The sequence below is a fragment of the Tamandua tetradactyla genome, chromosome 6, assembly GCF_023851605.1.
Source record: "Tamandua tetradactyla isolate mTamTet1 chromosome 6, mTamTet1.pri, whole genome shotgun sequence".
Taxonomy (NCBI): Eukaryota; Metazoa; Chordata; class Mammalia; order Pilosa; family Myrmecophagidae; genus Tamandua; species Tamandua tetradactyla.
Genome location: NC_135332.1, coordinates 135599348 through 135671436, shown reverse-complemented (window position 1 = coordinate 135671436; position 72089 = coordinate 135599348). Strand labels below are relative to the sequence as shown.

General features: G+C 36.6%; 1 long non-coding RNA gene across 3 annotated transcripts; it reads right to left on the bottom strand.

Annotated features, from left to right (window-relative positions):
• Positions 1 to 20441: 20441 nt before the first annotated feature.
• Positions 20442 to 65666, bottom strand: LOC143686374 (uncharacterized). Of its 3 annotated transcripts, none has more exons than XR_013177096.1 (6): positions 65549 to 65666; positions 64619 to 64800; positions 25370 to 25478; positions 24685 to 24800; positions 22169 to 22238; positions 20442 to 20690 (listed from the first exon to the last, which is right to left on the bottom strand). It is a non-coding gene; the product is annotated as an uncharacterized LOC143686374 (long non-coding RNA). The 3 variants fall into 3 exon arrangements; XR_013177095.1 differs by having other exon boundaries at positions 64638 to 64800; XR_013177097.1 differs by lacking the exon at positions 64619 to 64800.
• Between the last annotated feature and the right edge of the window lie 6423 nt (positions 65667 to 72089).

Sequence of the window (72089 nt, the reverse complement as noted above, 5' to 3'; positions counted from 1 at the left end):
CAAAGTTGTATTTTATAGATCTTTACTAGTAATTTATCTCAAGGTTTCTCCCTTAATAAGAAAAGATCTCATGGTTAAGATTTCATAGAAGAGGAGGAAGAAGAGCTGAGGAAGGACATGGAACAAGAGCCATGTTTTTTTTGTTTCCAAGAAGAGAAAATGAAAAAAAAAAAAAAAAACGGAGGGGGAAAGGGGAGCCAAGAAGCCTCACATTCAAATGACTTAATTATCTCTTAGCTGGCTTTTGCAGTGCTGAAATGATATATCTGCCTAACTCGGACTGTGAGCAGCCAAAGAAGAGGCTCTGTCTCCTTCCTAATGAATACAACTTTTGCACTCAACAAATGATCATATAAGTTTGACAATCACAAACACGGTCAAAGAACTAAAATGGTTCAACTTGACCACGTTGGTGATGATTTTGTGTGCTTAGTAAACTTTCCCTCTGCCAATCATTTCATTTTTTAAATCCACAGGTACGTGGGGGTTGAAAAGCTAGTTATATGCAGCTTTTGATATTCTGTAATTTAAAACTACTACACCTGACCACTTTTCTTTACAAAACCCAAAATCACTATGGAGAGCTACCTAGAGAGCTGTATGTGTATGTGTTTTCATTCCTTTGGATTACTCTGAGCAGTGACCTACACACTGTTAATTTATGTTGCCAAGTTGTTGGAGATAGAAGATTGAATAAGAAGATTGGAAGTTTTCCACAAACGGCTTGGAATATAGCCTTTGTGATTTTTAATACTCTTTTCTTGCTGTGTGTTGGGTTCAGAGCTGCAAAATGGGAAAATATGTATCTGAGAGTTGAGGGGGAAAGTCCTTGCCAAACAGATGTTGGTAAATTGCCAGCTGAAACAAAGTTGTGATGTTGGTGACAACAAGATTGGTTTCTAGAGGACATTTAGAAAGCAGAGTCTGGCTTTGCTATCATTTCCCTCAGGAAGGTCCTGGATGATAGGTTACAGCACGTTACCAGCTACTATCTTGCTTCCAAACATCTGGATTCCTAGTTTCATCCATTTAAAAATGATTTGCTCATTGTAACTTGTTGTTTGTTGCTGTTTCAGCCAATAGAGAAAACACTCAGCCACCTCTTCTCCAGACATCCATTTCTTGCCTTGCTCTGCCAGGATCTTTTTTAGAAAATTCAAAGGAGCTCTTTTTTAAATCCCCTTTTCTTCTTACAAACAAATTTAACATTTAAATTTCTATTTGTTGTATTCTTATAGTATACCCTTATCAAATCGAAGGTAAAAGGATATTCAGACATATCTGTCCAAAGCAATAAATGTTTTTGTCTCAGTTATTCAGACAATTGAAAGTGAAATATATTTAGGGCTTGAATTACAAGGAAAATTGATTTATATTTCACAGCATTTCATTGGTATAGAACAGCAAGCAGTTCACAACCAGGTTTTTATAACATTTGGGAAATTTTTTGTGATAGATACGATCAGACCCTACCCAAACCTATTGAAGCAAGTGAGACACAGGAATGGTTATTTTGAAAAAAACTCCACAACACAAAAGGACAAATATTCTATGATCTTACTGGTAGGAAAAAATTAAAATAAACAAATTCATAGAGTCAGAAACTAGAATAAAAGTTACCAGTAGCCTGGGGGTAGGAAATGGGAAATTAGTGCTTAAATTGTTCAGAGTTATTTGGGGGATAGGAAACTTTTGATAAGGGATGGTGGTGATGGCAGCACAGCATTGTGAATGTAATTAACAGTACTGACTCATATATTTGAATGATGGCTAAAAGGAGAAAATTTTAAGTTTTATGTATGTTAATAGGATACGAATTTTAAAATAAACATAGCCCTGTACAAAACAAACAGGGAACCCTAATATAAACCATGGACTATAGTTAGTAGTACAATTATAAAAATATTCTTTCATCATTTTAACAAATATCACACAAATGCAAGATGTTAATAATAGGGGAGGTAAACGGTAACTCTATATTTTCTGCATGAGTTTTACTAAACCTACAATTTATTTAATAAAAAAAATTTGTTATACAGAAAACCATTGATAAGTATGACTATACTAAAAATGTCTGTTTGCCCAAAGACATCACTGAGAATGAAAAAGCAAACTATGGAGTGGAAGAAGATACATGCAACATATATATATTTAGCAAGGAATTCAATTAAAAAAATTTTATAAATTATTTTTAAAAGAAAGGCAGCTCTGTTTAAAAACAAACAAGCAAGAGACTGGATAGTCATATGGTTAGTAAAAATATGTGAAGTTGTGGAATTTTATTAGTAATCAGGGAAATGTAAATCAAAGAACCATTAGGTACAACGATACACCCACCAGAAAAGCTAATATTGAAAAGATAAACAATAACAAGCTTTGGAGAAATTGTGAAACCACAGGAACTCTTTTACTTTGCAGGTGAAAGTATAAATTACTACAACTATATTGGAAAAGAGTTCGGCAATATCTCTTAAAGTTGAATATTCATAGGCCTCATGGGCCAGCAATTCAACCAAAATTATGTACTTTAAGAAATATATATATGTGTAAAGAGGAAATGATAAAATTTTTACAACAGAAATATTCATAGCTGCTAAATGCTCATGAACAATAAAATGATAGATAAATGGTGCTGCATTCATACAATGGGATACTACCCAGCAGAGAAATGCAACTATAGCATTATGCAACATCATGAGTGAATCTCACAAATATGATATTGAGCAAGAGAAGACAGACACAAAGGATATATTATTTTATTTATATAGAGCTTAAGAAGCGAAAGAAAACCAAGGAAGCAATTATCATAAAAGTCAGAATAGGAGGAACCATTCAGGCGATGTGGAGTGTGATTGAGATGAGGCACGCAGAAGGCTTCTGGTGCTAGCAATGTGTTACATCTTAACCTGGCAGATGACTGCGTGATTGCAATACTTTATTAGGATGTATGTGATCTGCACTTCTCTGTATGTGTGTTATATTTCACAATTTTTTGAATTTTAAGATAAAAATAAATTGACACTATTGACCACTTCATTTATTAAAGATATCCGTTATGGTTAACAAACACCTGTAAAGGGGATGCTCATCAATGGTTTTCAGGAAAATGCAAAACCTTGCTTATGAAATTGCATTCTCCTGTGATGTTCCTCCAACTATTCCAGCCAGTTTTTCTTTGGCCTTGTCCACCTCTCCCTTTAATTTTGTTAAGCCTTGGGGTTTTACGTTGTGTCTTTCTTATTCTGACTCTACAAAGTCTCCTAAGAAATCTCACACAATTTTCCGTGTCCCATAGACACATCAAAAACCAGAGAGTCCAAACTGAACTCATTATCTCCCACCTTCAGCTTTCTCTCTCTTCTATATCACCACATTTCATTCCTCCACTAATAAAGTTTTACTGGGTACCAATTTGTAGTGGGCTGAACAGTGGCTGCGAAGATATGCCTATGCCCAAATTCCCAGAATCTGCGAGTATCACTTCATATGGCAAAAGATGTTACTGAGAGGAGGTGTTTATTCTGGATTACCTGGATAAGGCCTAAATGTGGTTATTGTGTCCTTCAAAGATACAGAGGGAGCTTTGACACATACCCACGCACAAAAGAAGGTGATGTGAAGATAGAGCGGGAGAAGGGAGTAACACAGCCACAATCCAAGGAATGCTTGCAACCACCAGAAGCTGCAGGAGGTAAGAAAAGTGTCCTCCCCTAGAGCCTCAGGAGGAAGTGTGGCCCTGCAGACACACTGATTTCAGATTTCTGGTCTTCAGGCTGAGAGAGGGTAAATATCTGTTGTTTCAAGACACCAAATTTGTGGTAATTTGTTACAGAAGCCACTGAAAACTAATACACTACTAAATTTCAGATAGGCTGCTAAGATATAAGATATGAAGATATGAAGATGCATGACCCGCTTCCCTTACCCTAGCGATGTATTTGGTGTGCAGGAGGTACTCAACAGAAGTTAATTAAGTGAATGAATTCATTCATTATTATATCCTGAAGGTATTTATAACCTAGAGGGTCCACCAAGACATAGTTCAGAACATAGTCCTAATACTTGAGCAAGAATTCACAAGGACTCCTAAGATTTGATCAACACAGGGGTAGTACGAAGCAGTCTAAATCACCTTGGGAAGATATTAACTGTGATTTGAATGGTGGGTTGGTTAGTTTGTTGACTCTGTCAAGGGAGGCTAGAAATCATAAGGCCTCCAAGCTCAGATGAACTACCCAGGATATATAGGAAATAACTCTTCACTTAAATATGATCTTAATATTCTAACCCAGCAACAGATATATATTAGCAACCTATTTAACATGGGAAAAGACACTAGTTGAGAAGACCTCTGCCTTTATGACACTCTTGAAGCATTCGACAGCCGTGAGAAGAATCATACTATCGGATTTTGGGAACAGACTCTGTGCCAGCCTGAGTCTGAATCGCAGCCCTCCCAGTCACCAGCCAGCACCTTAGTAAGTTATCCACCTCCGCACCTCTCTCTGTACCGTCATCTCTCACTGAAAGCACTTAGGAGCAGCAGTGATAACAACACCTACTTAATAGGGTTGTCATAAGGATGGAACAGGTTAATGTGTGCAGAGTTCCTGCAGCTGCGCTTGGCACATAGAAATTGATCAATAAATGTTAGCTTTTGTTATTCATCCATCAAATGTATATTAAGCACCTCTTTTTGCTAGGCATTAGGAACACATTAATGTGCAAAACAAATATGATCACTGCCCTCGAGTTTTCAGTACAAAAGGACAAGGCAAACAATATTAAGCAAGCATAATATATTCCCAGATAAATTACTATTTTTGCTTTATTTTATAATAGGGGAGCTGTTCATTTTCCCTGGAAGTTATATGACTCAGTTCCCCTTACACTTCCCTAGGGAGCACCTGAACTGGAAAACAGAGGGGTCCCCAAGGGAGACCATGTCCACAGTCTGGAGTTTTATGCTACTTGGAAATAACCATGGAAAGCAGCAAATATCTTCCAAGCCTGCCTGGAAGCTAGTGCTAACCCATCCTGCTTGTACTCTCCTTCTCCCACACATTTTTGTTTTCTCTCTCTATTGTTGTGAATCATCAGTACATGTAAACAGGAGAGAAAGACAGAAAGAAAGGAAAGCGTTTCTGGAAGAAAGAGAGAGAAAGAGACAGACAGGTTGACTTGAGTTGAACTGGAATATTTATTGGATTGATCTCTTTTAAAATTCTAAAATGGAATTTTAATTACTTTAACATATATGCCTCATCCTCCTTTAAAGGAGAGCTAGTCAAACTGCAGTGCCTCAGATGTGCTGGTAAAATTAAAATGTTACTGTTTTTAAGACGATAGATACTTTAGCAGAAAAATGAAGAAGCAATGTAAATGTGAGAAAGCCAGCCGTGGATTTTTGATTATCTTGGATCTCCAATGTTCTTTCTCCACCAAGTATTTTATAGAGAGAAAAGGAGCATTCTCTAGCCCTAGTCATTCATTATTTATTTTTATGCTTTAATTATTTGTGAAAATTCTTGACAGCTTCTTGTTCAGCTGCTTCTACTGACAGTCAAGTTTATACATGAAGAAGTGGAAGGCAAAGCTCTGATTCTTGGTGAAAAAAAAAACTGCAGATAGCTTTCTGGTTGTGAACCTTGCACCAGAAAACTTAGAGATAATTTGATTTAAGGAGGATGACTACAAATTAAAAGAATGAAGCTAATGACACAATTTGTCCTTTATCCTAACAGATTTTTTTTAATAGAGCAGTTGTAGATTTACTGAAAAATGACACAGAAAGTAGAATTCCCAAAGACACCCCCCGGCCCCCAATATGCAAAGCTTTCCCTACTGTTAACACTTTGCATTAATGTGGTATTTTTGTTACAATTGTTAGAACAATATTATCATAATTTACTATTAACTATAGTCCATAGTTTGTATTAGGGCTCATTGTTTATGTTGTACATTTCTATGTTTTGGTCTTTTTTTGTTTGTTTTCATTCTGATAACATATACAATCTAAAATTTCCCATTTTAGCTACTTTCAAATATACAATTCAGTGGTGTTAATTATATTCATAAGGTAGTGCTACCATCACTACCATCCATTACCAAAACTTTTCCATCAAGCCAAACAGAAATTCTGTATCAATTAAGTATTAATTTCTTAATGCTTCTTGGCCCCTGGTAACTTGAATTCTAGTTTCTGACTTTGTGAATTTGCATAATTCTGATTGTGAAATGTTTTAATTAGCTCAAATTGCCAAATTGCAATATACCAGAAATGGATTGGCTTTTAACAGTGAGCATTTATTAGCTTGCAAAGTTGCATTTCTTTTTTGCTATGAAAATGTCCAAATCAAAGCATCATCAGATGATATCTGGACTCTTCTGTCAGATGGCAGGGCAGATGACATCTGCTGGTCTCTCCCTTCTCTTCTGGGTTTCATTGCTTCCAGCTGCTGACCTCGGTGGTTTCCTCTCTGTTTTCTATGCCTTCTCTCTGTTTCATGCTCTTATGGAGGGCCCCAGTAAGAAGAGGAAGACCCTCCTAGACCATGCCGCAACTGTAATAATCTAATCAGAAGGTTCCACCTGCAATAGGTCTATACCCACAGGAAAGGATTAACTTTAAGAACATGATCTTTTCAGGGGTCCATAAAACCTGCAAACCATCACATGACATCATTTCCAGTCCAGCTTATTGTATTCAACATAACATTTTCAAGGTTCATTCACGTTGTATTATGCATCAGAACTTCAAATAAATGAGGTTGGAATAAAAAATAGGAATTTATTTGCTCACAGTTTTGAAGCTGAGAGAATGTCCCAATCAAGACATCATCAAGGTGATGCTTCCTCCCCAAAGACTGTGGCATTCCAGGGCTGGCTGCTGATGATTCTTGGCAAGGCACATGGTGACACCTCCTGGTCTCTTCCTTCCCTTCCAAGTCTCAAGGAGGCTCAGTATCTGGGGGGTCCCTCTGTAGCTTTCTCTCTGTGTATCTGAATTTCATTCAGCTTAAAAAGGACTCTAGTAATAGGATTAAGTCCCACCGTGACTGGGCTGGGCCACACCTTAGCTGAAGTAACCTTATCAAAAAGTTTTATGTACTTTGGGTTCATATCCACAGGAATGTATTAAGTTTAAGAACATGTTTTTCTAAGGTATCTACAGCTTCAACCACAACAGTGGTCATTCTAATGGGTGTGAAGTGGTTTTTCATTGTGGATTTAATTTGCATTTCCTTAATGCCTAATGATGTTGAGAATCTTTTCATCTGCTTATTGGCCATTTCTGTATTTTCTTTGGAGAAATGTATTCAAGACTTTTGCCCATTTTTACATTTGGTTATTTGCCTTTATGTTGTTGAGTTGTAGGATTTCTGGATATATTCTGGATATTAAACCCCTATCAAGTATGTGGTTTCTAAATGTTTTTTCCTGTTCTGTGGTTGTCTGTTTACTTTTATGATACAGGTGTTCTGAGATGTCGAAATGTTAAGACATGTTTGAGAGTATTTTCTTATCGTGAAAAGAAAAGTAGCTGAAACTCACTAGATCTGGAAGTTTTCTTCACTCTGCTCCAATTGTCATATCATTGCTTTGTGACTATAGGAGACTTTGATAGGTCCCTGGAGAGACACAGCACATGGTTCCCGAGCAAGGACATGAAAGGTGTGATGATAATGATTCAGGAAAGCTAATATGGTCACATGAGGATTCACTAGCTCTCTTCACTCATTCCTGTGTTCAATCATTGTATTAGTTGTTCCCTCAGCCTGGAATGCTCTTTCCCAAGACTGCCAAATGGCTCCCTCTCTTTCATTAACCAGCAGCTTAAAGTTCACTTCCTCAGAGAGGAAGTCCCTAGCACCCAATTAAAGCAGCCACTAGACACTATTATATCATCCATTAAAAAAATTTAAAAAACTTTCTATTTTGAAATATTTTCAAACTTTCAGGATAATTACAAAAATAATACAAACTCCACTCCTGGTACCAAGATGTATTAGTTAGGGTTCTCTAGAGAAACAGAATCAACAGGGAACACTTGCAAATATAAAATTTATGAAAGTGTCTCACGTGACCATAGGAATGCAGAGTCCAAAATCCACAGGGCAGGCTGCGAAGCCGATGACCCCAATGGATGGCCTGGATGAACACAGGAGAGGCTCACCAGCCAAAGCAGGAATGTCTCCTCTGAGTCCTCCTTAAAAGGCTTCCCATGATTGGATTTAGCATCACTAATTGCAGAAGACACTCCCCTTTGACTGATTACAAATGGAATCAGCTGTGGATGTAGCTGACGTGATCATGACTTAATCCTATGAAATGTCCTCATTGCAACAGATAGGCCAGCGCTTGCCCAATCAGATGAACAGGTACCACAACTTGGCCAAGTTGACACCTGTCCCTAACCATGACAATCATATATCCATTCATCCATTCATTCATTCATCCATTCACTCATTCATCCATCCAACAAATACATGGAATGCCAGGCACTCTAGTAAGTATTAAATTGGGAGACTAATTCAGTTTGAAAGAATGAAAATTCAAATTAGAATAGTGGCTCTATCTTTCTAATTCCTACAAATTCATATGTTTAAACCTGAAAGGGTTTTTGTTTGCTTATTTGATTGGCTTAGTTTGGGTTTTAGTTTTTATTTGTTGATGGTTTATTTTTGTTGTTTGTGTGTTTTCAATTGTTTGTTTCTTGGATGTGATCGGTAGAATCACACTCATCCATACAAAAGGCCCACCTTGCATCCTTAAAGTCAATAGGACTCATCAGCTATTCCCAAGGTAAGACATATTTTGACGACTTCATTCAAAGTTATATTCCTTTTATTATTATTTCTAGCTCCTAAATAATATCTATCAATGATGGAGCACCTACTAAATTCCTGTCGCTGTTCCAGGTACTTTATATCCAATGTCACAGCTCCTTATAACAGACCAGAAAGAGGATTGTTATTGTTCCTGTTTTACAGATTAGAAAACCAAGACAGATTAGGAAACCAGAACTAATTAGGAGCGAAGCCAGGGACAAAACAAGTCTGGTTCAAAAACCCATATCCTTTAGAGTTTTCCTTATTTTGGTCCTCCTTTCAAAAAATTTTGACCATAGAAAGTATCAAAATGACTATTGTAATTCCTTTACATTTATGCCAAAATGGGAAACTGTTTTTGATTTTGTCTTCTTTTATAGCAGTTTCTAGAAGATTTATTCCATCAGCTTCTGACAATAGAATGAGCGTCACACAGTAGGGATTATCTGCTCCTCACTCCCCACCCCTCCACACAAGGGACCTTGAGTTTCCTCATTGCCTTGCACTTGACACTCTTTTCTTTGAAGGAAATCCCATTTCCCATCTGCATCCATCAATCATCTGTCATTCCACTGAATTGGTAAGTTTTTTAACTAGTTGCTTGCTTGCTTTCTTGGCTAACATTTCCACTCAATGTCTTTGCTCTGACTTCGATTTTAAAGCTAGTTCATTTCCTTGCCCTATCTCATTTCATTGGGAGGAGCAAATAACATAGGCACAGATTTTGTTGGGTTTTGTTTTTTGCATATTAAAGGGCAGAAGCAACCTCCTTGGGTTGGCCTGAGCTTCCTTTTGATCTTGCGGGAGCCAAATAAGAATATTCATCTGTACAACCTAAGCACAGTTATGCAGGAAATGTCTAAGGAAGAAGCTTCAAGGTGCTATTGCTTGGAGTTTGAAGAGGGACCCATTACAGCAAGTGTATGACCCTCTCCAACCACCTCTCTGAGCCGGCAGATGTACTCTGATGAAATCTCACCTCTCCCCTCTGATGCAGGGGATGAAAGCCTCTCTGAAGAGGAACAAAGACCAGTGCTATCAGAAAGCATAGCATTTTCCCATTGCATTTGAATTGAGCATATTGCTCTTTTAGTTTTCCTAAGATTACATACAAAAAAATGTAATTACATCGACACTATTCACCTGGAAACATAAGAAATGAATGCTAATGCAGTCTCACTGGGGGATGGGAGCTTCCTGAATGGTGAAGGCACTTTTTACCTGATACCAGAATTCTGCTTGGTTTCATCAGTTATAATCAACTCAGTCAGTGTGGGCTTGTCATAACTGATATAACTAGAACCCCACAGTTGCCCCATATCAGAGCACACGTATGTTTGTTTTATAGTAGAGATTCATGAACACGATGCTTTCTTTTCCAGTTTTTGTTGCCTAGAGGCCTTGTGAATTCCCATATAGTTTGCAAATTAAATTCAGTTTAGGGCTTGCTTTTCTTTAAAAATAGAAATTGAATCAAGTAATGTGAATATTAGGCAAAAATGAGACCTGAAGACTTTGATAAGTAGCCTGTGGCTGTGCTCAATGACACAAGCATTTTTTGCAAGTAAGATAATGGTTTAGGCCAGTCACACTAGAAAGATGTTTTTGTTTGTCTGTTTTCTTTTTTCTTTTTTTTTTAATAAAGAGGAGAATTTACTGTAGGTTGAGTCATTGTCATTTATCAACTGACCCTGCCATTTCAGTAGCCATGTCTACACAGGGAAATGCTATCTATCTTAGCAAGAGATTAAGACATTTATGTAACCAAGAAATTAAGATTTAAGGGATGATTTTGATTACTGAATCATTATATAGATATTCGTTTTTGCTTTCTGGTATATTGGAAAAGACAGAAAGAAATACCTGAAATCCCTAAATTGTAATCCAGCTGCCTTGATCTCTGATAATGATTGTGTAGTCTTTATCTTCTGCCCCTGTGATTGTAAAAACCTTGTGCCTAACCATCATTTGTACCCAGTTTTCTGGTCTTCAACTTTAAAGTCCTTTAATTGCTGAAGATAGCCCCTAATGTTTATTAATGAAGTGTCTTGGGTCAGCCCAGAACTGACTCACCCCAAGTCCAAAGTTATCTTGATAACTGAGACTGGATCTAACCAAATTGGGCCCATCTGACATGTGCAGTAGCTTAGACTTAAACCTACAAATCACCTATACCTCATTCTGCCATTTTCTTACACACATTCTGTGATTAAACATGTAATCAATCTGTGCATGCTCAATAATTAGATCGCCTCTAATTACATCATTTGGGGCTACTGTGCTCAGTATCCTAAACCCTGTCCATCTTTTTCTCTAATAACACTATCAAAAATTACTACAGTTCTGGAAGAAAATTTTGGGCCAATATGCCATCTGCTGTCCTATGACACTCTTAGTAATAAACTCTTTCTCTCTTTGAAACCCTGATGTCTCCAGAATTGGCTATTGAGCACGTTGGACAAAAATTCCACAACCTTTGTCTGGTAACATTTATGTGGCTTCCTCTTTTACACAACACACTTTTCTTGAGGTTGGCTAGAAGGATAGTAAGAATAGGGAATGAGGAGAGAAAGAAAATAAAATGGGAATAATGATAAATTTCTATGTTTCTAACAAAAATTAGATATAGCATTTATGAAGCAAAAAACATAGTAGCAGACACTTTAGTCCTAGTTAGGAAAAGAAGGGAGAAGTAAGGGAAAGGTATCACCTTCATCTCTTTCATGTTGTACATTTAACTTACGAGGCACTTTCAAATACAGTACATCATTTCGTTTGATACTAATAACAATTCTGTGTAGGTAGCTGGGAAAGGTGAGGGTAATACTAGCACTGCAAGTGTTGAGGTCAAAAAACCCTTTTGAGCTGTGTTTCACACTCTGTGGTAGGTGCTGGTGATACAACAGTGAGGGGGAAAATCTCCTTATTCTTCTTGGTTGTGATGGCAAATTGAACATATACATACTTCAAATCCCACTAAAACTGTAGCAAAGAAGTTTTCCTAAAAACAGACATAAGCCACAAAATGAGGAGACCAAGAGGAGAGATACCAGCAATAAAATTTTGGCAGCTATAAAGAAGCAAAGACCAGCAATAAGTGACCCAGCAGACAAGAGAAAGCAAAATCCTGAACTGACATTGGAAAGACTAAGAAAAATGCAATATATACAAGATCCCCCAAGTCACAATTAATTTCCCAAATAAAGCACGAGCACACATATTGATAAGCTTTTTAGCAAAGGCATGTCCTGACCCTGGAATGTTGTCTAGGAGTTGCCATCTCCAGCCTGTTGAAGCAGCTTGAGCGCTCTCTGTGCCTCAGCGAGTTGAATAAACCCCCTTAGGACCAGCTTCCTGCCCAGCCATCAGAAAGAGAGAAGAACAGGTGCCAGTGGGATCAAAGATCTTTGTCTCCTTAGAAAATTACCAAAAGCTTTGGAGAAGTGATTAGATCCTTCTTCTCCTCCATCCTCTCACTACCACTCGCCAAGAAGGCTTGAAGTTTATTCTTTGAAGAGAGCAGAGGTTCTCCAGCACAGTAAAACATATGTGAAGGAGAAAAGTTTAAAGTCCATATAGGTGTAGAATGCTAAATGAAGAAACCCAGCCCTCTTCCCTGACTTGGCTCCAAGAGTCTTTGCAGTTAGATTTTTACTCTCCTGGAAGGAGAAAGGAGGTGACTTCTAGAGGTTCAAAGCAGTGCTCCCACACCCCACTAAAAGGAGCTAAAGATATCCATACCAGGAGCTTCCCCAAGAAATATCTTACCCAGATCATCTAGTAATAAAGTTCAAAGTCTGGTAGCCCTTAGAGCTACCTATCTGCTTCTTAATGCTCCAATCTAATCATGAGCAGGTAGCCAAGAACAACCAAACATCCAAAAGAAACCTCTAATATGGAGGCTAGAGACCAAAACAAAACACTAAGCAAACAAACAAACAAACAAACAAAAGCAACGTGGAGGAAACAGAAACTATGCAGGAAGAAAAAAGTCAATAATAACAATAGCAGCAACAAAAACTATCATTAATATTATCAAAGATGAGAAAATATATTTCACCCCTGACATAGGACATGAAAGCCTTAAAAAAAAGAGCATATTGAAAACACAAAGATGTTGGAACTCAGCGACATCATAACATAAAAACTCTTTAGAGGGTGAAAGATAATGTTGAGATAATTGCCATGAAACTAGAGTAAAGCAGAAGAGATGGAAAATTGGAGACAAATGATAAGAACATTATGTCCAGAGGTTGGGTCCTGCCCTCAGCTAATAGGTGCTTAGGATGAAAGACATAGAAAGCAGAGGGGATGGGGGGTCATCAAAAGTGTCCCAGAACTGCAAACCATCAATTTCCAGATTGAAAAGGCCTACTGAGTGCCCAGTGAAATAGATATATAGCAAGGGAAATGACTGTGAAATTTCAGAATCCTGGGAGCGAAGACAGAGTCCTGCAAACTTCTGAAGAGAAAAATCAGGACCCATATGCAGGATCAGTAATCTCAATGGCACCCTGGAAACAAGAAGACAGTGCAGCAATACTTCCAAAATTCTGGTGGGAAATGATTTCTAACCTAGAAATAGGTTAGCCAAACAATCTATCAAGTGTGAGGATGATGGAATAAAAAAAAAGTAAGAAATGTACCTTCTCATGGACAGAGTAAAGGATGTCCTTCACCAAAATATAGGAGGAAGCCAAGGAAAGAGAAAGTACACATACAGAGAGAGAAAATTCAAAGATGGAGAGAAAGAGTATTTGCAGGGTGCTAGTGAAGGGAGATACCAGTGGGTGGCCATTCATCCAGACTAGAGGTGTGTGACTCAGGAAACAGGCAGAAGATGTCACCATACTCTCTGCCATTGTGTCATCTTTTTAAACTGACTCAACTACTAGAAGATACCATCTGTCAAACGAGAGAATAAAACCAAGAAGGAAGAAGGTACCATATTCAAGAAACAGGTAATCCAACTCAGGAGACAGGAAAAGAGAATCCCAAATATGGGAGCAAAGGGAAAACCCAAGATAGTAAAATCCATGAAAGGATCTCGCAAAGAACAACTTCTATAAGAAATAACGTAGCTATCAATTTCCTGATGTCTTTGAACTTAAGCAAAACAGTGCTGACAGGCTAATGGAAGGTATGGAAAGAATAATTGCAAAGGGAAAAATCATTAACTTTAGTAACAGTAAAAAATAGGAAAGGAAACATAATCATACGACTATGCTTAGCTGTGAATAATATTTGCATAGGCATAGTAATGAATAATAAACAATGGATAATGATTTAATAAAAATTATAATACAGCTATATTGGGGGAAGCAGAATGGATCATTGAGAAAGCTAAGTCATAGGAAGCAATAATTCAGGTGTAAAACAAAGATAGTAATAGTTGATACACATTATTTAGAAATATGAGGATGTCTAAATGAGAAAAAACTCGAGAAAGAGCTAAAAGAGTGAAAAATGGTTGCTAGTTGGAAGGTGTCTGATTGGCAAAAGTTCAGAGAACCACTGCATTTCACTATAACCTTTGCAGTATTATTTGTCTTTTTAAATGTTGTGCATATATTTCATTGATAAAAATTTTAAAAATGTCTATCTCAGTCACCATTTTATCTCCAGCACCCCACACAGTGCCTGGCATTTAGTAGGCATTCTTAGAAATATTTATTGAAAGGGGAAAAAAAAATGGCACAGTACTATTCTTCAGCATAATAAATGTAGCATAGAGGGAAAAATTCGTGGGCTAGGATGACTTATGTCCCTCTCCTCTCAAAACCATTAGAACTGCTGAAAGAGCTGAACCTCTTCTTCATCCTTCCTGGATTTCAGAGGTTGTAGAGCTGCATGAAATAATAGTGGTGGTGGTAGCAATGGCAATCTGTATCATCAAAATATTAAGTGGCATTATGTATCCTGCTCATCATCATATTTAAAACCATAGCAATTAAAGAAATCCCCTAAATCTCTCTAGGGCGGTAGAGGATATGAGAAGAATACAGAATTTGAAGCAAGACAGACACGTAGGCAAAAACCAGTTCTTACAATTACTTCATTATCTTGGGAAAGTCATCTAACTGAGACCTAAGAGCCTTGTCTGTTTTGTTCTCCAGTACCAAAAACAGTGCCAGGCACATGATAGGCAGCCAGGAATACCTGATTGATGGACGAATGGATGAATGAATTCTTTTAAAAGAATAGCATTTATTTTGGGAATGGCCTTTTTCAACAGCTATAATATCAGCTCTGATATTTAACTCAGCATCTCAAGTAAAAAGATTTTGGGGAATCAATTCCCTCCAAGAATAACACTAGATTCTCTCTGAAGAAATCTTTTGTTCAATCACATAATGCTTCCTCTTAAATGTCTCACTGGCTCTGAGGGTCTACAACTTTGAACATGATGGGGACGGGGATTAGAAATAAAAGCTCATAAGAATCCCATCCTACTGTGTCCTAATAGATCCTGATATTGTTGTTGTTGTTTACTTTTGTTTCACTTATTCTCCAAAGAAGAAGGTGACACAATTTTTTTACAACTATCCTTTTTCATTAAAAAATCTTTCCCTCCCACCAGTATTAAGATATATATTGACTTACACAAACTATGACTGCGCAACCAAGCATTTCAGTCACCCTAACAGGAATTGTTCCCTTTATGTCCGCTTGGGTTGTAGGCGTTTATGCACAGGGTGCTTCCTTTACAAAGAAAAAATAATTCACTTTAAATGAGTGAAAAGCATTTTTCTCTTGAACAGTCACTTAATCCCCTCTTCAAAAAAATAAAATAAAAGCAGATTATCATAAGGAAAAGACAAAAGCTGCTTAGCTTCATTTCTAACTCTTTTTTCCCCCACTCTGTATTTCTTCCTTTTCAATGTATCCTTTCTGCTTTCATGACCATCTGGAAAGTATAAACAACCATTTTAAAACCCAGATGCCCAGCCCCTGAGAATCCCTCAATGGAGCTATGCCTCAGTCAGTTGTTCAGAACCACACCCAATGCCTGCCCCACAGAAACTGCTGGAAGAAACTCACTGGGATTCTGAGGTTTCCAACTGGGAGGTGAGATGCTTCAGGAAATATATATTCTACCTTCCCTCCAATTTCCCATTTTTCGGCATTTTTTTCATGGACCTTGGAAAACACATGTCCTGCATCTATCTGTGAATAACTATTTGTCATTGCATAAAACGTCTATGAAATGGTCTGTGCATAGAGATTTCTGCAAAACAAAACACAGGCTATGCATTTTTGATAGAACTCCTTCTCTGCACCAAGTTATAAAGCAACTACAGTGAATATAAGATGAAGGAGACAGGTATCTTGATCATACTAAAAGTCAAAATGCCCCTTATAAATAAACCTAAATGCTGAAATAATTATTTCCATTTTTATAGTATTTTGCTGCTGTTGTTACTGTTCACAAATAGAATTCTTAAATTTTAGATCATTAAATTTTCAACCTAACCCTCAGATTTTGAATATTTTTATCCCATTTTAGTGGTGAAGAAGCTGACGCTCAGGGAAGTTAAGTGAATGGCTCTATAATTAAGACCTTTAAATCTAAGTTCACAATTCAGTATTCACAAATTGAAACTACACAACATTCTTTCACTTGTTTTTTCATTCCTTCAATGATCCATTTATATAAGAAACATGCTCTACCGAACCCAGTTAGTAGAATCAAACATTACAGTGAGGGTTTCTCAAGGTTGTGATTACACTGGGTGAATGCTCAGAGTAATTCATGTGTGGTGGATTTTTAGAATAAAGGTAAAGGTATTAACAGTTTGTATGCCCTTTAAATGGTCGTTTAGAAGTATAATTTTCTTACCCAGAACCTAGAAAGGTCTTATTATAGTAGATACATATGCCACTATCACTCAACAAGTCTTCTTTCTCTCTGTTTATTCAACAAGCATTGTAGAAAACTGCCTATATGTTTGATGCTGCTTCTACATGCCCATATAAGAAGATGAATGATCTGGCTACTAAGGAATTTCTTGGAGTAAAAGGCATACACAAACAATAACTGGGACACTCAATGTAGATTCTACAATAAGGTGTCAGAGGCCAGAAGTGAAAGCAGCCACCTGCCTAAGCAATAAGGAAACCTCCATGGAGAAGGTGACACCTGCATGGCTCCTTAATGAGTGATTAAAGGTTTTGCACACTAAGAAAGGTGGGAAGGTCTTCAGGGATAAGAAAGAACATGTACAAAGGTGCAAAGAAGAGTTTGGTATTTGGGGCATGGTAAGAAGTATAATTGAAGCAAAGATATTGGAAGAGTTCTGGGAGATGGGACAGGACAGTCACCAAGAGGTCATGTTCTCTGCTTCAAAGGTTGGACATCTTCAGTAAAACAAAGAGCCACAGGAGGATGAAAACAGAGGGACAGGAATTTACTCAGTCTTTTTTCAGAAATAGCTGAGACACAGAGTGGTTGCAAAGTAAGTAAGGAGGAAAATGGTAGGAGATGCGGTCAAATAACTATAACCACAGAAATCCAAAGTAGAGCAGGGTAAGTGCTACAAGAATTTAGAGAAGAGAGGAATTTCTGGCGTGACATAGCTGGAAAGGTTTTGTAGAATAAGTCATACTTAGCCATACTTTATAAACTAGAATTATGTGCACAGGAGTGGGAGGGCAAACACTTTATGGAGGGAAGTCATGGCGGGGGGGAAGCAAAAGTGAGAATCACATGGAGACAACCTGGCTGGCAAGGCTGAACATCAGTGCAAGGCTGATGGGAAGGAAACTTTAGAGGTCAGGTAATCTGAATACAGGAGACCTTGAAAGCCAGGCTAGGGCAGCACAGAGGTTGCTGAGCAGTCCAGTAATAGATAGCCAGGTGCTTAGGGATGTTGAAAATGGCCATAGAATGTGTCTGGTATGAATGGGAGTGAAGTTGTTCAGAGGCAGGGAGGCAATTTAAGAGAATATTGCAGTACTCCTGCTGATAAACTGATAAAGTCTACTTAGGTACTTGCCCCTGGAACAGAAAGAAAGCAGTAAATATTATGAAAGGACAAAATGGCCAAGGCTTGAAGACTCAGCAGTAAGGGAGTATGACTGAAAGGAAGTTGGTGCCATTGACAAAAGCCAGGAAAACTGCAGGGGAAGAATCAATTTAAGGAATGGGTGAAGAGACCAGCATATGATAATGTGAGAAAATTATAGAACTTCAAGATGGAGATGTCCTACGTATTGGAGGTTCAGGATAGAAACTGAGGAGAAAGTTTAGGATCGTAAGACCCTCTACGATAAAAGCCTGGTCTGATGCGCTTTGAGCACGCCCCGCCCCAAGAACTGAAATTCTACCAATGAATGTTTACTAAATGAATGGAAAGTAATCCCACCATGACCTGGTGCTTGCTTTGATACAAGAAAGGAAAGCGCTGGGAAACTTACTGTGACAGTATTTGGTGGAAGGAGAAAGAAAAAGAAAACTGAAGTAGCAATCACAACGTAGCCTAAGAATTTCACACAATTATGCTAAGCTCCTTTTAGAAAAGAACCAAGTGGATAGGCATTCCCAATAGACAAACAACCAAGGGTTAGAAGTAGAGAAGCTAAGAATGATCCCACAGGGAAACCATTCATCGCCTTCTTATTTAGGTCCCACAAGTACAATGGAAAAAAGAAGAGGTACCACAATTCTCCAGAACAGGTGAAGAGGGTGAGTTTCTTAAGGAGAGTCTCTAAATAGCAACAGAATTGCAAGCTTTCTGCCCCGCCTCCAACACCGATCCAGGGAGAATTTTACAGCGCTCTTACACAGCTTTATTTAGGACTGGAGGGGAGCCAACTGTCTATTGTTCAAGTTCACATTTTAGCTGATGATGGAAATTCACACATTCTGTGTGAGGCCATCCTGGGGAGCAGTCCTCAGTGTGGGACTTTGGCAAAACTACGACGTTCTAGGACAAACATGCTTTTCCAAAGAGGCAAAGATTTTCAAAACAAACAAACAAATCCGCCAGCCAAAAAAAAAAAAAAAAAAAATTAAAAAAATCCTTGTTTTAAGTGTTTACCACAGGGAAGATATCTGCTGAAAAGTTTGAGAGTAGTGATAAGCATCATTTCCCACATCAATTATTTTGTTAGATTGAAAGAGAAAAACCACCACACTGTCAGGGCATTTCCTGTCATTACAGTGGGAAGCTCACCTTACTCCGCATGAACTGTAATTTCTTTAGAAACTCAGAATTTTGAAAAGGAAAAGAGAAATCCTCAGGATTCATCAAAAGGTATTAAAAAAAAATCTTGAGAGTTCAGCAGGAGTTTGCGAAAGAAAAAGTAAGAGCTCTCTGACCTTTGGCATGGATTTAACCTCACTTAGCCTTGTAAAATAAGATCTGTACCTCAGAGTTTGGGACAAAGATAAAATAAAATGTTGTAGATTATCATGTCCTCAGGAAAACCATCCCTAGCCATCCCACGTAAAGCAGACAATCAGCCATTCTGCATCAATCACCCATTTCAATTCTTTGCTTAGCATTTATTACCAATTAATATGTGCTTACTGTTTAATATCTGTCTCACCCGAGCAGAATACAAGCTGCAGGAGAACCAGACTTTGCCTTTTTCACTAAACTATCCTTGGTACATAAACAATGCTTGGCACATAGTAAGCACTCAATAAATAACCAGCAAATGAAAAGGAGTTCTTCATGAAATGCTATTTCTCCTCTTTCCTCTCCATCCAGAACTCACATAGGCAAATATATATTGCATACACATAAATATAGATCCAGTCTTTCAAATGAGGTCCCCCACATAACTGGGAGAAATAGAATGCAGATATATGAATTACTGCTCTTGCAGCAAGCATGGCATTTATTCTATTACATTTATATTTTATATTGTGAGAGTTGCTATAACGACGGCTCCTCCATTTATATTAAATGAGATGAAACACACACCTAACATAACGACTGCAATAAAATAGTGCTTAGTATATGTTCGTTTCCTTTTTCTTCTTGTTTATGTACTGCTCGTGATATATTTTGGATTAGAAAGCAGAAACTTATAGAAAAAGACACTCAGAGGACTCTGAAAACTCGGATTCTCACAAAAACTAAACGAGAAAGAACATTCCAGTTAACTTTAAGATTGTTGCCTGATTTCATTAAGCATGACCTGATTTCTTTTCGTTCCTGAGAAAGTGCTATTGTCATTGTATTTCTGATGTGCTTTTAGTTCCTTCTAAGAAAATCTCCATAGATTTTTAAAATAAATCTTTGAGATGACAGCTCAAAGGGTATTGAATTCAAAATACTCTAATCTTTTTCCAAACTCTTCTTTGTGTGGAGGATAAAAACCTTAATAGACTCCCAATTCAATGTATAAAATTTCCCAGCATTTTATTCTGTAAGTATTTTTTTTACTAAAGCTCATTAGCTTTTTAAATATTACACTTTTTAATTTTCATGTACCCACTGAACTATGAGTCAGCTCGGATGAGATTTAAAATAAGACTTCATTTTCTTTGCATATAACTAATCTTAATTGCATAGAACAAGTTTATACTGCCTTTGTCCAATTAAAACAAAAGGTACAAAGGATAATTAAAAATAAGTCAAAACAATCACAAGTTGCATTTTTAATTTTACTTTAAAATGGTGTTTGGGGTTCGGTTTTGTTTTGTTTTGTTTTGTTTGTAAACCAGGCACGAAAGAATAATGAATTGAAGGGAAAAACTTCTCAATTTGATAAATGTTATACAAATTCCTCTAGAGGGGAAAGTCTGGCTTTGTCTCAGAAAATGAGCCCTGGGCAGTGAGAAAAACGAAAACTTGCTTTTTTTTTTTTTTTGGCTGGTTCTCCGTGGAACTGGAATTGTTACCTCATCTGTAAAATAAGTTGTTTAGACAATCACATACTTCACTCTCTTTGTAATCACTATGAGTCAATATAAAGATTTTTTAAGTTATCCTTAATTTGAATTATAATTTTTATCTGCAATAATTCTCCTAGGAAATTACTACTTGGGATCATTTCATTATAGAGAAATGTAGTATGAAACACTCAGGCCATTAAAAGTCATCAGAACATTACCAAAGAGTTGAGTGTTTCCTTTTAAAAAGTTAATTTAGCTTTTCTATTAAGGATTAATTAGGAACTGAGAAATCTGAGACTTAGCTTCTTAATTAACCATTACCAACAATTTTATTTGCTGGTTTAGGGCTTAACATTTCTACTTATTAAAATTATTTTTCCATTTCAATAAAACATCTTCATAAATATTTTTTAGTGATAATTTAAAGTCCTGTGTATGGATTTTACTTCTTCTAATTCTGAGTATTTGGAATGAGTCTTATGTTTTATTCTCATAAATAATACTGCAAAGAACATCTTGCCCACAAATTTTTACTTGCATTTCCATATGTTTCCATGTGAAAACATCCTTAAGGTGCAGTTCAAAGTCTTACCTACTTTCACTGCTTCTCTCAAAAAAGCTTTAGTATATACTAGAAATGGAAAAATTATGGCATGGATTACAAATAGATTTCTCTAGTATACAAATTATTCAGAGGGGAGCCATCACATGTAAGATATGTTTGTGGCCCAGTCATGCTTTACTCAGCTGCCTCAAGGAGATTATAAGCCCCTCCCCTCTAGTTTCAATTCACCTCTGGACTCTGAAGATGACAAAATAAGTCTTAGTTCAAAAATTTCATTTTTGAATGAGTTCTTTTAACAGTGTTTTCTACTTTAAAAATGCACTAGAATTCCTCAGCCATGCAAAACTATTTAATGGATTAGTACATGTGCATGTGTATGACCAAGTAAACTGAGTCAGACTGGAAGCAGATAATACAGAGGGACTAGTGTATCTTTTAAAAGCAGTTAAGGGCCACGGGGGCTCAGCTGGCAGAGTTCTCACCTGCCATGCTAGAGACCCTGGTTCGATTCCCAGTGCCTGCCCATGCCAATAAATAAATAAAAGCAGTTAAACATGTATGTCCCTGCTTCAAAGTTAATATTCAGAAAACATCTGATGACACTTATTAACAAGACAAATGCACAAAATAATAACTATACTTTAATAATGAATTGTACATGATTCTTAAACATTGATAAACATATGCTGTAAATCTATTTGAAGGATTACCATAAGCAAGACATCTAAAAGATCTAGAGGCTACCTACATATCTTCCAGTGTTGACTGGATGTCTTATTCTAAAATCCATAATAAAAATAAAAATATGAAACAATAATAGGTATCATTTAATAGATTTGCCTTTCATAGCCATATCTCTGAAGATTATTATATAACCATCAATAATGTCAATCTCATTTTAAGAAACAAAATATCAAAACTTACATTTGCTATCTTCTCTTTCTGAACCCTACCATTTCTATGGAATTCACGAAGACTTTAAAGTTTGTTTGTTCTGTTGATAAAAGTAATAAATTCACATTTAAAAATTTGTAAAATATGAAAATGTATAAAGAAGAAAATAATGGGTCAGCCATAATCATCCAGCACAGACATGTCCGTATTAACATTGTTTCATAATTACTTCTTGTCTTTTTTCTACAGGTTTCTTCTTTTACTATTCATATGTCAGTATGTCTTCTGATTTCACTCCTATCTTTTTTTCTCTTAATATTTGTGATCACACTGTATATATAATTTTGTGTGCTGCGTTTTGCTTAACATTACTGTTATTAAAAGAATTTTCATGTCATTAAAGCACTCTTCATTTTTAATTACTACATAAATATTCTATTGTGCAACTGTACCATAATTTACTTCCTCTAATGCAGGATATTTAAGGAGATTTTATTTTTCACTGCATAAGTAATGCTGCACTAAACATTCTTGCCTTTTTTTTTTTGCATATCTTATTATTTCCTAATGATTGTAAGTAGAATTAATGGTCATGAGAAATAAGTGTTTTAAGGCTCTTCAAACAAGCTGTGGTATCTACCAATTTATATGATTAACTTTTAATGAAAATGTTGATTATAAAATCCATAATAAAAATAAGAATATGAAACATTAATAGATGTCATTTAATAGTTTTTACATTAAGGAATCCCAAGATAAGCAATTTATAGAAAATTTCAAATATCATTCAAGTTCTCCCCCAAGTAAAATGCCTCATGATTGATAGCTTTCATTTTACAAGTAGATTTACATACCCACACATGGATGAAGTTGATAGAACATGTCCCTTCAAAAATGAGAGAAAAGTAAAAAGCTAAACCTTGTCATTTCTCACATTACTTTTTTCTTTATTAGGGATGCTGATCATTTTGGAAAAGATACATATCAGACATATTAAATATTAAGTCAATTATTTCAAGATTTTTTTTTCAACTTCAGTTCCCTTGTGATTTCTCTCAAGTAGCAGTGACCTAAACACAAAGAAGGATAAAGGAAGAGTGCACATCTGTGGGAAAGGGAGCTGTTAATTTAAGCAATGGCGTTTGGGAATCGGAATCACCTGGATATTAATTCAAATGCTAACACAACTTTGCACAAACAGATGCTTGTTTACCCATTTAAGAGGACTAAATGATGTTCATCCCTAAAATTTTAGTCTCGGAAGAAATACCTTTTATACTTAAATATGGCATATTTTAGATTTGCACATCTTCTCATACTATGAAAAATTTTAAGTGATAATTATAAAACTTCACACTTTTCTTCAATAATCATCAGTAGTGCATATTCTACCTAGTAGATAGAGATTTGGAGTTAAACCACCTGGGTTCAAATCCCATCATTTACTAGCCAAGTATCATAGGGCAAGTCATTTATGTGTTCTGTAATGGGGATAATAACAATACCTACCTCTTACTGTGAGAATTAAATGAGTTAACACTTGTACGGTGTTTAGACTACTTTCCTTATCTAGCACATAGCACGCAGTGTTAGTGAGCATCATGTCACCAGATATTATCACGTGCAGCATCCTAGAAACACAATACTTGGGAGCAAGACAGAACCTGAATGTGCAAAGATTAAGATAATAAATAGGATTTGGCATGTATTAGGTGCTAAGTGAATGTTACATGTCAAAGGAATTTCAAGACTGCCAAGAGGAAGTTATTAATGAGGGGTGGTGGTATATGAGTATGACCTCCTCACAGAAAAGGTGGGACTTGAGCAAGGCTTTGTAGAAGAGAGAAAACTTTGGGGAAAAGTGGAAGAGTACTTTAGACAAAAGGAAATGTTGAGAAACCATTGATACATTCTGAGAACAATGAGTAGGACAGTTGGGCTATCGCAAAAATGGTTCATTCAGAGAGTAGATGGCCTTAAACAGCAAACCACTCGGAAATCTGATTGCTTGTAAGCAACTGACATTCAATGGAGGTTTAGAGAAGAAAGACCAGTGAGAGTAAAATGTGGAGGAGATGAGTCTGTCACTAAATTGCAAGACAATTTAGATTGGAAAATATTAAAAATGAAAAACAAACAAACCCTAGCTTTGAGGTTATTGAAATAATCTTCCAGAATATCATTCAAACCCAGAATATAATTCAAATCCTTCCCCCTCTGGTAATTCTTTTTGTAAACGTAACTTAGAAATAACCAGTTAAGTGAGCTTTGGCTTTAAACTTCTATTTTCTTCGTTGAGAGTAAACCTCCAAAAAGTTTGACCATCTTCTCTTTTCCCCTACAGTCCTCACTCAACTTAGGCTTGTAAAAATCAGTATTTGAACTTAAACTTAGGCTTGCTGTTTGGTTAGTGGATGACACATAGCGCTAAGAACTTGAGGTTGATTACGGGTTTTCAGATGTCTTTGGGAAATTTGAAAAATGGCTCATGATATTAAACATGACCAAATGAAAGTTGCTTTTAGGAAAGACCACAGAACATTCACCTTTAGGGATCTGGAGGAGACAATTAGCAATCCACTGTCTTTTTCTAATGCAGAGGATTTGGTAGTTAGATGAGATCTTTTAGGACAATCCTGAAAATAAACTCTGGCCAAGGTACCTAAATAGAAAAAAAAAAAAAAAAAAGAATCAGGATAATTATGGGCATGAGAAAATTGATTAAAATATATGCAATATGTTCTGTTTATTTTTATAGGGTTTTCCTTAAAATGGAATTTTCTTTTCTGTGAGCAATGTGAAATATTTTTTCCTGAAAATTCTATCACCTTAAAAGCATAGAGAGATTGGCATAAAGGAAGTAAAGAGACATGTCTATTTTTCAAGCGCAAAAAAGAAATCTCGTAGGTATAATTCATTCTGCAAACAAATTAAAAGGTTATTTTTAAGTCCTTCTGTTGTGACTGTGTGACATGGTGAAAACTTTGCTGTAGAATTAGTGTGTGATCCTGGAAAGTCTCTCCAAGCCACTGACCCTCGGTTTCCTTATCTATAAATGAAGGTAAAAACAGCAGGAGAGCGATGAGGGCACATTCCATTAAACGCTTGTAAAGCTTTTTGCAAAATATAAAATGTTGATAATCACTTCTCTAGCAAGAGCTCACTTGATATAAAATTATGTGGCTTACTCTGTTCTTTAGAAACTGCTCCAGCCAGGTGGCATTCTCTTACCTGAATGCATTGTGTATTGAATAGCATCTTCCCTTCAACCAGCATAGTCTGCAACCAAATGAGTGTTCAATTACTGTGACACTTCTCATCTACGGTGAGCCCGTACTGGCTACAAATAATAAGAGTACCAATTAAGTTGAGATTCTCTAAGGATATATTTATGTTTTACTAATACGGAAGATTCTGTGAGGGGCTATGGAAGTTTACCATTTTTTAAGTCTGAGGTACTATTTTATTCTCTTCATTTTTCATTTCCCTCTCTCTCTATCACGCATTTTTATTCATTCTCTGATGTTCCCTTAGACTGCACAAACTAACACCAAGCCTCAGAGACTCTTCTTGATGAGAGCCCTGATAGTCCAACATTGCTCTACATTTTCAGTTTGCCATTTGCTAACATATTACATGACCAGCTGAGGCACCGAGCTAGAATAAACAGAATGCACTTTAACATACAGGGATATTTTACAAGAGATATATTCTCAAGTCTTGGAAACTTAACTGTGTGTTACCATATTGTCTTCCTTATGCTCCTTCTGTTTCTTAATTTCACACATCACTCCATTCTTTGAAGAAATTTTCCCCCAATGTGTTAAGAAACTGAGTCATGTCCTAAATTCTGCAGAAAAATTGGGAGGGGAGGGAGGTTTAGATCTGCAGAGAGCAATCTAGTTTTCCCTCAATAAGTTCATTGACCTGGTCATTTCACATAGGAGTTATGGGAGGCAAAATGTCTTTGTAAACTCCAGGGCCCTACAAATATGCATTATTACAGGATTCCTTTCCAGTTGTGGGCTACGAATGGATCACATGTTCGTCCTTTTGTACTCACCATGCTCATTTGAGGTGAAGTGGTTTCCCGGAAGTTCTAGAGCTGAAGGCATTTCAGCTTTAAGAGGTCACTTTATTCTTGGAATAGTAAAGAGGGTCTTATTTTTCAGGGAGATGACTCTTAGGAACATTGCTCCACTACAGGGGCCAGGGATGGCCCACCAATCAGCTGATCATAAAATCAAAGTATTTCTCTCTGGATGTTAAAGCACACCTGTTTATTCTAAGTCAGGGACTCAGCAAGGCAGGTGGCATACTGATCTTCTGGGCTAAGATTCTCTCTCACTGAAACACTTTTTTTTTTATTTTTAGAATAGAGTCTCTCTGATTTCAGAAATAAAGAGCTGAGCTATAACTAAAAACTATGAATGAAGCTGGTAATATTTTCACCTTCTTAATTCCCTGTTTCTCAGTTACATTCTGTGCTATCCTGACATATGTTAATCAATGCATTTGTTACCACACAGCTTGACTATTGCATTTCTCTGGTGACTGGCTTATCATCGTCTATAATTATTTCAACACCAATTAATTCTGAACTTTTTTTTGCAAGGTTATTTGCTTGCTTTAAGCAATGAGACTACATGACGCCTCTTTGATTTCTAAGCCTCTGGTCAACTACAAATTGAATCCAATGTCCTCTTCTTTGCCTGAGCAGCCTATCTCAGTGACCTTTCTCATCAGCTCACTGGTATTAGTGGTGCTTGACCTGTTTGATTGAAAAATAAAAAAAGCTTCCAGTGAGAGAAATACTCTCAGCATGACAGTCTTGGAGGCTACAGAAGTAGCTCTAGAAGTGACAAAGAGAACTGATGAAAAACAATTACAAGGTTGTGCTCCTCCGCAAGGACAGAAAAGAATGAGACTGTCCTGGCTTTAGACTCAGCTTAGGGAATGAGAAACCTGTCATATCCCAGGTATTATGTTAAGTGCTCTAATATCACTCAGTCCTTTCCTCATTACCACAATTCTTAAGTCAAAAAATTATTTATGCTCCTTAACAGAAAGGCAAAGGGAACCTCAGCAAGGGTGATATGAACTTGCTCAAGGACACACAACTGGGAAGTTGTAGAGCCCAGACTGGAATCAGGCTTCCTTCCCAACCATGACACCGCTGCAGAAAAAGCTAGAAGCAGTAAACAAAATGCTAGAGGTTCATAAATAGCACACACAGGGATACAAGATGCAAGAAATCAGAATCAAGAAACAAAGAATAAAAAAAAAAAATCCCAAAACACAAAGAACTAAATCCAGGAAGTTAATTGATATATAGAATAATATATGAGGATGGGTTTAGGTGAGCCTAAAACTTTTTTCTGAAGACACGTAGAACACATAGAAAATACTTTAGGCTTTGCGGGCCATACAGTCTCTGTGCTGACAACTCGACTTTGCCCTTGTAGGACAAAAGCAGACGTGGACAGTATGTGTACAAATGAACAGTGTTTGTACACATGGGTCAGGGCAAGGCTGTCTTCCAAGAAAATGCTACTTAGAAAAACTAGGCATGGCATTCAGACCATGGTTTGCTGACTCCCTGTTCTAGGACAATGTACTGGAACAGAGCTTGATTCCATACACCTAGGGGTCGTTTGGAAGTGGAAGGGAAGACACTTTTATTGTCACAATGAAAGAGACTGAGGAAGAACTGCTGGCATTTAGTAGATTCTAACCAGGGATGCTTACTAAACATCCCACAATGCCTGGGATGTCCCATCTAAGCTAAAATTGCTCCATGTTAAATGAAATATAGTGTCCCCATAGAGAAATACTGAATCAGACAAAGGTGACAAGTTATGCATGTGTTATGCATAGTAGCTATATGTCTTAAGAGAACCCCCTGATGTCTCTGGGCCTGGTTTCTGTCAATAGATAGGAAGAATCATCACTCCCTCATCAGATTGTTATAAAGATTTAAAATGGTAATACAGGTTAAGTGACTAGCAGAGGGCATGGTTCCTGTGTGTAATAGAAATATAATGTGAGCCACATATGCAATTGTAAATACTCTAGTTGCCACATTGTTAAAAAGGTAAAAAGAAATAGGTAAAATTAATTTTAGTAATGAATTTTATTTAACCCATTGTATCTAAAGCACTGTGATGGCAGTATCCAGTAATATAAATGATTATTAATGGATATGTTACAATCCTTTTTTTCTTACTATGTCTTCAATTATATCTAGTTTGTATGTTATACTTACAGCTCATTCAATTTGGACCAGCCAAGTTTTACTTGCTCAGTAGCCACATATAGCTAGTGGCTACCATATTGGATTGCACAGGTATAGACCAAGAGCTAAGTTTATGTTCCTCCCATTCCTTTGGTTCCCAACAGGTCACCAACTTTTGGTCAGTGAAGAGAGGCCTTCCTTTCACCTGCAGCTGTCCCAAGCCTGCAGATGGAGAATAAACCCCAGCACCTGCAAAATGGGGGTGTCCTGACAATTTCCAAATTTCAGTTATGAAACACCACCTAGATTTTACTGCCCAAATTTAACTGAATGTAAAACTAAAATAACTGTGCTTTTTTTCACATTAAAATTCCCTGATGTCCAAGAAAAGCATTATTCACCTCCATCCTTGCACATCAAAAACATAAAAGGGAGCCAGAAGTCCTGTGTTTGGTGGTTCCCCTTTAGCAAGCTCTTTATGGATTATGTTCTCAACAGCAATGCAATAAATTCTGATTGCCCAGGAGTATCCTTTAACTTTAATATCCCAACTCCAAATAAAGAAATACTTTTAAGAAGTCTAGCAGGAGGGTAGGCAGAGTCATACAATTGGTTCAAAATGATTAAACAAGCCCTGTTGGTGGCCCATAGATGTGAATGATTAATGTAGGTTTAATCATCAACATGCCATAAGAATTCAGCTCTCTAATTTGTTTTTCCCCCTACTGAAACAAATGAATTCCTTCCCTGTTAGTGCTTTGAATCTTGCCCAGGAAATTTATGAAAAGAATATATATGTGTGTATAGATGCTACATATATATGCCTATTTGTCATAAAAACTTATCTCCATTAAAGCACATGTCTGTATGCTTAATTTGGCATAGATAGTTCAAGACCAAAAGATGGAAACCCAGAAGTTATCCCTCCTTTCTTTCTCTAATTATATTGAGCTGAATTCATTGAGAATGAATATGAATACATTCCTAGCTTTTAGGATTATGGAGGCGCCTAAAGCCTGCAGTGACTTTCATTAAAGCAGATGCTTCGCCCAAACGGCTTGACTCCACAGGCTCCAAGACAACTGATTGAAGCCGGCACCACTTGGAGAGAAGCAGGTCTTTTCGGGAGCATCAGCAGTTCAGGCAAAGTGCTGTTTTGTGTGATTCACTTTTCCACCCTAGTAAGACTTTCCCTTTTATCTTTTTTTTTTTTAAATATAAACAGGATGAGGAAGGTTATTATTTGCTTAGTTCAAAGGACTTCGGTCCAAAAACTAACACTTTCAAATATAATGGTGCTTGTACCAATTAAGCAATCAGATCAAATGCCATCAACCTCCTAAGCCCTCTCCCCACAACCATCTGTGTGTCTGTGTGTCTGTCGCTCTCTCCATCTCACACACACACACATACACAGACACACAGATGCACACACATCACATCACATACACCCCCAACAACTATTGGTCAGGAAACATAAGAAACAAACATTTTTCTAAGCAATATACTTTGGAACAGTTACTGGATATACTGATCTGATAAAAGACAAAAGAGGCTAATGAATTTCAGTCCCCCCCGCCTGCTAATGAGGGTCTTGCAAAGGCAACAGTATCTGGTGATTTAACCTGTTTAAAATCTTAAAACTGGTGCCTCGACACGCATAATGCCCACTCTGCTGCCCAGCCAGGAGAACATGTTTTTGTTTGTTTTGCACGTGCCAAGAGGGAGTCTCTGCTGATTCCCCAGATGACAAAGGTGCAGCAAGGGCTTTCTCGCCCCCTCTCTGGCACCAGGCAAGCTGCCCTTCCGTGTGAGAGGGTCCTCCCCTCCCCGTCCTACAGGTAACTGTCAGCCAGCCGGGCTGTGAGCTGTGAGCATTCCATCTGCGCCATCACGGCTGGCAGCGACATTGTTCTGCTCAGTGTGCTGTGGATTGTGAAAAACAACCAGGACGGATGATTTTAAGTAATTGCTCTGACAGAGACTGATTACTACGGTAACAACAGTCAGTTATAGTTAAGGAGTAGCCTTGGCATCCTTCGTCTACATTTGATGTGGGGAGGAGAGTAGGGGAGAAGAAGGGAAAAGCTTTATAATTTTACAGATTGCTGTATGTTTTATAATGACTGAGTTTTCTCTTCCTTCACTTGATCTGGAAAATATCAGCCACAGAAGCTTGAAAAAAAAATCTAAATATTGTTACAGATAAAGGAATTCAAAAAAACATATTTCACTGCTATTAAGATCAACCATAAAATGATTAGGATTTGTCAGACCGATGATTATTCCTTGCCACAGCATTTACTGTTCTGTGTACTGTGGGTTGTTTTCAACTTGGTGCACTCAGTGGTCACCCTTTGTGAAATTTTGGCTGTTCTCTGATTACCTAAAACTGTTTCTTTTTTGGTGGGGGAAGGGGTTGTATGTGCATGGTGCAGGAATCGAACTTGGGTATCCTGCATGGAAGGCCAGCTTTCTACCACTGAACCACCATTGTACCCTACATTCATTTTTGAAAGATCAATCCCCATCAGTGACTTACCTCCAAACTTGTCTATTTCATTCATCAGAAATACTTTAACAAAACAAATTATTCAATTTATAGACCTTCTCATGAAATACTGAATGTCTAATATTTAACATAATAAAATAAAGATTTCCCTGCTTTTGCTTAAGAAGGGAATATTAAAAATAATCACAAATGTATTTCATAAGCAAAAAAACACTTTACAGTTACCTCAAACAAACTGAAAAAGAGACCTATTTAAGTTAGCTGTGCAGCTATGCATAGAGAAAAAAAGTAACAGGTTTCATTCTAGTTGGGTTTTTAATTTTTATGCTATTCTTATTTTTAATTTTTTTTATAATACTCAAGAAGTGGCACATGAGATTATATGCAGGGCAGTGAACTAGAAAGCTCCTTCAAGAATAATTGAAATGATAGAGATTTTTTAAAATAAATGGTAATATGCTCATTAAAATAATTCAGTACCAGATAAATAGGAAAGTCTTTGGAATAAAAATTAGGGTAATAATTTAACATTGTGAAAAGTAGTATGATAAAGTACATCTAAAGGACATTAATTACTTATACGTGTGTGAGCTATTGTTGGGCACAGAATGGCTGATCCATTTGCCAGCACATTGCACTGCTCCAAGTATTTTAACTCCTTGCTTTGTAAACCTCTTCCCTGATACCTTGAGAATAAAAGGTGCTATTTTAAACCTACTTCTATTGAATATTAATTAGCATTAAGCAAAATAATTTTATTTGAACAAAGACAAGTGCTGGACCATCTAATATCTTCTAATATGTTTGGGAACAGTTAATATCCTAGAATTTGCAAAAGGTTTATAAATATCACCTTCATTTTCCAAGTTAGTAAATGACAAGTGCTATGATTGGATCACTTTTGTAGGATCAGGCTTTAGAAGCAATTTCAGTGTACTAGGAAGTCTGTGAGACCAGGGAAGTTGAGAATAAGAGGGGGTCTTTTTTTCAGTGATTTGGGTCATGATCTGCTGATCAAGAAATGCAATCCATGGTGTAAGCTGACCTCCTAGCTATTGCAAACTGTCCATACTAAATAAAATTCTAAATTGGGAAAACTGGCAATTATTCAGGAACAATATAGCAATTGGTTCTAAATAGCACAGTTATTTAGGTTATTTGGCTTCTAAAAATCACTGTTCTCAAATATGCTCATCATTCTCAAGACACATCCATGCTTCAAAGAGCAGATTGCAGTTAAATAAGCAAATTGCCATAATTAATTCTAAGTAAATGTCTCCTTTTTCCAGACTTTGAAAATCTTTGAGGTATTATTTAGTGTTGAGATAAGATATTCATATTAAAGCTAACACTGTATGAATTTGTAGAACCTAGAATCTGATAATTCTGTCATATACATTAAAGCCTGTTCGGCAAGTCCAATTTCACATTTTACTTTCAACATGGTGCAAAAAGAGACAATATTTGGAGAATTGTTTCTAATTTTTATCAAAATTCACTCTTCACCCCCTATTTTCTTGCACCTGGATGAATCTATAACTCTGTTACTTGTCTAGTCCCTGTAGGCATTTAGGTTTGAAATGCTCGGATTAAAAAGTGTCCAAGGTCTTTTCCCATAAATTTCTTTTATCTTAAAGAAACCTAATTTGGGGAAACATGTACCACCTTTGGTAAAGTGAATTTTGATTTCTCATATTTTAATCTCTGTTGAGGACACTGAACACACATACAAACTCACTAAATGTGATTAGGAATGTAAATCATTCTATTTTCCTTAATTATTTTAATCCAACCTTTTTTTCCCAATTAGCTGTTACTTCAATTCAAACCACCCGAAAATTTAGTGGCTTTAAACAGCAACAATGCAATGTTTTTGATGGATCTGTGGTCTAGGAATCTGGGCAAGGCTCAGCCTGATGATTCTTCTGCTCCATCTGTCACTGACTAAAGGCAGTCACTCAACTGGCTTTAGCTGCCACCAGGCTGAGCAGAGAAGTCTGAGGAGGTTTAATTCACATGACTGGCATTTCAGTGCTCCTCCTTATGGCCTCGTTCTCCTCATATCATTTCCCCCAATTCAATAGTCCTGTCCAAGCTACTTTCTAGCATGGCAGCTGATTTTTCTAGAGACAGGAAGTTGTCAGTCCTCCTAGAGGTTAGATAGACCCAGAATGCACACAACGTCACCTCTGCTATATTCTGTGGATCAAGTCAAAAGGCCCTTCCTGATTTAAGAAGACGGGGAATAGAGTTTATTCCCATGGGAAGGTGGCTTATACGTATGTGGACTGGAGGAATTGATGGCAGCCATCTTTAAAACTTTCTTCACACCGAAGGGGTTATTTCCATACTTGCCCAAGATAGAAAAACACTCTAGTCAGACAAACTACCATTGATTTCCTTAATTTCATTAGTTATCATCATGAAGAATGATGGACAAATAAAACATTTGCTTAGTCTGGTTAAGTTTTGATCCATCTTTGCAATATCTGTTAAATCTACCTATTTAAATTTTTAGTGAATTTTTAAAAATTTCCTAATTACATGACATGTTTATATTGTTTAAAATGTAAAGTCAAATTCAGATTTGCAGAGCTATTTCTGTTTCCCAAGAGAACCAACTAGAACCAAATATGTTGACTCTAATAATCTGAAAAACAACTCAGACTTGTAGAAAGGTTAGCATGTATTTCTATGCAACTGAAGAGACAGGACTGGCAGTTTTTTCCTTTGGCCTATTTCAAGATCAACATTCAAAGAAACTTTATCAAGTTGTGAGATACTTTATTCTCTTATACTATCCATTGTATGGATTGATAAGACCAGAGACCATATTGTCTTGTAGTTATTTCTAAAAAACTACAAGAATTTAGAAGTTATTATTCAAAGTTCAGGCCTCAGAGAATTCTATATGGTTTAAGCTCAAAAATCATTTCTAAATATATACATAAGTAGATAACGCATTTTCAGGTTCCCCTTTAAAACCATTTTAGGTGCTTTCCCAATGGAAGGGAATTTATGTAACAGTATTTTAGAGCACAGAGTATGGTACCAGACAGACCTGGATTTAAAATCTACTTCTACCTGCTATAATCTATATGGTCTTCAACAAGTAACTTAACAGTAAGTCATGGTACACTCATCTCTAGAATGAGAATAAGCTCACCCACTACATAAGATTGTTGAAAGGGATAAGTAGATAGTATAAATGAAATGCCTAGCTCAGTCCTGGGACATAGCGCTTAGTGAATGGTAGCTTTTAATAGTATTCTTTCAAGTCAAGAGTTCTGAATAGAAAGCTTATTTTTAATTGGTTTGTTTGTCAAACATGTATAGACAAAAAAAAATGGTGATTATTTCAACTTTTCTGAGCATCAATAAGATAGGAGCTTTGATTAATTTTCTTTTTTATTAGAAGAGACGTTTTCATGGATCACTAGTATCCCAAAATGTTCCTTGTAAAAGGAGTTTTAGGTCAAATACATTTGGATATTATCATGGGTACAACTCCTTCACAGAGATCAATAAGGCCTAGTAAAGATTCTGAAATATCACATGCAAAAGTAAGAAACCTCTTTAAATTATTTAACTCAGTCTTTCACAAACTTTAGTAAGACCTAAATGCATAATAATCAATCAGAATCATGAGAGCCAATACAATCAACTCATGCCTTTTTTGTCATCATTTTTGTTGTTGCTCTTTTTTTTTTTTTTTACTTCGCTGAAGAGGTGGAAACATTTAAATCAGGAGTACCCAATAAATTTCATCTTACAATGAATAGCCAATGAATAGCCTATATATCTTAAGAGGTTCATGACCTTTCAGGGTCATTTTTAAAGATGACATTTTTTATCAGTTATTGCATCCTTCTACTAAATTTTAGTACATTGTTTAAGGTTGTTTGCCCCTAAACTTCATGGTCCCAGATTACTATGCTTCAATTGTTGATAATTTATCTCTTATGGTCATTTTAGCCTTCCTAACATGTCTGCTTTATAGTCTTCCTCCTCAACAGCTCCCTGGTGCTACTGAAATTTAAGGAAAGAAACAAGATTTCCAGGAGAATCGGATAACTGATCTTGTTAAATCAATATCTTTAATTTTATGCACAAAATTATTCCTATAAACTCTGGCCAGAGGGTATTTGCCTACCACATAAAATAGTGCTTAAGTTTTACAACAGTTGTTTTCTTTTTCACTCTCTTTCTTATCCTCTTTCTCATCATTCATTCTTTCAGTTGTAAACTAGAAGGCACAGACGTGTTGCATTCCAACATAATCACAGTATCTATTACATAGTAGTTGCTCAGGAGAACAAGATGCATAGATTAGTAGCTGAGTGGATGGTAAATGAATGGAAAGAAAGGAGGAAGAATGGATGGAAAGAAGGAAAAAAAAGAAGGAAAGTAGGATGGATGGTTAGAAGGAAAGGAAGAAAAAGAGGAAGGGAGGGAGTCGAGATAAACTTACAGGTTCTATAGGTGTTCTGAAGGAATTGGAATTCAACACCAAATTAGCCAAATGTCCTTTCAATTTAAGAACCAAATAACAACTCCTCTGATGCAAACTGATACACATAAATACAATGTCTAGAGAGGGAAAATGCACCAACTCATTAGCTATATATTTATTCTTTTGCCTCTCTCATTAGAAGTCAACTCTGATAGAAGAGTTAGTGCCTTAATGCTTGGTATGAAAATAGTTCTACTTTACATATTGGCTAAATGAATAACTTTGCTAATTACATTTTATAAAATAAATTGTTTATTTCTACCCAAAAGGTTTTTCCATACCTACCTCATAAGAGCCCAGTTATCCCATGAAGTGCCATGATCGTAACTTCCCCTACCCATGCTCTTTTGGATGGAGCAGTGCATTAATAGAGATGGTCTTTTTATGGCAAATCTCACATTGCGACATTTTGGTCCCTAGAGCAAACAAACTTTTCTTTCAGTATGACAGAAGACATCAGTTTTAAGGAAATATTTGGGCGAAACCTTTCATCCAGGCAGTCAATTTAGCTGTGTAGAAACACTACCCACAAATGCACTCATCAGTTTGTTCTTTTTGGAGACATTTCTCTGATACAGGTTAAGTCAGAATAAGTCAATGAAGGAGCAAGTAAATTTGGATGACAAACATAGGAATATGCATTTCATTTTGGTGAGATTTTTTTCCAGAGGAATAATATTTTTTAAAAATCACTACTTTATCCACTTGTACAAAAAGAAGACTATAGCTATCTCCCAAACTTCACATGTTCATTTTGTAGTGTTTCGTATGAGATAAAGATGAAAATTAAAACAAGAACATAAAAGGAACAGTAATAAGAGATGATTTTCTTCCTTCTTGGATTTCTTTTAAAGAAAAATTAATTTTCTAGAGATGGAAGCATTGCCTTCCTAAGAGAATAGGATGTTTGATAATACTTTTAAAATACTATAATTTAGTTAAAATTGAGGAGCAAGGGGTAAATGATTGAAAACTTCTCCATAGTATAAAAGGAGGCATTGGGGGTGGGGGGTACAGAAAAACCACATACAGTGTACTAGTTACATGTTAAGTCCTCTTAACTGATTTATTTTACCATTTTTTCTTCAAGTAACCTATTTAAAAACGCATCCATGCATAGATTTCCCCTATTATTAATAGTAAATGTACATTTCAACCTGTCAAGTTTTTCTAGCCCCACTTTTGCAAGGTTGTTTTTTTTTTTTTAAGAAAAAAATTTAAAAAGCAAAGGCATTTCCTAGGGCACATACTGCCAGACACCCAGCATTTATCTTATCTCAGTTGATGACTTTCCTTTTATCCTGAAATGATTTGACAATGACTCTATGATTTCCTGTACAAATTACCCTTTGAAAGTGGCAGTGGCGCTTGGCAGCGATCTTCACTTAATTACTGAGTGGATTATTAGCATACGGCTCCCCCCCACCCCTACATTTCTTTATATCTTGTAGATTGCGTTGACAGTTCCCTTTCATTGCCTGCTTTAACTCACTGAATACTAAACATTATGCAGATTGCAGCTGAGAAGTACCCAGGCTACTCCAAACCCCTAGTCTGCACCAAAACCTTTTTGATGGAGAGTAATTTACAGGTCAGAAATCAATAGTGTGTCTGGGAAGTGCATTTGTGGGTTTTCTTAATTTAGATTGGAGTGGGGTAGATGAGATTGGCGTGGCACTAATCTCCAAATGTGAATACTCCTCCGCGGTCTTTCTGAAAGACAATTAGTTTGGTTCCTTCCTTTAATATCCTCTGTCTTTAAATAGACTGAGATCTTGAGAGTCTATTTCTCTTTTTACTCATTATGCTACCTAACTTGGAGGGAGGGGGTTAAAGAGCCCGTGTTCTAAGAAATGACAAGTTTCACTCCTCTTCAGTCTCTGTAGTGGACTGATGAGCTGACCCTGTCATGTGTAAATTGCTCTTTATTGTTTGTCATGGCAAGACAAATGCAAGTGATAAATTACGAAGATCTCTTCGGCACTCTCAGAAGGAACCTTCTCTTCGGTCTTGGCTCCCATCATTTGGCACACATTTGCACATATGTCGGGCATTCTCCATCCAGATCTTTATCCTCTTTTTTTTTCCTCCTGAATTGCATTCTAAAGCAACTTCCACATTTCCCCGGCTACAGCTAGGGACATGAACCCCTTTCCAATTCAGCAGTATGGAATAGCTTAGTTATTATTTTCTCTCTCTTTTCTTGGGAGGAGAATACAGTACATGAGTGATTTCAGGACTTGGTAGAAGTGACACCAAAGCAATAGGAGTCAGCATGGGTGGGGGGAACAGCTGGGTGCTGACTATGTCATCTCCATTCCAGGACTATCAGCCACCAGCTTTATTCTTCTAGCGTTACATCTGCTATGAAATTTGGGTCTTCCAGGTGGCAGCCCAACATGCTGTCCGGTGCTATCAGGCCATTTAAATGCTTTGAGCTAATGCTGCATATCCATTTTCTAAACAAGTTAGCAGATACCATATGCAGCAATTAAAGTTTTATTGAGTGGTGCCTGCTTACCATACTGAATTTGGATTGGCTACCATCTGTCTCAAAGCCTGTGGTACCATCCCTGTTGCTTGAGAGAGCATTTGTAAGGATAGAAGATTTTTCTCAAGTTCTGAAGAAGCTGCGCCCATTGTTTTTCATGTGCAAATCCGCAAAAACAGAACTAGTACAAAATGAAAAATACCTGTTAATTAGAAATTAGGATTGAATACATGCTTTTTGAAGGTTACAGGTCACTAAACTAAGAACACAGAGTCTCTTGTAGCACCTGCCCTGGATGTTTTCACTATAAAGACCTTGCTGAATATGCTCTTTTTCGGAGATCCTTTCTATGGGCAATTGAATGAAGCCAAAAATAGAATGAAGTCAAGGATGGAGGAATTGTTTGCATCTGTGAGCATTAATGCAATTGTTCTCAGTTTCTAGGAAGATTTTACCTGGAACCAGATGGAAAAATTAAAATATAAATTTACATTTTACTTGCTCTACTAGTAAGTCTCTATGGAGACAAAGCTGTTTAATCTCAATCAGAGGTGAACAAAGTGTTTTGAAAAAAAAAGCATTTATCAAAATTTAAGCAATGCCTAAATATACAAGCTATGATGGTTTACTACTACAGTGTTAATGCTTGATGTTTTATCAGACTTATCTCCGTACTGTTGACCTTAATGAATGCTGAGGGAAAACATATCATAGCAAAACTCAAAACACCTTCAAAATTTAGAAACTGCCTTGCCTAGGTGTTAGTGTGGTTTAATAGAAGAAGGACTGGAACTCAAATCTGCTTCTAAACTCTTGGGTACACAGATCTGGGATAGACTGTTTGATGTTTCTATGGATACTTTTCTCTTTAAGGGGAAAAAAAATGGGTGTATCAGAGTCTGTTTTAATCCTAACTTGAGCATCTCTCAGCTGAGTCTTAGAATCTTGAAAATGACTGATTAGTGTGAATAGAAATAGCTATAGTTTCTGAACTGGTTTCATCACATCATCTGGTGATGGTTCATTGAGACGCCCTTACCATCCGTGTCCTGGTGTGGAATGTCCAGTTTCATGAGTGCAAAGTGGAACTATTATCGACAGCACCTTCCAACATGAAAAAGTTAGAACGGGCATAGCCCAAATACCCTAAAGAGTGGAAGAAAGATCAAAGGAGAAGGTGGAGTTAGACAGACAAGGTAGGGTTTAACAAATGAGTATGAGTGCTGAATCATTATATTGATATTTCTTTTAGTCTCCAGTGTCTTGGAGCAGTAAGTAGTAAAAACCTAAAATTGCAGAATTGTAACCCATACCAAATTTTGGAATCTGTTCTATAACTAATTGTTTCAATGTGCTTTGAAATTTATTGCTTTTTGTATATGTGTTATTTTTCACAACAAAGAAAAAAAAGTCAATTGTGATGATAAATGCACAGCTATATGATGATATTGTGAATCATTGATTGTACTCTTAGGATGATTACATGGTATATGAGTATATAATATATATCAATATTTAAAAAAAATCATGGAACCATATTTTTTGGCCTTATCTAGGCTAACGGAAATGTGGTGTGTGTTTGACAAAAAGCATTGACTGTGATTCAGAAGATGTTTGCTAGTCTCCCACCTGCTATTGATTAGCTAGAAAATGCATCAGTCTCTTTGATCATTGGTTCCTAGTCAATAAAATGGCACTCAAAATCCATGGCCACCTTCTTGTGTTGTTTTGTGAGTTAAAATAGTCCGTAAGATCTCTGTAAATAATCACTGAAATATTAAATGAAAAATAGTTGGGAAATTGTAATGTACTACTACAAACCTTACCACCTTTCAACTGAAGGTCAAATGTCATATCTTCAATTCTGAGAATCCTCCATCCTTCCTCTGAACTCAAATAGCAATGTATTTATATCTATCTTAGGACATTATTGCCCAATTTTTTTTACAAATTAAGAGAGAATTTAAAAAAAAAAAACTCTCTAAACCCTTGCTATTCAAACTGTGGTCCACGGACCAGAAGTATCAGCATCACCTGGGAATACTTTAGAAACTCAGAATTTCAGGTCTCTTCCAGGACCTACTGAATAGAATCTGCATTTAATGGGATCTCTAAGTGCCTCGTATAAACATTAAAATTTGAGAAGCAATGCTCTATGTTACAATTCTAATTCTCAGGAAATTCCTCTTTTTTTTCTAATTAAGATATTTACAATAAGAATATCTTGTGGGACTTTAAGGATTACTAGCACAATCTTATCAGTTTAAGGATAGAAGAAAAACAAATCTAAACCGGAAACCATATGAATTGTGGTTTGCATGAGATTAATTGTCTGGTTCATTCATTTATTCATTCAACAACTTTTAAGCACCTATTGTGAATCCAACACTGCAGCAGGTGTGGAAGAGTCCATTTAGACCCACTGTCTAGAGGGCTTGAGGGCCATTGGGGGTTATTACACACACATTTTCTCACTTCCATCAGGTGTTCCTTTGATTATAATTCACCGATTTTTTAAGGGGTGTTTGATACTATTGGGTAATTAATCTTCACCTTTTTTCTACATTTCTTCCAGAACGCACACATTTATTTTTCTTCACTGTGTTATGACTTTGGAAGAGCTCTGCTTACTGAATCCAATAATCAAATATTACTCTTTGGTAATTTATATATAAGAGAAAAAGGTGTCACTGGCCAGCAGTGCCAGTTTAATCTTGTAGCATGTGCTTTCCACCTATTTTACAATCCAGTCCCCTAACTTGCAATTACTATTATTATCATATAATAATAATAACTAGCATAGATTGAGGGCTCATTATATGCCAAGGCATGATTCTAAGCATATCACATGTATTATTTTATTTAATCCTCACAACTATCCTATAAAATAAATATTATCATCCCTTTTACAGATGAGATGACTGAGGGACAGAAAAACCAAGTAACATAAGAAAGTGATAGAGATGCATTTGAACCCTGACAGTCTAATTTTAGAAGCTATGCTCTGAGTTAAATTGCATAAATATTACATACACGATTTTAGGGAAATGATTGTAACTTTTGTAATAATTGCTAACAAACAGGGGTCATCTTTACATCCTATTCTCTGTCCTGAAACTGGCATATCTTCCTCCAATGACAATGGAGTTTTAGACATTGTAATCCCAAGTAACTCTTTCAAAAGAAGTAAATCAACTGATGAAGGCCTTAAACTTGATTAAAGAACTTTAAGTTTCCTGACTGAAAGGTCAATAGAAGCAGAGAGGAACTGTACTTTTGATTTTTTATTGACTGCATAATGTTCTTCACTCATGAACAGTAATTCTCTAGTTTTTTAAACAGTCATTCTTTAATGATTGCAAATATTTTGTAATCATTTTCTTCATTATGCAATTGGATGAATATCCAAGGCTTCCTGGCATTTTCAGGGCAATGGTTTCTCAGAGTTATGTTCTTCTCACCTTTCCTGCTTCATACTGTTGGTTCACTTGTCTCTCCCTTGCTTAAAAGTATATTCAACTATCAATGGATGATTAGACTTCTATGTAGTAGGATTGGCCATCCAAGTCAAATGGATGACACTAATATCAGTCAAGGAGTTATAGGCAACCACTTCTTTGCTCATCACTGTCTCATTTTTACAACTGGACTTGATTGTTACCTGGGCAAAATCTTAGTCTACAGAAGAGTAAATGGCCTTCCTGTAGTGAGTTTCAGATCAAAGTACCTTCTTTCATGTTTTCTCAGTAGGGAGCAATGGACCGGTCACTTGGTTTGTTTTCTAGTTACTAAACTGCTTTTGTCCTTTGTTTTGCCTCCTTTCATGTCTAATGCTCTGAGTATTAGTATCCCAAAAGAAAGCAGATACAAAAAGTGTGCCAAATAACTGAGTATTGGTGCTCTAGTAAAGCCTTATGAAGCTGAAAATATTAATGGAAAATAAGGTCTAGGTGTTCTCTGCACTTCTATATATTCTTTTCTCCATAAGCTGAAGTAATCAAATTTTTCATTCCATATTCATTTCTGTAATATGAAGTTCATTACCAAGGTCTCCCCAACATTAGAACATGCACAGGGGGTGTTTAGTCCATGCTGTCCATTTAAAAGAGACAGGTCTTAGAATCTCATAACACTGCTCAGTCAACTGAAAAAAAAATCACCTGAAAGCCTGTACTGATTCTCTTAGTTTGTAAGGCTACAATGACAAATATCAATCAATGAATGGCTTAAACAACAAGCATTTACTAGCTCATGGTTCCAAAGGCTAAAAATCCGAAATCAAGGCATCAGCAAGGCCATACTTTCTCCCCAAATCTGTCATATACTGATACTAGCTTGCCAAAATCCTTGTGGTTCCTTGGCTTGCATCTCTACTTCCCATCACAAGGCACATTCTCTCTCCTTCTGTCTGCTCTTCCAGTTTCCCTTGACTTCCAGCTTCTAACCGTGTGGCCTTCTCTGATTTCTGGCTTCTGGTTTCTTTTCTTTATAATGCCTCCAGTAATGTGGATTAAGACCCATCCTGATTCAGTTGGTCATAACTTAACTAATAATAACATCTTCAGAATGTCCTATTTACAATTAAATTCAAACCCACAGGATTGAGGATTATGATTAAGAACTGTCTTTCATTGGGGTACATAAATCAAACTATTACAGGTACTAAGACTATCATTTAATTAAATCCAAAGGATTTCCTCATGAGGTAATAGCACCAAAAATGTTCATATTGTGTAAAGAAAGTCCAGGCAATTTCCTGCAGTGAGCAGAATATGTACATCTATAACCAGTAGCCATTTGTACCCATAGCCTCTGCTAGCATGATTTGCCATTTACTGCACATCAGCCATTGACTCAGCCCTTGTTCAGTCTGCTGGGTTTGTCAGCTACAAAGATCTTTCAACACTTCACAGATGTACTGCATTTCTTCAAATACTTATTTGGAGAGTTTCTGTTAATGTTATATGTAATTTCCTATTCCTTTAACAATTATCTACAAAACATGTGTTCTAAAAAACACCAAAGCATACATGATCAAAATCCCTCATCAATGTCCGTTGACTAAGATACAACATCAGAACTCCTTAGCCAGGCTTAAGAGGGTCTCCCTGATCTGGCAACCACCTCTCTTTGCAGCTGTGTTTTCCAGTTTCTACCCACCTCCAGCCTTCCCCCTCAATCAGTCTGAATTATTTCCTCCCTTTAAGAAATAATAAAATAAAAACAAGTGAGACCTAAATGTGGCAGGATATATTACAGGTTCATTCATACCAACTAGCAAGGTTGGGAAATGTTCTATGTTCTATGCCTGTATCTAAGGGCTTGTGGGTAGAATGAGCCCTTGAGACTGCTGAGTACATGCTCTATAGTGCCTCTACATAACTCCCACTGGGTTAGCCCCATCGACAGGCTGGCCCCCAATCTCCCAGCCCTCAAACTCAGTTGGTCCATCACCTCCCCTAGGACATGAAATACAACTATGAACCTCAGAAAGTAGGCTTGGGTCTCCTTGGTTCAGAGGCCTCTTTCCTGCTACCTTGATCTTGACTTTTTTTTAATTTTCTTCTACGAATTTCTTAGGAATACAGATAATATGTACACTATCCTCTGTGTCTACCTGGTAATAGAGAACACACTTTACACAGAACACTTAATTCATTGAGTAGGTATGAATTTGTTCCATATACTTTAGATTTAAATTTTCATTCATGGCACTCTATGCACTCTCATTGGAATACTATAAGGTCAGTCTCCAACATAACCCTTCCTAACTCTGCTTTCAGTGTCAAGAGTATCAAGGAGTGAGGTCATAACATTAAGAACAATAAAGATATATGTACAGTAAACTCTGTATGTCCACTACCAAAGTATCTGCCACTACCAACATGACTGCTTATCCAGTCCTGCTCCTCTTGATAAACAAAATAATTTTCACTCACTTCTCTAAATTAGAAACTTCTTTCACCATCATGAATTTATTCAAGTACTATCAATTCTCTCTCCCAAATATCTCTTGAACTTGAATTTGTCTCCATCTCCCTACAAGTACTGTTGGGTCACCAGAGATACATAAAATCTCTCTTCTAGAATATTATAGAAATTTCTATATTAGTTTGCTAAAGCTGTTGGAATGCAGTATACCAGAAATGGAACAGCTTTTATAAAGGGAATTTATTGTTACAAGTTTACAGTTCTAATGCCAGGAAGATGTCCAAACCAAGGCATCCAGGAGAAGATACCTTGACTTAAGAAAGGTCAATGTCTGTCACATGGGAAGGCATCTGACTGGTGTTTGCTGGTCTTTGTTCCTAGCTCCATTGCTTACAGTTTATGATGCCACTGGTTTCCTCTGTACTTATCTGTGGGCCTTCACTTAGCTCCTTTGGGACAGAACCGGACAGAGTTCCAGTTTGCTTAGTATCTCATGGGAAGGCACCTGGTGATGTCTGCTGGGCTCTGCCTGTGTCTAGGTATCTGCTCTCAATGTCAGCACTTCAAGCACATCCACCATCCATGTCTCTGTCAGCTCTGAAGTAACTGTTCTCCAGGTATCTGCATCTAAAGTTTCTCCAAAATGTTCCCCCTTTAAAAGGCTCTAGTAAACTAATCAAGACCCACCTTGAATGGGTGGAGTCACCTCTCCATCTAATCAAAAGGCCACACCCAACATTGGGTGTGTCACATTACCAGGAAAACAATCCAATCAAAATTTCCCACCCTAAACCTTGTGGTCTGGCCCCACAAGATTAGATCGGTATTAAAACATAGCTTTTCGGGGGTACATTTATAGTTTCAAACCGGTGCATCTTTTAGCTTGCCTTCCTGAGTTTAGTCTTTTATGCCTGACATCTATCCTTTACTCCAGGCAGCTAATTAGATAACTCTCTGAATCACTACTATCATCATGACTAATCTCCACCTTTAAAATACACTCAAGGGACAAACTCGAGGCAGAAAAAACCCTATGAGAACTAGATTCAATTCACTTTCCTAGTACTCCTCTATATAACTGCCTCTGCCTAGGATGTCCTTTGTCTTCCTAGCAAACTCCCACTCATCCTTCCAGAGGCTCAAAGGCCATCTCCTTTGTGAAATGTCCCCGATCACATCTAATAATATATCTTCCCTCATTTAAATATATGTAATACTTTTCTTCACATCACTGTGTTTCTGTTTATAAGGCAAATGAAATGATATAATCCAAGGTTTTCAGCCTCCCTTACGAATGGCACTTTTAATTGAAGCATATATGGTTAGAGGTTTGGCAATAAGAGCAGTCTTTCTTGGCCAATTTTTAAGACCCACTGCACTGCAAGCTGTCTATTTTCACTAGAATTAAGTCTCACTTAGACAGTCAGCTGCTCAGGTTCCAAGATGTTCTACCTGGGAAGTATGAGGTGCTTGGAAGAGAAGAAATTTGGAGTTTCTCCAGTTGGGCACAGAGTCCTAGTTGTTATCTGTCATCCAAAAGTTATATATCCTGTCAGTAGAGACTTGTTTCTGCTTTCCTCTTCAGAGCTTGGAATGCTACTTCCATTTCCCAGACAATAATCATAATCAACCAGTTGGTTAATATCCCTAATAATCATTATTGCAATGACCAAAGACTTTCATATGTACCAGGCACTGTATAAGTTCCTTAGTCATCATCACAACCCTATGAGGTAAACATTCGTAGCCCTAATTTTCAGATGAGGAAACTGATAGTGAATTCACCCAAATTAACAGTAAACACTGAATAGTTAATAGTCATTTGATTCCAAAGCCTGTGCTCCTAATCACATTACCCTAGTGCTTCCCTGAATCAACAATTAACTAATAATAGGCTGTTATTCATTCTCTCTCTCTTTTTTAATATGCGCTGTACAGCACAGTCACATTTCATTATTTTCCCACGAGTCTCCCACTATCGCAGCATCATTGGTTGAGTTTTTTGTTTGCTTGCTTTTGGTTTGTTTGTTTTTGCTTGTTTGTTTGTTTTTCTGGGAAGTAAGTGGACTGGGAGTAGAACTTGGGTCTCCCGCATGGGCAGGCAAGAATTCTACCACTGAACTACCCTTGCACGTCCCACTGTTATTCATTCTCTAGGTGAATACCTCCTACCTCTTTGTCACCATTACTTTGATGCCAGAAGACCCATTGATACGCTAGGAACTCCTTGTAAATTATATTATAATGACTTTTCATATTAAATGGAGTTCATATAAGACCCTCAAGACATACCTTCAAATGTAAGGCAACAACAAACAAAGAAACCAACAAAAACAAACAAACAAACAAAAAATTCAACAAATCGTGCTGCAATAATGGGATACTCACATGGAAAAAGAATGAAATGTGACCCTGCCATACAGCATACAAAAAAAATGCAAGGCAACATTACCTGAAGCTTTGCAGACATTTGAACCATCTCCATGTATTGTAGATGGAAGTCAGATTGAGAGTTTAAAGTCATCTTATTACCTTGTCTGCTGACTTTACCCTAAAATATGATCATCGGTCTTAATTGCTCTGGCAGCATGTGTAAGAGGAAGCATTTTAGTGTAACTTTCTTTTTTGACATTTTATCAAAAATTATTTCAAACATACACAAAAATAGAGAAGAGTGTTGGCCACGGTGTCTCAGCAGGTAGAGTTCTCGCCTGCCATGCCAAGACCCGGATTCGATTCCTGGTGCCTGCCCTTGCAAAAATAGAAGTAAAAAAATAGAAAGAAGAGCACAATAAACTTTCATGTTCCTATCCCCTAACTACACTGATCATCAACACTTGTTTCACTTATAATCTCGTATTTCACCTGCCTCTGAGTTATCTTGGAGCAAATCTCAGACTTCATACCATTGCATTCATAAATATTTCAAAATTTATTTTTAATTTTTACACAACAACAATACCATTATCCATACTTAAAAATTAACAACAGTTCTTTATTGATATTTACATATGCAGTGCTCAAAGTTCTTCAATTATTGCCTCATACTTTTTTAAACAGTTGCCTTTGTTTTAATTAGGGTCCAAGCAAGTTCCACAATTTTCACTTAGTTGATAAGTAGTACTCCCAATACCTTTTAATCTATATGCCACTCTTCTATTTTCCCTTGCAATTTATTTTTTAAACATCTTAGTCATTTGTTCTGTAGGTTTTCCCACATTTTAGAATTTTCCGATTACCTTATAATTATTTAATATGTTCCTTTGTTCTTTGCGTTTCCTATAAACTGGTTGGTAAATCTTAGGAGTTGTTCTAATTCAGTTTGATTTGGGGGTAGTGGGTAATATTTAGTTTCATATTTTAATGAGGGGGAGAATATTTCATTGCAGTTATTATTCTTTTTAATATCTCAAGCTACCCCTTCTTTGTTTAGTATGAGTCCCTTCACACTGACCCCTGAATCCTTTTGACACAACCCCAGTTGTCTTAGATGCTTCTTTGTTTTCTGGTATAAAAAGATGTTTCAGGTTCATCTTATAACTTTCAGTACTGAACTTAGGAATAGCCATTTCTCCAAGAAGCTTATTTCAAAGTGGGCAGTGATATTTATAGGCTACAGTCTGGGGGCTAAGGATGTTCACTGCTTCTAGATTGAACATTGTTTCTAGAACTTCTTAGTGGATAGAAATAAATTCTTAGTTTTTAAAATATTAACACAATTATTTGATTTATAGGTCAGATATATGATCTATAAATAATGGCTTTAGAATAACATGACCAGTTTTGTGACTATCCATAAGATTACTAAAAATTATTTAAGATTTTTTTTCTTTCTTTTTTTCTTTGTATACATAGGATGTTCTTAGGATATGTTCTAGTTTGCTAGCTGCCAACACACCAGAGACGGATTGGCTTTTAATAAAAGGGGATTAATTTTTGTTAGTTCTTCAGAGGAAAGGCAGCTAATTTTCCACTGAAGTTCTTTCTTACGTGGGAAGGTACAGAATGGTCTCTGCTGGCCTTCTCTCCAGGCGTCTGGGTTCCAACAACTTTCCCCGGGGTGATTTCTTTCTGCATCTCCAAAGGCCTGGGCTGAGCTGCAAGTGCTGAGATGAGGTATGCCGAGCTGCTTGGGCTGTGCAACGTTGCACTCTCTCATTTAAACACCAACCAATTAAATCAAACGTCATTCATTGCAGCAGGCACGCCTCTTAGCCGACTGCAGATGTAATGGGCAACAGATAAGGTTCACGTACCATTGGCTCATGTCCGCAGCAACAGATCTAGGCACATTCACCTGGCCAAGTTGACAACTGAATCTAACTACCACAGGATATATCTCAACTAGGCATAGGCATGCATAGTCAAATTAATGGATTTTAAAGTCCCTTGAAGACATTTTTCAGGTCTTGACTAAGTCACCGACACAATATACAGTTAGGTTCATTTGTTTAGTCTTGCTTTCAAATTTCAGAGACTCCTTTTGTTTTCATTTTAATTTAACTTTGTCATGTAATTGCATAAAACATTTTACATAGTTCCAAAGCAAACTAACCAAATAAGGTGCAGTAAGAGAATTTTGCTTCTATTCTTGTCCTCTCCACCATGTTCTCTCCCTCCCCTTAGAGCTAACTATTTTGCTGTTTTTATGGTTTAGCTTTACAACTACAAATTTAAGGAAATACATATATATTTAGAATTTTTCTATATACATAATTCTCCATCTTGCTTCTTTTCACTTAATATATCCTGAAAACCATTCCATATTGCTATATAGAAATATTTCCTATTTGTAAGTAATTGCATAGCACTCCATTGTGCAGACATGCCATGATTTATTCAAATGGTCTCCTTTTTGATGGACTTTCAGGTTATTTCCATTGCTATTGAAAATAATGCTATAATCAGTACATTTATTCATATGTCTTTTACATTTTTGCTGCAGTATCTCTGGGATATATTTTCTCTGGTGAGATTTAAGTGCATGTGGGATTTTGCCAGATATTGCCAAATTCCCACCAATAATATATGAAAATGCCTTTCCCACAATCTCAATAAAAGACATGTGTCAATTTTTGGATTTTCCCTAATTCACAGGTTAAAAACAGTATCCCAGTCAGGTTTTAATTTTCATTTTTCTTATGAGTAAGGTTGAAAATTTTTTCATATGTATAAGCATTTTTGTACTCCTTTTCTGTGAACCATTTGCTCCTACCTCTGACCCATTTTTCTATAGAGTTTTTGATTTCTTTCTTCTCTTAAATAGGAGCTTTTATTATAGTATAGATATTAACCTTCTGTCTGTGATATGTTTAAATTGTTTTCTTCCAGTTTATCATTTGTCTTTGTACATTGCTAGCTTGTTTTATTTTTTTTAAACCATGCAAAGGTCGTTGCTTATTTGATTGATTGATTGATTGAATATAATAAAATGTATCAATCTTTTCCCTCATTGCATCTGGATCTTGAGTCATGGTTAGAAAAGTTTACCTCAGGTTATAAAGGAAATCCTCAAGTTTCCTTTTAATACCTATATGAGTTAGTTGTCTATATTTAAGTCTCTTAATCCATGCAGAATTTACTGTAGTGGACAATATGAAAATGAGGTCCAATTTTATTTTCTTATGTGGCTATCTGATTACCTCTGCATCACAATAAAAAGTCCATCTTTTCCCAACTATTTAAGGTATTGCTTTATTGTATACTAACTTTCCATATGCAATTTTGGGTCTGTTTTTTAACTTTGTACCGTGTTATATTAATTTATCTGTTCGTATTCGTGTTTTTATTATTCATGTTCTACATACACTGTTTCATTTATAGAGGCTTTAAAATATATTTTAATCTGGTAAGGATGGTTCCCCCTCATTGCTTTCCCCCTCACTGCTCCTATTTTTCAGGGTTTTCCTGCCTGTTCTTGTTTTTTGCATCCTTCCAAATATACTTTATAATCAACTTGTCTGAGTCCATAGCAAAGTATGACAGTGTTTTTACAAGTTTCACATCGATTTTATAAATGAACTTAGGGAGAATTGACATCTTTATTGATGATGAGCCTTTTAGCCAAATCTATGGATATGTCTTTTCCATTAATTCAAGCCTACTTTTGTATTTTATAGTTTTCCATGTATGGGTTTTGGTCAATTCTTGTTAAGCAAACTATTTAATCATTATCAAATTAGAGAGATAGAAAGATAGATGATAAATAAATAAGTAGATAGATATAGGTATACATATTTTATATGTTAAGAAATGTAGTGGTATTTTCACCTGCAATACATGTTCATGTGCTCCCTCTCTCCTCCTTTATGCAACATATAGAGTTTTTATAGTATGATTCATTCAGGGAGTATATTAATCAACCGCAAGATCAAACCTTATAGAAAATGAATTTTTCAGCAGCACAGTGACAAGAGTAAAGTTCTTAAAGTTCAGCACCTTCTCTCTCTAGTTTTTGGATAAAGTTCAAGACATACACTTACAAAAGGAAAAAATATCCCAGAGTCTACATGTACTTCGTTTTCAAATTACCACCCATTATATTATTAGAAACCTAAATATTCAGAAAGTTTTTTTTCAAAAAAGAAAAAGTTGGTATTTTGCTCATCTTAAAATAGCACATATCTGCAAGTTTGATCAGTTAACCATGACTTTATTGTTTCAAATGGAAATGATTTGCTTGGTTTCAAATGCAGAACTTGACAATTTCCTCTTGATAGTTTTTTCACTCCAGACTAAATTCCCATAACTCCAATCCTGATATTTAGTGACTGAAAATAATTTGCAGAGGGGGACTATCTGGAAGCAGTCCAGTGCAAACAACCCAGAGAGCTGTAGTTCTTCATTAAAACAGGCTATTTAAGCTTAATTATCCTTTGGCTGATCCTGTGTACTCCAAACTTATTCATCAGTACCCACAGATATTGTACAACAAAATAAAGCATTTCTTTTTGCTTCTTGAGACTTATCCCAAGAATAACTTTTCCACTTGAACATATGTTGATATCAAGTTAAGTACCAAAGAAAGAGTTTTGTGACTAAACTTGGACGTGTAGAAAGAGTTCTGGTTTTCTCTGTACCTTCTTGAGGGTTCGTTTTTAGTCTTTATGGCGATCCCTCTGCCTCTGTCTCTCCTCATGTGTTGGCACTCCCCAGAGCCTTGTCCTTAGTCTCCTCTCTCCAATGATACATCCTTCCATGAAAAATGTTACCACTTTCCCATGCTGATGACCAACATTTCTCCTGAGCCCCCTCTCCATATTTCAAATGGCCTAATAGGCCTCACCATATCTTTATAAATACATAGCCTTATCCTATACCTCTGATCTCTATATCGAGTAACTAGATGATCAGTGTGAGAGAATGCATTATCGACTCCAATTCTTGACCATCTTGGCATCCACATTCTTGTGGGTGAACTATATACTTCCTCATCCCTTGACTTTGAGTTTGACCATGTGATTTCCTTTAGTTAATAGCATGCTGGAAGAAATAACAAAGTACCATTTCTGAACGTAGGACTTAAAAAGCCTGACATGATTTCTTTTACCCTCTTGCAACTCTGCTATTGTCATAAGGAAAATATGCCCCGGTTAATGAATCTGTCTCAGGAGGATGAAAGATCTGCAAAAGCAGGACTGCCCCTGCCACACAGACCTGCAACGCCAGGTGGAACAGGCTCAGCTGACTTAGCTTGAAGTAGAGCCATATAGACAAGTTCAGACTAGATTAGCAGAGCCCCACTAGACTCACTAATTCATGAATGTTATTAAATTATTTTATTTATGATGCCAAATTTTGAGGTATTTGTTACACAACAGTAGTAGATAATTGATCCTACAATCACTCAAATTCCCAAACTATATACTAAGTTTGAGTCATGTGCTTTTCTTTCTTTTTTGTTCTCCAAATCCAATCAGTCATCACGTTTTTATCCTACCCTAACATGTCTCTTCAATGCTCCTTCTTTCCATTTTCTCTATGAATACTCAAATTCATATGTATCATTGCACATCTCAATTGTTATAATAATCTTCAGACTGGCCTTTCATTTCCTTCCCCTGTAATCTATTTTTCCCTCTGATATCAGAATGGTGTTTGGTTTGGTTTGTTTCCCTGAATTCAAATCTGGTCATGGTCCTCTTTTGCTTGGAAAAGATGAATATCTGCAAAATTAGTCACATTTATCCCAACTCTCCCATGGCAGATAGTTCCAATGGATGGATCATCCCATAAGTTTTTCTACTGAGCCTGTGAAGAGCCTTTATATGAGTGTTCCCAACAGCCACTGCACAACATACAGATACTCTCATGAGAGAGAATCTCATTTCTACCCTTGTAGTAGATTATTCTTCACCCTCCAAACATTTCCACCATCGAAATCAGTCTACGACCCAAAACTACCCCTCCAGGCTTCCCTTCTACCATTCTTTCTCAACCTCATTGAATCCAATATACTAAACATCCTGAATCAACTTCCTTCTCCAAACAGGCTGTTGGCCTCCACAGTAATGCTCATGAAATGTCCTCTGCCAGGCATGCCTCTCTGCCTGCTTGACCATAAGGTCAAACTCAAATGCTTCCTCTTCAGCGAAGACCTACTTGACATCTTCCTCCACTCTTCCCAAGTTTCCAGTCCCTGGGTTTCAATAGGACTTTGATCTTTCATGCTGAGAACATAGAATTTATTCAGATCCCCTGCTGAAAGTATCCATTTCTTAAGAACAGAAACCTTGTTCTACTAAGTAGGCCTGGCACAGTACCTGACACTTAATAGGCACTCAGTACGAGTTGGATAGAAAAAACTATTCTTCGTCAAACTATCCAAAGCATGCTTGAAACTCTGTAATGCAATGTTTTCTTGCTAAATAATGAAATCCTTTTCACTTCAAAATTATTTAGAATTCAGAGACTTGATGAAGCTCCAGGGATACTAACACGCAGTAGCATAATTTGTAAAATTAAATGAGTTTTTCAAGGTAGATTTTACACATGTTAATTAATATCATTAAGGAATGCCTGATTTAATGAGAGACTACTGCACACACAAAAGTGTTTGAACAAATTAGAGGAACAGAAAATAGATACCAAAAATATGAATGCAATTATCATTTGACCATGCTTTTCCAAAAGCTATAGGCATTCAATAGTTTATTTATGTAGCAGTATAAAGAAAATGATTTTCAGTTTTTGAATTAACATCATCATGTCTAGCAAATATAGCCATTACTATAATAAATTAAATGTGTAAAAGAAAATAAATAGGTGTATCATTTAGCGCATTAAATATGAAACAAAATAAGCTCACTATCAAATGGACATGTGAATCAATAAATGCCATTTATACCAGAGATATGGCTAAAGTTTAGAAACAGTAAAAAGTACTGTTTGCTCACTTTCCATAACAGTTTATGTTTCAGAACACAGAGCACGTAATCTCTCATCATGACTTATGTTTCACCAGTCATCCCCCAACCTGAGGGAATGACTCAATACCTTAGCTCATGGATTTGAAGGCCTGACTTTCATCTCAAGTGACAGATATGAAGATAAAGTAGTTTCTCCTTGACAGAGCATTTGTCAATCAAACTTGAGAACCTGGGTGATGATGAGTCCATTAGAGGCTTGAGAATTCAGAGGATAAGGGCAGAACCAAGAGAATAAAGGGCTCAGCTCACGTCTCTCCAAGTATGATTGTGCTTGTGAAGGTAGGTGTATTAGTTAGATTCATGTGTCAACTTGGCCAGGTGAAGGTATCTAGTTCTATGGCTGTCGACTTGAGCTAATGGCATGTGAACCTCATCTATTGCTGATTACATCTGCAGTTAGCTAGGAGGCATATTTGAGTTAACTGGCTGGTGCTTAAATGAGAGAGCTCAATGTAGCACAACCCAAGCAGCTCAGCCTACCTCCTCTCAGCACTCAAAGCTCAGCCCAGACCTTTGGAAATGCAGAAAGGAATTAATCCAGGGAAAGTTGTTGGAACCCAGAGGCCTGGAGAGAAGGCCAGCAGAGATCGCCCTGTGCCTTCCCATGTAAGAAAAGAACCTCAGTTGAAAGTTAGCTGCCTTTCCTGTGAAGAATTATAACTAAATAAATCCCCTTTTATTGAAAGCCAATCCATCTCTGGTGTGTCACATTCCAACAGCTAGCAAACTAGAACAGTAGGAAAAGAGAAATGTCTTACTTGTGGTCACTTATTGTGATCACTTTTTAAAGTTTGACTTATTCACATTTCTCCTCCCTTTCTTGAAAACAAAGCGTAAATTTCTAACAACAGATCTTCTTTCTTGGAAACATTTGCTCCAAAGGGGGCACATAAAACAATCCAGCACTGAAGGAAAATAAAACATTAAAGCTTCTTTTTATTTGTATTTTATCTTATCCTTTTTTAATTCAAGTATATTTCTATATGTGTGTAATAGACATGATATTGTATCACATTAAATATGCTCATTTTAAAAACTAATAAATATATAATGAGTATGCTATCATAGAATTTTTTACTATGTATTTCAAGTGCAATTATCACTGGATTCCCGCCACCTGCCCCAATGCCCCTCTTAGTGCTTTGACTCAGAAGGCCAAGTGTCATGTCTGCTAAACAATATAACTTTGGGAAGAGTAGACAAGCCTGCACTTGTTCCTAATGTATTTTTGAACATATTACTGTTTTGGGGATGAGCAACTAAATTGGTTTGCAAATTATATTATTTAGTATTAACTAAGCAGATCTTTGTCAAAATGGACAAAATGTATTTCTTCCTGAAAGTACAAGGAAGAACAAAAAATTGGCAAACTTGATACTTCACCAAGTACAAGCCAAAAAGGAGAAAGTGACTGACTTGATACTCTTCCCATCCCTGGCATAATCTCACCATCTGCTCCATGGCAAAGTATAGACGATAGTCATCTTGGCAGATGTGACATGAGAGCCAGATAATTCAAAATTATTGACAGGACTGTTTAATATATGCCTTTACATCCATATCACTAATGAGGAACTGTGCCCTCAAACTATATTTACCCTGAGTTATTATTTACCTTGTTTTATCCTCACTGTATTCTTTTCTAATTTATAAATGTTTCAAAATGTTCATAATTATATACTTGCATATAATTTATGCATAAATAAATGGTTATAATTACATAAACAGTGTGCATCGCATTTATTTATTATTGGGAATGCATGTTTCAAAATCTTAATGGGTAGAAATACACAGCCAAAAATTTGGATACTACCATTCCAGTGAAAATAAAAATGCTTTTCAATGCTCTTTAAAGAACTATTCTATCAATTAGTTAACTTCATAAACTATGTAAGTATATGCATGGATTGAATTGGGTCTCCAAAAAAAAACATGTGTAAAAGTCCTAAGCCCCGTGAATGTGTAAATAGGATCTTTGAAACTTTTGTTAATCAAGATGAGACCAAACTGGATTAGGGTAAGGCCTTAATCCAATATGATTGCTGTTCTTATAAAGAAAAGAAATTTGGACACAGAGGGACAGGGGCAAAAGGAGAGAGAGCCGACCATGTGACGGAGGCAGAAATTGACTTATGCCACAAAACGAGAAATGTCCTGGAGTATTAGCCACCATCAAAACTCTACAGACTTCAGAGGAAGCACAGCCCTGCTGATACCTTGAACCAAGTGAATATAATAATTTTGAACTACCTAGCTCTCATGTCAGATCTGGCCAGATGATTATTGTCTACACTTTGCCATGGAGCAGATGGTGAGATTATGCCAGGGATGGGAAGAGTATCAAATCAGTCACTTTCTCCTTTTTTGCTTGTACTTGGCAAAATATCAAGTTTGCCAATTTTTTGTTTTTCCTTGTACTTTCAGGAAGAAATACATTTTGTCCATTTTGACAAAAATTTGCTTAGTTAATACTAAATAATATAATCTGCAAACCAGTTTAGTTGTTCATCCCCCAAACAGCAATATGTTGCAAAATACATTAGGAACAAGTGCAGGCTTGTCTACTCTTCCCAAAGATATATTGCTTAGCAGACATCCACTTGGCCTTCTGAACTGTAAGGCGACAAGTTTCGGTAGTTTAATACAACTAGTCCATTGCAATTTGTTACAGCAGCCCTGACAAACTAAAACAGTATGTGATTAGTAGAGGATTCTATTTAAGAGGTGATTTCATTTTTATAGCAAATCGCATAATCACTTCTTCCATTAATTTATTCCTACTGAACTCTTTGAAGAGAGAAGATTCTGCTTCCAGACTTGCTCCAAGTATCATGTAGAACCTTACCTAGAGAGACCTGCAGGGCTGTCAAATAAATTCAGCACATTTATTTTCTAAACAAGTCTATGGTTCAAAAAGGTGACATGATTTTTGGAACTCCCATAGCAACTTGGGGTCAGAATCAGAACTGGGACCCAGGAAAAGTAATGATGAGTTGTTATTAAGTAGTGTTTACAGTTTATAAACATATTTGCAGGTATCTCACTAGGTTCTAAAATGCCCCTGTGAGGCAGGTAATAATTATTGTCTCCAATCTAATAGAAGGTGACTGAGCATCATTAACATGGACTGACTAGCTCAGATCACACAGTGGAATCAGGACAGAACTATGTTTACTTGAACCTAGATCTTCAGAATTGACCTCTGCCCAATTTAGTGCTCTTTTGACTTAGAATGGAATGGTGCTTCCCTTACCTTCAGTAAGTCCAATTCACAAGCATTGAAACCTACAGTAAATATAGTAATGTGGACAGATATTAAATATGAGTATAGTTCTGGACCTCCAAGAACTGACAGTCAAGTACTTATTGACAGGAGAAAAAAATAAAGATAAATTTAAACCATTGAAAGTTGTAAATATTACGATAATTTTTAAAATATGGTGAAATAAAAGAATATGTTGGAATCAGATTGCCCAACTACAATTTATTACTTTAATTTTCCATACTATGAAAAAATAGAAATTTTAAGATATATGACCCTTTCTTATTTCACATGAAATTAATAAATATTAACATATTACATAGATTTTGTCCTTTCTTGAAAAACTCTGACTATAAGCTTTTCTTACTAAACTCTTTATTTGTAAGAGATATTGAAGCAGTGAACATTATTTTGAAATAAGTGAAAAATAATTGGCAGAGAAAATGAGTTTAAAAACAGTGCTGCTGAAGCATAAAATTTTACCATCAAAATGAATGTTTTGCTAAAATTCACTCTATTTAAACAAATCCTAATTTTTATTTTCTTCACTAGAGGATGTATTTTTTCATCAAGCTAGCAAAAATCTCAAAAACATTTCTAAAACGTACACTTTCTAGACACTAGACACTATTTGGGTTACCAAATCCTTTCTGGCCCACCCAAAGTCCAGTCCCCTATGGTCATAAATCATTTCCATTTTGAGTGTTGGTATTTTTCACTCCTACATCTAGCCACTTTACTCTAGTGGGAACCTTTTCATAATGTTTCCAATGTGTGTTTTTATACTATGTTATGTGTGTATGTAATTTGGGGTATGAAGTACAGAAAGGAAAAATGAAAAGATGACATTCTCTTATATCAACAACCCTTTTCTTGAGCTATTGGCAATTAGTACCAAAGATTACATCAGCTTCATAAAATTCAGACAGTTAAAGGAAAGCACAATATACAGTGAACCACGGTACTGAAAGAGCCAGTCATAAGTTAAGGAGGGCAATTCGCTCTTCATGATTTAAAATGTATATTCCTTAGTGGAACAGTCCCACTTTTCTTGGCTTCCTTCTCTATTTAAAAGCCCAGAATTGGCTACTTCACTGATTATTAGCACCTAATGGAGAGACTAGGGGAAAAAAAACAAATTCGGTTAGCAAAGTTTCTTTTATCAATTCTCATAAGAACCTGGGTGAGAAAAGATTTTGAAATATTATGCTAAACTGAGATTTGGGGTTTATCCCATCATCCATGATGGCTCAGTATCTACTGTGTCAAATAATAGAAATTAACTTTCATTCAGTTTATTACGTGATGTCAGAGGGTAAAGTTTTATGTCAATCGCAACATGTATGTGTGCTTGCTTCTAAAACCATTTATGTTAGTGGCGTAACCTCGAGGACATCAGGTGAAAATGAGAGGCAAAGACAGGGCCAGAAGTAAAATCTTATCTGATATGGAACAAGAGCCATGCCCCAAGGCAGTAGCCCAGGCAGGAGGCTTGATCTCAGTCTCAGATATAGAATGCAGAATCCCCACCCTGAATGGAAGGTCCAACTATTGAGAACACCAGTATCAATAGCTGCCTCTTCATTCTCATGTCATGCATATCATGACTATACACAATTAGGTAGACATGCAACAAACCTGCCAAACTGACCTTGGCGTTCCAGAAGCAGTGCAAGTCTCCATTCCCTGACAACTTCCTTGCTTTACTTTTCTCCACAGCACTTAATACCACCAACTTGCTATACTATTTTATTTAGTTGTTTTGCTTGTTCATTGTCTGACTCCCCCTCTAAAGTGTAAGTGTCATCTGGGTAGGGGGTTTTGACTCTGTATTAACTGCCATATCCCTTGGCACATAGTAGGTGCTAAGTAAATATTTGCCAAATCAATGAGTGAGTGCTCTTATTATCCAGTTCCCTGCCTGTGAGCCCAGAGAATTATTCAGGCCACACCTGACATCACAGGACACTCCTTCCTTCACCAAAGTTATAGACTTCAGAGATTGAGCTGGCAGGAAATAGCTGTGGGGATGGCCTCCCCTCCTTATCTCCCTAAATCCAGGTTAAGAAGCATGGTAAAAGGAGGTAGAAGAAAAGATTCCTCAAAACCCCTAAGTGTCTACTTATTCTTGATCCAGTCCCAAATGATCTTAGCATGAAGGAGTTGACTACAGGGGAAGTTAAATTACCTTAATAAGGTGCCTTAGTATTATTTATTGCTGGCCCCTGTACTATGTATATGTCATGTCATTTCATTTTCACTAAAATCATATCAGTTCAATGTTATTAACAGTTTCAGCTGAGAAAACTGATGTTTAGAGAGGCTAGTCAGAGAAGGAAATTAAACCCTTGCTCCTTCCCTTATATTCTAAACTTCAGCATCAACTACTTACAGTTCCCAGGTGCTAGATTATTATTTCCATTTTTCAGATGGAAACTGAGCTCCATGAAGCTCAAATGACTTGCCCACTACACAGCTGGGAGAAGGTAGAGCCGAGACCCCAGAACCAACATTTTAGTCACTTCACTGCACTGCTTCCTAATGTCTCCTACAGAGAAACTGGTAAAAAAGGATATGGTATGCATTTGCCCAGCATTTAAAACTTTGCCAACCTCACACAGGCTCATTCCATCCCTTTTGAACAACTTCTCCACTTTAGTCTGAAACCTCCATGCAATTAGCAGATTAACATGGACAACAGAAAGCAAATAATCTGGGATAAACCAGAGTGAGAAGCAGAACTGGGAAATGTGAGTTGGAGAAAAAGAACTAGGATTATTGAAAAAAACTATGGAGTCAGGAAACAACTTTGGGCTACTTGTTAAAAACTCTACTGACAGCAGAAACAAACTGTAATAATAAATTTTGTAATGACACGTTTTCTAAATATATTTACTCATGTTAACATTTAGTAAGTGAAAACTATATATATTTCACTCCATCATCAAAAAATTAGCTTGCGGTCCTTATAAAGTGCCAATTGAAAAGTTTCTCTTAATGTTTTCATAAGAAGCATTCTCCAAACCAAATACATCTAGCAGGCAATAATTTCTACCGAGCTTGATGTTCTATGCAGAGCTTTAGTTAGCCAATTCATTCAATCCCACTGACAACCTTGTGACATGGGTATGACAATTATTTTCATGTTAATAAATAAATAGGTTTGGAAGTTAAATAATTTCCTCTGAGTCACTGAGTTGGTAAGTAGTGGAGCCATGATTTAGGTCTAAGTATTGATCCAAAGTTGATGCTCCTAATTACTGAATGATACACCCTCTGCCAAAACTGGCATTTGGGTCACTATCTAGTTAAAATACTTAGGTAAACTAAGTATGCCTTACTAATGGCTTAAATTCTGTGTGGGTCAACTCTTATATAAAAAAAAGCATAAACACTAAATTTGTAGTGTTTAAGGGCACAGTTCTCTGACTGTGAGTTCTAAGCCAAGAAAACAAGTGGCAAAAGTTACCTTCTGGCCCAATAAGAAATATGCTTCATTTGTCTTGACTCCTGCCTCAGCTGCCAGCTGAGAATCCTGAATCATGCAAGTAAATTCATGCAAATCATACTCATATCCATTAAAATCTCAAGAGGTTATTTTGGGGACAATCAGATTCTAATAATAACTGAGATTTTTGTCAGAAAATGCTTGTTCAGTTCCCAATTCAGTTTAGTATTCTTTTTGGGGTATCTCCTATTGACGAATCTCTGAATCATTTCTAGAAATGCTTAAAATCTAAGGAACTGTACCTCAAAATAAATAAATCACGTATCTACTTAAGATGATTATTTATTTGGCTTTCCACAGGATTGTTAAGCATTCTAAATGCTCTCACTTGCTTCCTAAAAGTAACATTGACCAAAAGAAAAACTAAGTACATATATTCATACTCCTCCAGTTTATCAGCTAAATTTAGTGACTCTCCTAAAGAATCACTATTGTTTGGTTATCAGTTACCAGATTGTTCTTCCATTTCTTATGTGATCCTTTCTGAGTTCTAGCTGCTTACCAAAGCAGATTTGTGATTTAGCTTATTGTCTTATGATTTCACCAGTCTTATACTTCTTCAGCTCTCTCCACAGAGCTCTAGGATGGGTTAATTTCACAGAACATTATTGAATGCAATCAGATAGAAGGATCCTTATGGGGAAAGGATTAATAATAATACCTCCTCCTATTTATATGTCAAGCCATCAAAGTCAAAAATCATCCTCATCAGGGAAGATAAATTGACTACTTAAGTAGCATGCACTGTCTCATGTAACTCAAAAGCTTATAAACCAAGGCTCCCCAGAGATGAAATTCTAAAACCAATAATATACAATAGTTAAAAAAAAATTATATACCCATAAGCCATTTTGATACAAGCCTCGTAAAGTGCAGGTATAAGTGTTCCGCAAAAGATGAACGGAATAAATTAACTCTTACAAGGAGCAAATTTAATTATGAGGTTTAAAAATTGGTGCTTATGCAAAGTGGGACATGACACTCAGGGATGAGCCTGACTGGCATCACAGGATCAACAATACCTTCTTGACCAAAAGAGGGAAGAAAAATGAAACAAAATAAAGTTACAATGCTGAGAGATTTCAAATGGAGTTGAGAGGTCATTCTCAAGGTTACTCTTATACAAACTTCAACCAGATATTGCAAATTGCCACAGTATGCCAAGCTCCAACCAACAGTGTTCCTGAACACACCAGAGAATGTCTGGGACTCTATCTAAGACTCTATAAAAGTTTTACCTATGAAGCTAATTTTTTTCAGAAACTTAAAGCCTCCAGATGGCTCCTATGCCTGATAAGCCCTAAAACCCAGAGGTACCAGTCTCTCCAAGAACATCAACCAGTTTCATTCCTGTACTCCATAATGTTGACACCCCTTTCCAGCAAGAAGCTGTTAGAATGGTCATTGCCCAGATATCCCTGAAGGTTGAGAGAATGATCAAATAAGAGAAGTTAGGATTTAAGAAATGATCATGTCTACTGGCTCATTATGTAGATATTTCTTTGTAGTTCCTAGTGTCTTAGAATAGCCAGAAGGAAATACCAGAAATTGTTAAACTGTAATCCAATAGCCTTGAACTTTGATGACTGTATAACAAGGTAGCTTTCATCTTGTGATCGTATGATAGTAAAAACCTTGTGACTGACACCTTCTTTATCTAGTATTTGGGTAGATGAGTAATATAGTTAAGACATACATGAAAAATAATAATAAATTGGGAATATGGAGAAAAAAGAGCCTAGGTAAATCACGAACGATAGCTAGCAGTACCACTTTACTAATCTTTCACCAATTGTAACAAATATAAGTACTTAAAAAAATCAGAATTAAAAAAAAAAAGTGCTAGCATCACCTGTAACAAAGTTTCCTCACCAATTAAAGAGTTGGTGGTGGGGAAGTGTATGGGAATCCTGTATTATATGCATGGTTGTTTTGTAAATCCAAAACTTCTCTAATAATTGTTTTTAATTGGAGCTTATAAGTGCCACAGCCATAATGATGTTTATCCAGTTTCGTACAGTTCCAAGATGCTGTCAAAATTATCACCTGGGTCTTGGAAGATTGTGCAGTTGTTTGCCTCCCAATCACTTCTCTCCAACTCAAAGTGTCTAAAAGTGTGACTCGCCCTGCCCTTGGAAGGGCCTCTCTGTGATAAGGAACTCAGGATTCTGCAGGGCCAGGTCATTTGACAAAACATTTCACAAGTGTTACTGGCTCCCCTAATTAAAATTAACCCTAGGGGTGCACGAGCGTTTCAGTGTGTAGGATGCTCGCCTTACATACAGTAGACCAGGGTTCAGTTCCTGGAACATGCACCCCTCACCAGAAAAAATTAACCTTAACAACCCACCCTCTAGTAGATATGTGATTTCTTGGCAATGGGTTCTGAGGCTCCAACAGGGATGCCCCTGCTCTAAGAATTCAGGAAAAAAAAAAAAAAAAAACTACTTTCAAGGTCCTGGGAATTAAGAGTAACAACGGCCTAGAGTTCGTGGCTCTGTAGGTGTCAGTGACTTCCCTCCTGTCATATGGTGATACCTGAAGTGCTGAGACACCTAGCATGCAGAAAAGATAATTTATTGGCTCTTACTCCTCAAACCTTCTGGTTTGAAATTGAGTATTTACTACTCTTTTAAGCCTCAAACTTCAAGAAGTCCATAAACATCATTATTTCTACAATGAGACTACAGTAACACCAACATCAGTTATGCATCTCACACATCTCATAAACCTACTACATTGACTCATAAACACAATCCCCATGTATTGTCACACACCATGCTAAGTAGTCAAAACATTCTTGCCCACATAAAACTGAGCAAAAACTCTATAGGCAAATGTGTCTACATTTATGCACTGCTTGTGGATTGCTTCACCAAATTCTCTTGATCAGTAACATCAATTCCACTTGAAAGTAGGAACCTCAACTGTCTGACTTGTTCATCACTGTATACCCACTGTTCAACACAGTACAGACATGGGGTACCATCAGTGAATACATCTGCAGGTTTTCCAAAGCTGCTAGTGCCACCACTTCCACCATGATGATGCACCTGAAGGAGGACAGCGAAACTGTCCAATGAAGGGCAATAGAAATGATTCCCCAAAAGTCTCAAAACTTTGGGCAAATACATTATCTGCTTTATTTGCACATAGATTTCTTTGTTCACAAGTGGGACATTACTAAAGCAAAACTTGATTCTGTAGCTCTCCCACCCTGTACTGCCACAGTTCAGGAGGTCTAGCAAACTATTTTCCTTCGGTTCTCTTGCTGTGTCATATCACTTAATTAAATGCCCACTTTCCCGCAATATCCCTAGCAAGCCAGCCTTTCATTTCCCCTATTCTGATATTTTATCAGTAGAGGAATTGTAGGTATTTGTAGTAATAAGGCATTTAGACATCTGAGCTTTTGTTAGGTTAAGCTGGTCAGATATTGAAATTTATGAATGTTCAATGTATAATGAGTATCAGTATAAACACCAGTATTTCTAGACTGGCCAAGTTTATATTGAAGAAATGATTAGATAGGTAGATAGATAGATAGATAGATAGATAGATAGATAGATAGATAGATAGATAGATAGATAGATAGATGATGGATGGATGGATGAATGAATGGATGATGTAAGAAGCCCAAAATGGCCTTGAAACTAGAGTATGATCCCTTTCCTTTGTTCTCCATCTTTTTCTGATATCTCTACCTTGTAACCTCCTTATAACATGTCCAAAGCAGTCCTGAAAACCCCAAATCATCTCCCCAAAATTTGTGAATGCCAAGCTTTGGTTATACCATATACCATTCATCTTTCCAGGAAATGTAAGAATTCCCAAAAGCCACATATATATATATGTGTGTGTATGTATGTATGTATGAGTGACAGAGAGACAAAACTTCCAAGAAATTAATCCATATTTCTGACTTCTTTGTAAAGGATTTACTAAGTGCAAAACAAATCCTTCTTGGCATCTGACTTTTGAAACATTTCCTTTTGTATTTAGGGAGTGCAGTCACCCGGTCACTTGCATTCTGAGACTTGACGTCTTGCAGATGGTTTAGTGTGTGCTCACTAACATGGTCCTCCCCATTAACTCCTCTGCTCTCAACACATGCTGTTTTCTAAGTCTGTTCTGGGTGATAATCCAATAGCCTAGCAATAGCCTAGTAGAATTAGTATTAGGTGCTTGGCTTAGCTCTAAAAGATTTAGACATATATTAACAGAAGTTCTACTAAAATGGTCCATCTGCAGAATCTGAGTGTACAGGCTTTTTTAAAAACACAGTAAAAGAGCAGTGCTTGCAAGAGAGAATTAATGTTACTGTAAAGATCTAGTGGCTGGTACAATTTCTTGGATTTTTTGATTCCTATACTGTCTTATGTTGAATTCCTTGAGATACAGCCTCTGAGACAGACATTTGAGTACGGATACTTTAGTGGAGAGTGCTCTCAAGACTGATAAGGGGGTGAAGGAGACAAGATTGGGGAGAGGGAGAAGGTATGTTGAAAAAAGCAGTAGCAAAAGCAAAGATCTCAGCCAAGTCAAAAAGGAAATCTGGAGCTAGAATGGGCCTTGAGAATCAGGATTCAGGCCATTATACCTCTGCCTCCCCCACTCACTGTGCACTCTCCCAGGAGACAGGGTGTAACCTTGGGCAAGGCAGATCCCTTTGGCAAAGAGCAGTTGCTGGAAGGGTCAGAAGCCAACACTCCTGACAGCTGTGAATGAGCATCTTGGTCTTGAAGAAGGGATCTGGGAAGCACACCACAGTGTCCGTTGCAGCTGCCATATTGAGAGTTAGGAAGATGGGGTTATACTAACCAACTGGGAAGTATACTTCAAAATATCATAATGGTTTTATTCCAAAGTATGACATAAGGAGAGAATTACTTTCATCTTTGAAGATGTCCCAATCACAGATTTGAACTTTTAAAAATGTCATTGCATAGGCAGAAAATTACAAACTAAATATGAGCTACCAATCTATCACTGGAAGAAAGAAAGTAATTTTAATCATTGTATAGAAACTTATAGCGATCATTTCTAGTGGAAAGTGTGTGTGAAAGAAGTATAAAGACACACAAATCATTTCAATAATTCCTGGTGTGCCTTCAGGCAAGAACAGCTTATGGATTTGCATTTCAAAATATGGAAACAAAGTTCTTTAGTGGTCCTCGTATAGATATAGAAAGAAAATTCCTGTGATAAAATTACAATCATAGGAAGTCAGAATTAGAACCCAAGATGCATATTATTCTACTAAATATGCTGTATTCTATCTGCTAGTACACTGAATTCTTTGAAACATTCATTAATGCTATAAACTTTTATGTTATGCAGGTAACATGATTTCTCAGAGAGAGATGAGACACTCAACATTAAAAAGTACAGTAGTTTATTCCTAGAAATTCATGTAGAAAAGGGATTCTTCTCAAAAATACATTTAGCATTAGCTAATAATAATAACCTCACATAATATTATATGACAAAAATATTCACTTTTTTTCCAAGAAGATTTAAAAGTACTCACAATTTCTTAAATATTTTCAGAGATTTTAAGACTCTATAAAAAAAGTCTCCTGCTATTCCTGTGTGGTATTAAGACAATTCTGTTGAAAAAGTCTTCAGCAGCAACAATTCCACAAAGATTATCCTTTTGCTGGTTGCTAAGAGTCATAAGGATGATGTGCTTCTACTTAACAAAGTTCTAATAGATGGTGACCTAATAAAGTTGTGAGAATCCTAACCATTGACCTCTAACCTCAGGGCCTGCATCAAGTGTCCTTGTTCATTAATTTATGATCCTCCAAGAAGCCAAGTCTTAACCAGTCCAGCCTTTTCCATGCTGAGTCGTGACCTTAAGCTAGTGAAATGCAGGTCACTCAGGAAGGTCAGATGTCAAGCTATAGGGAAATACCCATGTCTTCATCCTTTCAATGTCTAGTGATAAAAGCTTCATTGGTCATGAAATAGAAAAAAGGGTAGAAAAGAAAGTGCCAGCCAAAAGTTAGAACGCGTCTTCATCTCCTGCTCTGCACAGCCTTCCCCCATAGTCCAGCACTCAAGAGAACACTGGCTATCTCCCTTTGGCTCTGGGCTATACTCTGTTCAAGTGCTGTGTTCGATTCCTGACCCATGCACTCTCCCCCAAAATAATCAACACACGGTGCTGCAATCGTGGGGTAGTCACACGGAAAAAGAATGAAATGTGATCCCCACCATACAGCTTACAAAACAAAACAAAACAGTGCTGAGGATATAAGTGACCAGCAAGATTTCTCAGAAAGGCTACCACTTCAATATCTATTTCAACTCAGGTTTTCTAGCAGCTCCAGAAGAAATATCTGACAGAGAAAAAAGAAAATTGTGGATTAGTCATTTTTGAAAATAAAGGAAATCAGGGCAGAAGGGATAAGAGGAAAAAAATTAAAATCTATTGACTTAGAACTATGTAAATGACTCAGATGATGTTGTGTCAATATCCTCAGTTTCATCCAAAAAATGTGTTTGTAAAATATGAAACATACTTGGTACTAGGGATATTAGTACTAGGGATACTGATTCTGAACTGGAAAATGTGGCTGGGCTGTTAAATATGAGTATACAGGCAAAAATACTATAGTTGTTAGCCAGATACATTTGTGATTCCCTAAGTCTTGTTCTCACCTGCTAAATATTACATATAGTTATTATTGATTGATCAAGCCACAATTAAGAGGCATCTGAGATGACTCCCCAAAGCATGGCTCTTTGCCATTAGACAAAAATTTTTTTTCATTCCTTGATTCCCTCTTTGCAGAAACGAGACATTCCAACCAGGAAGGCTAACGGGCAACTTTGAGGTGACATACACCCAGAGCAGCATCTGTGCTTTTTCAGAAATTGTTTAACAAAGATTTTGTTCAGGTTAAGAAAAAATGTAAAAGCCTAGATTTACTCTTTTCTAGTTTGTAGATATTATACGCTAACACAAAATGCAAAGAACAATATACTAAAGTAAGCTCTGTCAACAATCAAGGTTGTTAAATAGTGTCTTTCATAAAAAAGGAAGTGGCTGCAAGTGTTAGCAGAGCTGTAAGTCAATGGTCCTAAGACTTTGCTTAGGCAACTTATTTTGGGTGGCTTAGTCCCTCTATTAGCTGCAGGTGCAATGTTTGCACCTGCAGTTAATTGCAGCCACAATTAGACCATTGTGGGAACAATTAGACACTTAATTTTGAGGGTGTAAGCGACTGGCCTACAATCAGCCTTGGCTAAAGTGTTTGTACCCAAATTAAAGGAGACTGCTCAAACCAGACAAACTTTGCAACCATGTACTTCTACATTCCCATTTTCCCTTTGCAGACAGAAAAAGCAGGGGAAATATATCGGGCATGCAGTGGCAAAATAAATGTAATAATAACCATATTGAGTGAAAATGAAACTATGTGGATAAAAATTAAAATTAGGGCAGCAGGATATGCATAAATATAAACTGGGAGAGAAATTCTGTCTAAAGAGTTGCTTCAAAACAATGAGTTCCTGAGTTATGCCTCCCATGCCGAGCGAGAAATTTATGGTAATGGTTAAGGAAGATTGCTATAAGCTTGAAGTCATTAGGTGAGCGATAAACACCTATGATATCCTTTTGAATGGAGAGATTGCCAGACATTTATTTTTATATTTAAGTGTCATTCAAATAGACTTTCCTTCCAGACCCTGACTTTCTTCCCCCCACCCCAACATTCCTTTTGGAACATCTCCCACCCACTCGTGTTTTAAGAATATAGATGTTTCTGCTTAGAGGGAAGGAAAGCTAGCCTTTTCAATCCCAGTTCAAAATGTTTACAGTTACCAGTTCAGAAATGTTTAAATTAATCCAAAAGAGTTTCTTAAACCATAGATCAGCTTTGAAAAAAGTGGTGTGCTTTTAAGGTTTCACTTCTTTTTTATCATTATAAGATAAAAGACTTGTCCTTAAAAAATTAGAAGTCTTTCAAGCACATTCTTTCACAGTTTACTGAATGTTATATAAGCCTTAATATTCTTTTAATTTATTGCTTAACTAGAAAAATATAACAGGTCCAAGTTCTTTATGGTCAGACATCCCTTCCAATGTAAGATCAAGCAAATACTCTTACTTCGCCCTCTTATCACTTCATCTTCTTAAAGAGCTTTTATTTCATCTCTCTATTGTTTAAAATATTAATATATTTTAAAATGGAAAGTTCCACATAGAAATATCTTTCTCAGGCTCGAAGAGACAAGCCGGTCTATTACATTTTGCTGCAGACTTTTTTTTTTTTTTTTAACTAAATCATTAATTGGTTTTCAGAGCTTCTGAATTTACTGGCTGAAGTTTAAATGTACCCTTAAAATCAAGTGAGAGGGAAACATAATAAATGTAGAAACTCTTTATCATTCCGTCAACGACGAGACCACTTCTGAGTTATTGCTGTGCCTCATCACTTCCAGTTACATAAGCTCTGTTTATAAATTATTAACTTCTTTAGATAGTAACACTAAAGCTTGTCCAAACGCAAAGATGCAGTGAAGTTCAGCCACTTCTGTGACTGCAAACTGGTGATCCTTCCTCTGTTCTGGCCACTGCACAAATGTCAGGAGGAACGGCTGTCAGGGATTTCATATCAGCCTCAACTGCGACCTTGGCATGGCACCATCCGTAACCAAGTGACCTGCCTCAGCTCATTAAAGTTCATGTAATGGATCATTTCCTCCTAATTGCAATCATCAGCAAATTAGGCTCCTTTCTCCGCTAGCCAGTTAGCAGGGAAGTATGTGACCAAGTCGACTTCATAACTTTTCTTTTAGCCAGTGTTTTCATTCAACACAAAGGAGAATAATGTGTATGTGTGGGGTTGGGGGTGAGATACAGAAGTTCTAATAAGTGCTAGTATGCGCCTTATTTACATCACTGCAATATTGCCACAAGGTAATGTAATGCTTTTCCAGAGCTAGACCTTCATTCCAAAGCAGGGAAGAAAATAGAGAAAATGATGTGGGTAATTCAGGTGAGGCTCCTATTGGGTTAATTTTGAAGTTATTGCCTTTTCCCTTTGATTGACCGCTACCATTCTCAACATTAGAGATAATATCATCCAAACACTGGTTGTAACAGTAAACTCTTTGGAAAACCCAATGATGTTGTATTGATTTTTTCATTAAAAAATTGATATATGGGAAGACAAATGCAGAAACACATATGAAGGATAAACCACAAACTCCTGGAATTAATCAAAATAGTGTTCCTAAAATTCTTATTCTATCTAATGGTTCTTACTTCAAATACATTTGTCACTGAGAGATCATTAATATACGTTTTATGATTGTGCTGTGGTTATAATTCCCTGGCATTTGGAATGTTACTGGAAATTGAAGGTTAAAGAGTAATCTCATTAGATCATGACATTGTGTGAAGGATTTTCTAATCTATTGGGCTGAGCAATCTCTTGAGGAGAGCAATTTCCAATCTAAATAGAAAAGTTGCTGGGCTCTAGTGGCAAGATTTATTAGCTCAGTTACCAAAGTGAGCTCTCCACCACTCCAACAACAGGTGAAGGTTGACCTGCTATCTTATGAGTGGGTGGCGTAAGTTCACTCAGCATCCAGAGAGAGGATGAGGAGGAATTAGGAAGCACTCATAATTATGACAGTAAAAGACAACCAAAAATAAGTCTTATGTACACCAGCACAAAAAAATGTCATAAAAGGGTCATGGTCCTCAAGACATAGTCCCTGAGCCAGCAGCTTCACCATCTCTGAAAACTGGTAAGAAATGTAAATTCTGTGCCCCACCTTACATCTAAAGAATCAGAAATTCTGATGGGATCTGGAAATGTAAGTTTTACCAAGGCCACCTGATGTAGGTGATACATGCTAACATTTCAGAGCCACTACATTAGAAAACAAAAGACAGTGTGAATACTCTACATGTATGAGCTTTATATTCAAAGAAAATTATTTTGGCATCATAATTTGGGGATATAAAATTACATGCAAATATATCCCCAGAAAAAATAGATATTTACAAACACATTTGTTCTGTGTATATACATACTACAATTATATATACATGTGTGTGTACATACATACATATATATTTATATATACATATATATAATAATAATTGGCTACCTACTCACAGATATGGTATGTTGTGCTTCCAAAGCACAGTACAAGAAGCCATATAATAAAAATTAGTTATTGCTATGAGAGCAGGGACTGTGATTGTCATGAGTTAGCATATGAAAAGATGTTCGATATTATTAGCCATTAGGGAAATGCAAATCCAAACTTTAATATGATAGCACTTCACACACACTAGGATGACTAAAATAAAAAGACAGGCAATAACAAGCATCAGTGAGGATGTAGAGAAATCGGGGGCCTCATACATTGCTGGTGAATTGTAAACTAGTACAACCACTTTGCCAAACAGTGTGGCAGTTCCACAAAATGTTAAGCATAGAATTATTGTTTGACTTGACAACTCCACTCCTAGGTATATACCAAGATAATTGAAAACACATGTACACCAAAAACCTGTACACAAATGTTCATAGCCACATTATGCATAACAGCCAAAAGTGAAAAACAATCTAAATGACAATCAACTGATGTATGAATAATATTCCAGACAGTGGGAAATTGACTGACAAAAACACAAGGAATACATGCAAGTGTTGTGTGGATAGTCCTTGAAAATATTTTGCTAAAGGAAATAATCCAGTCACATAGTGCATAATTCCATTTATATGAAATGTTCAGAACAGGCAATTTTGTAGAAAGAGAAAGTAGATTAGCAACTGTCAGGGGCTAGGGGGGAGAGGGTAATGGGGAATGATGACAATGGGTATGGGGTTTCCTTTTGGGGTGATGAAAATGTTCTGAAATCAGATAGTAGAGCTGGATGTACAACTATACAAGCATATTAAAAGCCATTAAATGATACACTTTTAAAAATCGAATTTTATGGTAAATGGATTATATTGCAGTAAAGCTGTTATTAGAGAAAAATTATAAGAGGTAAGAAAAATCATTAATATATTTTAGAAATGCATTATACTCTAAGATGTATAAATAATTATATTATTAATAAATTAATAAATACTTTAATAAAATATATTACTTTATTATAAGCAATTTTATTATCATTTTGTATCATACACTACTATAGTGATAATTTAATTTACATTTAAATAAAGAGACTTCATTAAGTGGCTTCAACATAAAATAATAATGCCATCCACTAATTAAAAGCCTCTTTCCAAAGATATAATTTATAATGATGCATCCATTCTTATGGTCACACCTACCATATATGCTGAATTCTCATTTGTTTTTATTGAGAACAAAAGGAAGCATTATGGAATGAAAATAGAACACAAGAGACCAATTCTGAGACCGGGGTTCTCATCCTGCTTCTTTGCAAATTACTTAAAAGGGGTCTACACACTTCCTCTGTATAGAGCAGAGCATACTGACTTGTTCGCTGTTGTATTTCCAACATCAGCTCCATGTTGCATTTGAATTTTGTTTTGCACTACTGGGAAATTTTGTATTAAGAATGCACCTAGCAAATGGGAGAAACACTAAGACTTTTGAGCCCTGATATTTAATTTCAGTACTAATTGGCTATATAAGCTTGAGCAAGTTATGTATTTTTCATTGTTTCTCTGAATATGTATCTGCAAAATAAAAGAGGATGGACTTGGCCAGTACTTGAAATACCTTTCTAATTCTTATATTCAATCCTATATACTACCACTACTGATCACTTAATGAAACTTTACCATCACTTAACTACCTCTATTGCTTTCTGTTTTAGCTTTCCAGTTGCAAAAGCAAATACCATACAATAGCTGGCTCAACCAACAGGAATTTACTGGCATGGGGTTTTCAGCCTAGGAGAAGTTTAAAATCAAGGTGTCAGCAAGATAAAGTTTCTCCCAAAGACTGGCTATCTGGACTTGGCTGCTGGAAATCCTTGGTCCTTGGATTATCTGTCACATGACAATGCACATGGCAATGTCTTCTCCTTTCTCTTCTGAGTTCCACTGGCTTCCTCTCTT